We start from the raw sequence: 59243 nt of genomic DNA, 5'->3' as shown, positions 1-59243 counted from the left end.
CTTCGAAGAGAACTGAGGAGGAATAATGTCTCTTATTAGGTGTTAATATTTTGGGAATGATTGTCTTTTGGTTTATTTTCAGTTATTTTGTTTGTTTTTAAATATGTTTGGTATGTGAATTATTCTTGTTGTTTTTTCATATTGTTTGAACAGTTTACTGATAATTTATTTTATTTGATTAAGTTACTTTAATTTTGTTGTAATTTTAGTGTTTTTTAGAATAAGTAACACAATCATATCAACATGATATCAACATGAAGTCAACATTTTGGCAACATGACATCAACGTTAAAGTAAATATTAGTTTATAAAAGTCATATCAACATAATGTCATCAGGCTATCAACACAGCATTTTAACACTAATTTTTTTTCTAAAAAAGCTTCAATATCAACTTTTCATCAACACCATATCAACATGTTGGCAACATGATATCAACAATGAATGCTCACTTATCCATAAAATTCGTAAAATGAAATATTAGTTTATAGAAGTCAAATCAACAGAATGTCATCATGATATCAACACAGCATTTTAACACTAATTTTACGTTTTCTTAAAAAGTTTAAAAATCAATTTTCAATCAACACCATATCAACAATATATCAACATGATATCAACATAAAATTGAAAATTTCAGTCAAACGTAATTAAAAAAATAATATGAAATTCAAACACAACAATTTAATTTGAAAGAAATAAATCTGCCTGTAATTATAGTGATCGTTTGCATGTTTTTTTATTGTGACCCTTTTTCTTGCAAACCGTGCATGTATTCTTTGACCTTTTTTCATGTCCTGCCACTATGCGTTTCTTCTTCGGTCTCCCCGATTTTGTTCTTGATTCTGGAGGCAGCACGATTATATCTTTTACTTCTTGAGGTGTATTCCATGTTGACTTATTCGTCATTGGATACACAGTGTGAATGTACGTGTTGACATATGTCTCCTTCATGTAGTACTTTGAACAATAGAACAAAGGATCTTTGTTGTATTTCCTTATTACAGCAACTGCGTGCGCACATGGTATTTTGTCTGTTTGAAATCTTCGGCAGCAGCATGTCTGTGTGTCCAAATTGACCGAGAAGGGAGTTTTTGTTTTAGTGACAGTATATATATTGTCATTTGCAGGGCTTACCTGAGAAAAAAGAATTGAGTTAGAAAACCAATTTTTGGTCATCCACATCAACAGGAAAGCAACAGGATATCAACAACATGTCAACAACACGAAAAAAGAATTGAATTAGAAAACCAATTTTGGTCATCCACATCAACAGGAAAGCAACACGAAATCAACAACATGTCAACAACACGATAGTTTTGAAAATGGGTTTACCGTCAGATTCAGAGATCGAATATAGCTTTCATTCAATATATCCTCAGCCACTTTTGTCATATCTGTTTTTAATGATCTTGCACAGTTTCTATTTGCATGAGTCCACTTTTGCACAAGCGAACGTAGAAATTCGAGCATCGTCGTTATGGGCAGTTCTCTTGCAGCTATGTTTGTTGCATTTAAAGATTCTGCAATGTTTGAAGTCATTGTTGAATACCTATTGCTGGTGGAATGGACTGTCGTCCATTTTTTAAAACCCACTTCAGTGAGGTACTCCCTTATTTTGGGGTCAAATTTGTCAAGTTCCGCCATGTGTTTTTCAAATTGCTCAATCGTGTAAGCTTTGGCTGCCCCAAAAAATTGTTCTCTGATTTCACCTTTCGCTCTTCTATATCTTGCTTTGACATTGTTGAAAAGATGGTATGTACAAATCCCATGATGTGCTTCCGGGAATACGTTTTCAATTGCTTTTTTAATACTGTCATGTCGATCCGAGATAATGCACATTCCTTCCCTCACGCCGAATGTTTCTCTAAGTTTGTTAAAAAACCACTCCCACGAAGCATCGTTTTCAGAATCTACCACACAAAATGCAAGAGGAAAAATCTTATTTGCTGCATCTTGAGTAGCTGCCGTTAGAAGAGTTCCTCCATAAGCTGCTTTGAGGAACGTACCATCGACTACAATTATCGGCTTGCAAAAACCCCATCCTTTAATTGATGCATTCAAGGATATGAAAACGTAAAGAAATCTGTCTTCTCTTGTTTCCAATTCAGCAACAGTCCCGGGATTTGTTGTTTTCAGCGCGTGTAGATAAGAAGGCAGCAATTTGTATGAATCAGCTGGATGTCCTCTCGTGAGCTCTAATCCCCTCTCTTTTGATCTCCATGCTGTTTGGTAGCTTAGTTCGACTCCATATTCCTTCTTCATATCTCTAATAATATCGGCAGGCGTGTAAACAGTCTTGAAGTTTGAGTACTTATCCTTTATGAAGTTTCCAACCAAATCATATGTTGCCTGCCTTTTATCGGCCATCCTTTCCCCAACTTTGCAAGTGTGTACATTGTTAAATTTTCGCACAATGAATACACTTGATTTTTTATTTCTCGACGCTCTCAATTTCCATTCACAGCCAGGCTCATTGCATATTGCTATGTACTCAATTTTGCACGACTTGTAAGATCTGAACTGAAAATGATTGTTGATCGCGTAAATGCTTAGTATAGTCTTTAGTGTGTTCTTGTCTTTGTATTTTTGACCTTCTTCAATTTCTGTCGCCTTTATTTCATTAATGATCGTACTTTCTATGTAAGGACTCTGCACTTCTTGATCCTCATCTAACAGATTTCCCATGTCCATTGCATACTGAAATATATTTGAAACTGAATTAGAATTATCAACATTTGTTGAATTCTCTTGGAGTTCACAGACTGTTGAATTTCTGTTGACATTCTGGTGTGTTGATCTTGACGATGATACATACAATGATAGATCTCTTATTTTTTGTTCAATTTCAATGCAGAGTGGAAAGTGTGTTGGATCTGTTGATTTTCCTTTCATCTTAAAGTAGAAATTTAAAGCATCATCATCTTGTATTATTATTGGTGGATAGTCTTCTTTGACCTAGATAAGAGTTTAAAAAAAGAACTGTTTATGCAAAAATCAACAACATATCAACATCACATCAACAAGATGTCAACATAAAAAAATTATTATAATCGTTGTACTATTAAAACAACAAGATATCAACAACTTATCAACATAAAGTCAACAACATGTCATCCAAAATATATCAATTTTATACTAATTATATTCTGTCAATATAAATTTTAACAAGTATTTGTAAATTTATAAGTATTAAAATACCTGATACTTGATTTGCATATTTGTGTCTTCTAAATCTATTTGTAGCTGTTTGGCTAGTAATTCTTCAAGATGTTGCATGCTACAATCTGTTGGAATTAGAAGTCCTTTAACAGCAAAATCTGTGTATTTCAGCTTATCATTCCAAAAACCATTGTACTGAACAAAAACTGCAATACTATCCATCCCTGAGACAAAATCAACATGAAAATAAAATCAACATGAAAACAAAATTAACATGAAAACAAAATCAACATGAAAACTGCAATATATTTTATTTTTATATTTAATTCTTTACTTATTAATGATATTCTGTTGATTAATCTAATTAAACTGTAAATTTAAGAAAATTAAAGTCAACAGCAAGAAATTAAATCTGAATTTAAATTATCTTAACTGTTTCGCTTGAAATTAAGATCTAGGTGTTGCTTCTTCGTAATTTGAAGATGAAGATGTCGAATTGATGGAGATAGCTGATGAAGTTTATCAAAATCAGTTCGCGATCAGAAACTGAGGTAGAATAACGATGTATGTTGACAGATTAATTTGTTTAAATCTGAGCTGAGGGGAAACAATGAGCTGAGAGGAAGAGAGAGAAAGATGAGCTGAGAGGAAGAGAGAGAGGATGAGCTGAGAGGAAGAGAGAATTTAATGATGAGGAGAGAGAAAATAAATGAAGTTATGATTTTTATGCTATTAGGGTTTAATATATAGAATCCGTATGAAAGTAATAAAATAAGGCGCACATGGTAGTTTAGAAAAGGCAAACTTGGACCCGTATAAAAGATAAGAAATGGGCAAAGTAGGTTGTTTGTGTAAAAAGCCCGCACTAGTATTGTACTGTTGGGGCTTATAAAAATATGAATATTTGTCAAAAATAGTTTTGTTTGCAAAAAATATTTACAGTTTGAAAATTTAACTTTTTTATTTTGTAAATTTATAAAAAAAATCATGTTTTTTAGAAAATATTTTAAAAACAGTTTAAAATACACATTAGACACCGTTTAAAACCATTTTAATACCTTTTGAAACTATTTGTTATTAAATGGTTGTGGATTGTGTTTTTAAAACCGTATGAAACTGTTCAAAATAAAAAAACAGGTTTAAACTGTATTTTTTTAAAATCGTTTGAAATTATTTAAAAATGTGATGTGCAACTGAATAAAAACTGTCATGATTGAGACACACTAGGGTATTGACTAAAAACTTGTTGTTTTGAGGTTAAATTTTGCTAAAAAAAAAAGGTATTTTTGTAAAAACCCCTAAAAGGATTCAAACAAATCATTATTCAAATAAACCAAACCCGAACTGAATTAAAAATCAAAATGATATTTGGAGAATTATTTTTTTTTTTGATAAAATATTTGGAGAATTATTGGTTTGATATTATTTTGAAAAGTAAAGAATTATTTTAGTTTAGTTAATAATTTTTACTATTATATGAATATAAATCAAATAAAATTAAAGGAGTATATACTATTTTCTTTGAAAATGTGATTGAAAAGATTATCACTTGAAATTTAAACTTCATGGTGCTATTTTTAAAAATTATAGTTTACGAGATAATATTTTTAATATCAATTAACTGATGATATATATCAGCCATGCATATTTAATATTTATCTATTTTATTATAAATATTATTTTCAAGATGAAAAAAATAATATTAAAATGTATATTCTACATAATGAATAAATCAAATTTTATGGTAAAATTTTGATTTGTCATAATCACCTGTATGCTCCCATTTTTTTCGTCAGCAAGGGATATATAAATGTTAGATTAAAAATTCAGAGACCTGATAATATAAAGTTAAGTTGAAGAGCACAGAATCATAATTTATAAATGTTCAGGAACCCAATTAAATAGAGTTTTGCCTTCATTATATTTATTTGACTAGTTTTTTTTTTTCTTTTGATGGTATTTGACTAGTTATTAATCACTTGCGGTCTTGCTATAATAATATTATCATGCCCTATTGCAAGCCAAGTCACTCTATATGTATTCAACATAAATTTGAGAATGTATGAGTTACTCCGAGTTAATGAACCACACAGCTTCGAACTTACGGTTACTCTCAATTCTCAAATTTTGTGACATCTATCTCCAACAAAATAAGCATACTAAGAGCTGAGTATACATATAATAATAACTTATAGTGCAGAATCGACTTAGCATTCCAAATACATTTGAAACACATAGCATAACTCCAGTGATAAGTACATATATAGATATATATTAATTCCCATAATAATCAGTATAATCTTTAGAGAAGCGCTTGGTGAGAGATGTCCATAGGGAAAGGATGAGCAAGAACATTATCCATATAATAATGAGGATGTGCTGCATCCATCACCACAAATTGCATATCCTCCGACGGTTTCCAGTGCCGCTTCCTTTGGTTAATGAACCAGTTGTTTATTTGCTTCTGATCTAGACCCGTTGATTCAGCCAGAGCCAACTTCTGGGACTCCTGTAATTACACAAAGTTCGTATTACCAAACGACATAAATTTGTGATCATATATATATATATGCATTAAAATGAGTTACCGAAGGATAAGGCCATTTGTAATGTCTGCTCCACCAATCCAATAACTGTTGCCTGGCTTCTTTAGGCAACTTTCCCTTCTTCCTTTTCTTCATGAACTCTTGCTTCAAACTTCCTAAATAACCGCTGTATTTTCGCAGTAATTGACCTTTCAGCTCCTGATCTTCTGCCTGCGGATCTATGAAATTGTTGTTCACATCTACTTCTTCCTCCAATGATCCATTCCTATCATTTGCTTCCCCACAAGCTGATGCCAAGACAAACCACATGAGCAAAAGTTTTCTAAAATGGCATCTCTACTTACAAACATTTAGTCTTTTTGTAGTATGCAGTTTGCACAATATAGATAACGAACAAAATCATACAGAGAATCGCTCTTCAAACATTAGATCTTAATTAGATAATGGTAATATACTGATTAAAGCTTCCTCTATCTAGATATTCTTCATTGGTATTGGTCAATTTTCAAAAACCACATCAACCAAAAACAGCAAACACGGATAAATATATGAGATCATCAATGCAAGTTGAGTTGCTGATTTACAACTGTATTCCTTCATAGATTAGAAGTGTTGTTCTCTTGTTCATTATAAAGACAAATCAATGCATAAAGCTACATTACCTAAACCAAATCCAAGCACAATAATAGACACATCTTGAAACATATAAGAACATCATAAGAAAAACCACTATTAGGGTTTATGATTTATAGTTACAATCAAGTTGAAACATATGTAATGAACACACATGTTTTATAAAATTCATAACCAGCATATATGGCATTTAATTTCTGTCGAATAAACAGATTTAAATACTAAGTGATATTCTTTCACAGATAAGCAAATAAAGTCTAGTCATTCCTGAAGTCTGCACCTTATGCTTCTCAGTCTAGATGCCAAGTTTAGACCTACAGGTAAAATTTCTCCAAAACTAATATAGATCAACAAGAGATGCAAATAAGCTTTGTTTTTATTTGAAAAGTATAACTTGTCTAACGCAAATTATGTTTTTAGAGAATCAATTTCCACAACTAGTAGACAAAACAAAAGGAGGTTTAGGCCCAAAAAGATCCACATAAAAATCAGACGTCAAAGAAACAAGAGCTCATCATGCATTTCAAGCACATACTGTCTGTATAATACTGGTTGGGTTTTTGCACACATCTCGCTAACTTTTGGGTTCCAATTATGTTTGACTCATGCATTATGGAACAGCTTCAGTTCTAGAGTGTAATCACCTGAGAAGACCTAGAATACAAAGTTTACATGAGTAAAATTATATAAGCTGCACCTTACAATGCAAGAATTCAAAGAGTATGGGTAATAACATAAATTTTAGAGGTCAGCATTATATTCTATCCATAATTTTCTGTCATTGGTTATCACAAAAATCTGAGCCGGTAAGTCCTGTAACCTTCAGATTACATGGGGAAAAATATATCAGAAGTTACCACCTTTTTTAACCTTTGGCCAGATTCTTTAAAGACCGAACTTGTACGCTCAAGTCCTAAAATTACTCGGGTAAAGGGAGATGTACAATTCTGTATCATTTATGCTCCACGAAACCCTAAATTTTGACAAGCACCCACAAAACACTAACACCTGCTTATGTTTGTTTTATAATTTTTCTAAATTCAAAACCATACCACTACTTCTACCGGGATCTAAAGCCAGTCTATTATCACATTTAAAAAAAAATTGAAGTGGGATAAGGTTAACATCTTCAATCATGGGCGTATACTGTACAAAATTGCTAGGTTAAGTTTCAACAGAGAGAGATCATCTTCCATTCCAGAGCACCTCATGTGAAAGAGAGTGATACAAATTATTAATATAGTATTTGTTAAATAAAAAAAAGTAGCCACTCATGGTGTTGTATATAATTAATTAATGTATCTCCATAGGAAAGAAAGACATGCAAGACAGATTATTATAATAAGAAAACAAATCTCGAGATATTATAATTAACCAAAGGATGTGATGACCCTATATAGCAAAAGAGAGATTATCACCAGAAGTGGGAGAGGAGATGGAGAGTGCTTTGAATTGGCACTCAACTCTCTGTAAGAAAACCATGGCTTCTTTGAAGGGTTTGGAGAGTTCTTGCTCATACTTCGTCAGCATCTCGCAGTAGGCCTCCATGAATTGGTCTAGGGCTGGATCTTCACCTATGCAGCTCGAACCGCTTTGCCCCATTGTTGCTGCGGATGCACATGCTTCTTCTAGTTTACCCACTACTTCAGGCGGAGCTCCAACCTGCAGAATTTTCACATCTTTACGGCCCATCAAGTAAAAATAGCAACTTAATAAACGTCTTTATCGTATTTAATGCTCTCTCAAAACATATTTTGACCTTTCACTTTCTTGGAACAGAAATCTTTGCAATTCCTAAAGTACTTAAAGAGCATAAGATCCATAATTTTCAAAACAACTAAGGCGCTACACAGAGTGAAGAGTAAAAAGTGCCCTCCTTCACCTTTTGGCAGTTGATATAGGAAGCCAAGAGACGGTGGTAGTGAGGATGAGCCATGATCTTAGCCTTCACAGAAGCAGTACTGGGCGTGCCATCGTTGTTCTCCATGAAATAACGGCCGGTGGTGGTGCTGGTGGTGGCGTTGTTGCTGGTGGGAGGCGGTGGGAGAGGAAGAAATAGGGTATTATTGGAAGATGAGTGTGCATTATGAGAAGATAGGAGAGGCATCATCATCATCATAGGACAAAGTCCATTAGTGTTGTTGTCGCCAAAAGGTATCATATTGGAACCTCCCTCCATTAGTGTCTTATCGGTTTGAAGTTATTTTCTCTTTCCTACCCCAAAAGGATGGATGGTTGGTAATGGTATTGTAGCAGCAGTGCCCTCCCGAGATTTAAGCTTCAGTAAACAGCCTTTTTACAGGAACAGTTAGGTTATGGTAAGACTGCTGAGATTTGCTTGGGGAAAGGAAACGAGTGGTTTGCTTTAATTAAAATGAAGTGTGTGGATGATTATGGTAAAGAAAGAGTGTGAAAATGGAGAAGCGCACGCGGTGGTGGTCAAGTAATTAAGCTTTGCCTTCCCGATGACCCTCTCGTTTCTTGCAGTGCCACTGACCCATTTTCCTGCCAGCCCTGAGAGGAGATAATTTAGCGAGAAAGAAATAAGAACGATCAAATCGAGGAGAGAACCCTAAACAAAAAGAAAGAAAAACAAGGAGTTGTAGCAGTACAAGGCTCGCTTTTCTATTCACTCTTCCTGTACTACAACTCACATTTGCTTCAGCTTTCTTTGCAATATATTCCCATTTTCCTTGTCCTCTTCTTCCCCCTTTTTATTTCTTTAAATAATCAGAACATAAATGAGATTAGAATGAATAATTAAGCATCTGACGAAAACCTTTTTCCAAGAATGAATACTTAAGCATCTGATACAATTACAGAGACCATAATTACGTTAGTCTAATCCACGAGTGATTGACAGTTTTAGCTTTGCATTAAATGAAATAAAGTAGGGTTTAGTTTTATCATAAAGCTGATAAAGCTTGTGGGACAGTCCGAATGTCTCTTCTTCTTCTTCTTCTTGCTACTTGTTTCTTTTTCTCTGTCTCACATAATAAAAAAAGTTGAGTAGCTGTGTGTATCAGCTAGCTTTACAATGGGGGAAGAATAATAATAATAATAAAAATACAGCTTCAGACCTCACTAGTCAAGCTCATGCCCAAATTGTCTCTTCTTCATTGTCTCCCTACTAAACCTAATTCTTCATTTTTGTAGGATACGACTATATAATAAGCTTTAAATTTCTTAATTTATTGTACATCTGAAATAAGTTAATTCATTTAGGGTTATTGGACCCACTTGTCTCTTATTAATTACTGAATCAACTTGTTGGCATATATCATTTCAGTTCGTGCAGGAAAGATTATTTCTTATCAAAATAGTAATCACCGGTTAGAGAACTTTCATTTCATCATGTCTCTATGACATTTATGTTTCATGTGTCTCCCAATATGGAATTGGTTTCAAAATCTTTAATATTTGTGTTTCAGAGTATTCGCTTAATTTTATGAAATGGAAGTGAATTTTTATATGGTAAGAATTTTTTAATAATGATTTAAATAGTGAGAATATTCAACAAAATGAGAATTATTTGAAATACAAAATTCATTTTAAAATTAAGAATTAACAAATTACTTTTTAAATCCATAAATATAAACAATCATTATTCGTAAGAAAAATTTAAACAATTTGATTCTCTAAATGTATTCTCAAAATTTATTAAAAAATAAGTAAACTAAAGATATAATATGAAAATAATCAAATCGAACCTAATTGGATGGAATAAAAAATCGATTGTAATTCAATTATTTGATCATCAATGAAATTGTTTGGTTCATTTTTATTGTGAAATTTTAATTTTTTTGGCAAAATTTATCCTAAAATTTATGTCTTCTTTTTTCTTTTATTTCATTCTTAAACCTTTTTGTTTCTTTACTTGTTTTATGTAGTTTTGAAAATAATTTTATAAAATTCTTGTTTTAATAAAAATGCAGAAGTGTGAGAGATATTAAGTAAAATTGTTTTTAAAATTATACATGGATTAAGTAAAAAAATTATAAAATTGTTTTCCTAATTACAAGAACCAAGTAAAATATAAAAATCTCTAAGATGAAGTAAAAAATAAATAAAGATTATAGACAATTTAGGATAGGTTAAGCCTTTTTTTTATCAAAAGAAATTTAAACTTTATTATTTTCAAAATGCAATTGTAAAATATAATTAATATATGAACAAATGATCAATCCACTCCCTCAACTTGGCACGAAATATAAGAAAGTCATTTTCAATGGTTTGGGATCAAGCTAACTTGCAATTTGAGGTTCCATATTAAAAAGGCCCCTCCACCGCCTTGTCCAGTTGCCTTCCTCCGGTGGACTAAAAAATCGATTGTAATTTAATTATTTCATCAATAAAATTCTTCAGTTTTTTTCTATTTTCAATTTTTGTCAAAGAATTTCAAACGTTGTTCAATTCAAAGTGCAATTGTAAAATATAATTAATATGTTATTAATTTATTAATTTATTAATTTATTAATTTATTATTTTATACTTTTAAACATATAAATATAAAAGCTCATTTTAATAAAATAAAATAAATTAATTAAAAGCAATGCATATTTTATTATTATGTCAATTTTTTGTTCGTCATTTCTCTCTTTTGAATATTTGACATTACTAAAAACTGTTTTTTGGACTTCACTTCAAAAATCTCAGTTTTATTATAAATTTAAATTTTGTAAAATATATTTATCTATATACAATTTTAATCATTCTGCCAAATCTACTAGTATATTTTTAAAGTCGTACAACATAGGCTTAACCCCTGAAAAACCCTCCACCTTTCAACCCCCTTCGTTTGCACCCTCACCTTTTAAAATCGTCAAATAGCACCCAAATTACCACCTTTGACTTTTAATTGCACCCTTAAAGTATTAAATTGGCCTTTTTCATTGGAAAAAGTTCAAATCGATACTATTTTAATTTATATTTTAAATAGTGCTTAATGTTTAAATTTTAACAATAAAACCATATTTTCTAGAATTTTAAAAATTATTTTTTTTACGTTAAATATAAATCAATTAAAAATATCATTAAATAATTACACAACCAAAAACCGCTACTCACATTTTTCAGTCACCGCCATTCATCGTCGGAAAATAATTCGTCAAAAATTAAATAAATATTTAATATATCTTTCTTTATATATTACAATTAAATATATTTTTTTAAATAATTTTTTTTTAACCGGAGAAGTCGTCTTCTGCGACGGAACAAACTTGCCGTGGTAGGTCTGTTCAGATCAGAACAGACGGGTCTGTTCCGCTTAATTATTTTAAAAAAATAATTTTATTGTAATTTTTAATTTAGTTTAATTAATTTTGTTGAATATTTTACTAAAAATTGTGAGCGTTGGTGGCCGGAAAAAGATGGTGACGGTTTTCGGTTGTTAAAAATTGTTGAATATTTTATTAAAATTTGTAATTTAGTTTTAATTAATTTTGTTGAATTAAAACGGTAAAATTAAATAAAAGTTGATGTAAAATTGAGTAATTTATGAAATATTTTTTAGAAAATATGGTTTGATTGTTGAAATTTAAACATTGAGGACTATTTAGAATATGAATTGAAATATAAAATATCAATTGGAACTTTTTTCTAGTGAAAAGAGATTAATTTAATACTTAAAGGGTGCAATTAAAAGTCAAAGGTGGTAATTTGAATGCTATTTCGCAATTTTAAAAGATGAGGGTGTAAACGAAAGGAGTTGAAAGGTGGGGTTTTTTCAGGGGTTAAGCCTACAATATATACCATTTTCTTTCGACTTTTATTAAATATAATCATAGTCAACTTAGAACTGAAGTATATAAATCATGTAAGATTATTTTTCTACACAGTGTATGGAATTGCGTCACATAAGAGTCGAAATGTTTGTTAACTGATTGTGGGTAATATTTGATAAGGTTGAATAGGTGGTGGTGAAATATGACACAAGCCAATGTGGGCTAATTATCTGGATAAGGCGTTTTTAAATACATTAAAAGATTATGCGTGTCCCTGTAATTGATAACGAACAATTGAGATTTTAAAAAGTCGATTCACATCTTTAACAAAAAAAATGACAAAATTTTTAAAATATAAAATATTTATTAGATAAGTTAAAATTGTGGATAGAAGATATAACAAATTAACTAGAAGATTCCAATTTCAAATAAATTCAAAAAATTCCAAATTATAAATATTATAAATTTATTTATATACTATGAATTAATATTAATGAGTAGGCTCTTGAAATTCGAGGAAGCTGATCATGTTCAAAAAATCAACTAGTTTGCTTATTGATATTGATAAAAATAGTGGTTGAATTAAAATGCTGCTTCTGCTGTGAAATTTTGCTTTTCTTTGAGAATATTTTGATGTAGAGTTAACATTGTTTTGCCATGTCGTGATGGTGATTAATAGTATTATTGTAGTGAATTGGTGGTTAAGAAAAGTTTATTTCTAAAAAACTACATCATGCTTATGCTTTTGAATGCATGAATGAGATAGCACCATGGTTAGCTAGGTTGAGTGTTGGAGAGTGATTAGTGAGTATTAAAATATTAAAGGTCAGGAACATGTAACATGCTGTTTGTTGAACTTAACAGTTAAAACTCGAAAGCAATGGAAATCGAAGAATAGGAGGATGATAATATGGTTAAGGAGTTGTGAATTAGGGCATATAGATATATCCATGAATTGAAAAGTGAGAGAATAAAAGCAAAGCTGAGAGTCTAAACCTAAACCTAAACCTAAACCTAAACCTAATAATAATAGTAATAGTAATGCTTTATGTCATTTCCTCCTACAGTTTTATGATATAACGTAAAGCCTTGCCCTTTCCTTTTTCTTTATTATTAATCAAATCCCATTTCACACTATTTGTTTACCATTTTTGCTTCTCATCACAATTCGACTCTATTTTACATTATTACTATATTAAAGGAATATAACACCACCTGCTATTGGTATTGCTACTTGTAAGAAACAACAAGAAGATGAAGAGCCCATTCATCTGTTCTCGTTTTACCACTTCTTTTCCGCCCCCTCAACCAATCACCGCCCCTCCCTAGCTACTCCTTTTGTCTCCCACCCACCTACCTATCATTTTTCAGCAAATTACAAATATTAAAATACCAAAAATATATTTGTATATATATTTTTAAAAAAAATAATTGCTCTCAGAACTCTCTTATATGTCAGTATAATTTTTATTATTATTATTTTTATTTGAAAGTTAAATAATATGGTCCTCAACTTTTAGTTTTGTTAATGTTTTGATATTTTCCATTCATTTTTAATGTTAGACTAGTAGGTTCATAATTTAATTTTATTTAAAAAAATCACGTTACTCCTTAAATTTCTATTTTTAATATGTATAAATTAAAATGATTAATTTGGTCAACTCAACTATTTTTTGTTTATATTAGTATAATTTAACTAAATATTTATGTACAAAATTGAATCAAACTTAAACATTAAATTTTGTGTAATCAAAACACTATCTTTTGTATGTATGTTGACCCATTAAAAGTTTTTCTAACTTTTAGTAGTAATATTTAAACTCGTGGTACTTGAAATGTCAATGTTGTTTTATCATTTTGATTCTTCGAAGGTACGAGAATGAATATATAATTCTCAATTCTATAATTGAATATCAAACCTCAAATTTGAAATCCGAAGTAATTTCTAAAACTCAATACTTAATTCCAATTCAATTTTCAACTATTGAATATCATATTTATCATGTATATGTTTATGTAACGATTCAAGACAGTAATGATCTAAAACAATTCACGTTTACATCTTGGGCATATCGTGTAACTTGATTCAAATCCAGCTTAGGACATCTTTAGGATCATCAAATTGATATTTGATGACCTTTGTTCTCCAACAAGGATTATCAAAATTACTTTGATGATCTCATTTTTTTCATTCTCTCTCATCAATTTTGATGAGTTTTTTTTAATCATCTAATTACATAGTAAAAAAATAGAACATCCTTTTTAAATTAATAGTCTGTGGATTGCGATCTGCTAGTATTAGTAAAATAATCATAAATCAGAAGATGATTGAAATTGTTTGTATTCGGAAATTTTAGCTTTTTATTGTTTTAATTTAAATAAATTAATGTAATATTTATTTTTAGTAATTTTAGTATAAATCAAGTTTATATGTTTTTATAATAAATTAATTTTAATAACAATTTCTTTTAAAATATAATTAATATTATATATGTTAATTGGATGAATATGTAATAAAAATAAATTTATGAGGGTAATTGGTAAAAAGTGTGTAAAAAAAATAAAGTTAAAAATGATTAAAATATTAAAAATAAAAAATATACTTTTTGGCTAGGTAGCACGGAAACGGAAACGATACGAAACGGACACGGAGAAACGAATTTTTTTCAAAATGAATGATACGAAACGTGGGGGAAACGTGCAAATAACAAAAATATAGAGATATATTTATAAAAATATTATCTAAATATTTATGATAATTAACAAAATAATTCATTTTAATATACTAAATATTCAAAAATTTATAAATATATAAAAAATATATAATATAATTCAACACAAATAAGTATATTTGATGCATTGTGGGCGCTGTGAATGTAAAGTTTATGGGTAACTAGTTAGATTTTTTTATTTGTGGGTAATAATTTTATTTTTTTTACAAATTTTTAATTTTTATTATTTACAAAAACGGTCTGAAACGTTTCGTACGGGTGTCCAAGAGTTTCCGGTTTCCAAAACGTTGAACGGAAAACGTAACTTTGTCGAAGTTTCCGTGCTTCTTAGCTTTTTGGTGTTGGATTTGATTACTATTGCTGGAGTGAATTTGATGATTTTCATTAAATTTAGATATGGTAATTTTTTTTATTGGATAAATGATAAATATATTAGCTCATCCACAAAACAGTGGAAGAGAAAGACTAAAAAGTCAAAGGCTACAAGAAATTATATAAAAAACTCAAACTTTTAAAGACATCGTTAGCCGAATAATCAAAACCCGCGTTGATATCCTTGTAATAAATAACTGCTTTGCAAATAATAGAATAAACCAGCCCGTTGATATCCACTGTTTTTTGCCGAAAAACTCTCGAATTTCTAGCATTCCATATCTCCCAAATTTCAAAGAACCGTATAGTTTCCCAAAAGTTCTATATCATTTACATGATAAAGAACTCCATAAGTTGAAAAAATGGTGGATATAGAAGTCGGTGTTGCCCAAGAAATATTACAAGAAAATAAAAACCAGTTACAAGTGTTCCATGGAAAAACAGCAGTGCAGGACGATGTGAATACTTGTTTCCTCATCCAAACAAAGAGAGCAAGACGAATTTGCCATGTCAAGAACTCCACGACGAATAGTAAAGCGATCGAGGAGATCCTATCACGAGCTAAAAGACACATAAAAAATTGAACGCGAGGATGCGTTTTAAACTTCCAAAATATGCCCCTGTTAGGATCCAGAACCTGAACTAAAGCCTTCCTAGAATGATAAAAAGTTGTCGAAGAAAACGGCTTCCCTTTCCAATCAAAACAGTCAGCTCTTGAACAGTTAAACCAACCTGAAATCAGACGAATGAGGGATTGCAGCTGCTCCTGTTCACCAAGTCGTAGTCTTCTGCTCCAAGAAAAATTGAACAGTTGTTGAGAGGAGTCCAAATAATCTGCCACAAATGACAGTTTTGACTGGCTAAGATGAAACAAACATGAGAATAAAATAGAAAGGTTACCAGCAGATGCCCATTTATCAAGCCAGAACCGTGTGCAAACCCCCTGATCCAGCGTTGATGTTAAGACCTGTTTTAAACAGCTCCCAAACCGGTTGATCTTTAACACAAATTGACTGGACCTTTTTCCACATATGAGATAAATGTCGCGTATCTATGTTTTCAATATTGAACAAATTAAACAAACCGGAGCTGCAGGAGATGACTCTGAACTAAAAGGAAAGCTTGCCGAAGATAATAAGTTTCCAAATCCATTTCAGAAGCAGGCTTTGGTTTCTAATTTTCAAAGGAACAATACCCAAACCCCCATCGGCGATAGGCAAGCAAACCTCACTCTATGCTACTTTGTTAAAACCGGCATTAGTGACTGAACCCGTCCAAAGAAAGCGACGCATAGATTGATCCAAAGACCAAGCAACTGAGCAAGGAATAGAAAAATAGCAAATGTAGTAGACCGGGAGACTAAAGAGAACGGACTTGATCACGAAAAGTCTACCCGCAGGAGATAGCAATTTTCCTTTCCAACCCGCCAATTGTGATGAAAAATTGCTAATAATCGGATCCCAATGTTTAGCTTTAATCGATTTTAGGGATAAAGGAAACCCAAGGTACGTAATTGGCAGTTTATCAATTTTTACAGCTGCGTGGTGTTAGTCATGCTTGTTTTGTTTAAGATATATATTTTGAATTTTATGTCAGTTTACTTTGTTTCCAATTTGATTGTATTTCCTGATCAGTAGCTGAAAAAACGGTTGTGATAATGCAACATAACATTGCAAATAAAATATATTTTGAGAAATCGATACTTAATAACAGCACATGCATCCATAAGGGCATCTCCAACAATAACCCTCAAAATAGTGTGATTTTTACACTAAAACTACACTGCTGCAGTATTTCATCTCAAACAACTAACTCTATTTTTCACTCTAAAAAATATTCTCAGCATATTCCTGAACAATAAAATTTTAAACATTTTACACTTACACCCATGAACTATTCAACATTTACAAAATACATTCATATATTTATTTATAATAAAATATATTATTAATTTTAATAATATATTTATTAAATATGTTTATATATGTATTTTTAACTATGTTTGCTAATTTAAAAAATATTAATTAAATAATAAAAAACATTACATATATTTTATTTATAAAGAGTTCAATTAATTAATACAAAAAATTACTTAATGTTACATATTTAAATTTCCGATTAAATCGAACATTCTTAATTTGGACTATATTGTAACAAAAACTAACAAATGTTTAATAATGAAATTTATAATAAAATAGAAAATCAAAAATAAAATAGAGTTACTCTATTTTGTTCTTCAACAGTACTCTATTTTAAGGTACACTATAATAGAGTGACTCTATATATAGAGTAAAAAAATAAGGTACACTATAATTGAGTTCGATATAGAGTATTGTTGGAGAGGATTTGCACACCAAATTGGCAATTTGGTGTGCTGTTGGAGATGGCCTAAACTAGTTTTTGGTGATATGCTGCTTAGTCCTTTGTCTGGTGATAAATGGAGCAAGCTGGATCATGGCTTTATTTAAATTAACTGCCATCCTGAAGGACTTTTATCTGCAAAACTTGCTTGGATTGTTAGAGTCCACAATGGTCGTATACTGGGCGCTTGCATTAGAACCTTCATGTGTTAGCTAAATCATCATATCACTTAATCTCTTTTAATCAGATAAGTTTTGAATTGGGTTCTAAATAAAGATTGGCGCTCTAAAATTATCGAATCAGATGCTCTTAATAATATCTGTGACTTGAATTTTGGTTTTCATGATAAATCTTTTGGTGATCTTGTCATAGAAAAAATTTCTTTCTTTTAAGCTGCTGTAGCTTGTCTTCTAATTTTGTTAAGAGTACCGCGAATAATGCGGCTTGTACTTTAACGAAGTCTGCTATTCCTATGCCCGTCAAGTAGGACTGTGAGTGTCACGACCCATTTTCATGAATCGCGACCGGCGCTAGGGTATGGATAATGTAGTACCGAAACCCGTAGCTAGCCTCCCATATAAAGCATAAACACATAAACCTGCAGAAAACCAATGCTCGGGGGCAACCGAGACTTCAGCCTAAACTAGCAGTTATAATAATCAACAATTAATATAACATACATATTCAATTCTAAGTCTAAAATAGATTTATCATAAACCAATATAATAATATAACATGCCCAAGCAATATAACCAGTCGAACCAATCCGACAAAACAACTGTAATAATAGTAAAGACGTCTAGTCAACTACTGCGGTCTAAGAATAAAATAGTTGACAGTTTCTATTAGAATAAAAGGAAACCTCCGAAGAAAAGTAAATGCGGAGATCACCAGACTCTCTCAGATCATAACCCTGGGGAAAATTGGGAAAACAACGGGGTCAGATATACTGAGATGAGTTCATACCACTATCTACATTTATTAAGTGGAAAACCTTTAAAACATTTAAAACATTTAATAACGATATTACGGATAATAGTTGGAACCCTAATCCACAATTCTAAATAATAATCATAATCCAATAGGTCTGGTCCCGAGAGCTGAGCTACACCGAGTTACCACTGACCACACTTATACCAGAGTCCCGAGAGCTGAGCTACACCGAGTTACTCTACCTGGTCCCGAGAGCTATGCTCACACCGAGTTACCACTTTTCCATATATACCTTACCCAGATCAATACCGGTGCGCACGCAGTCCTAATGATGCCCATTAGGTAGCACGTTCCAACTAAGAGCCATAATAATAAAACAGTTCGAAATATACGTACAGTATATATATTTAATATTAAAATACAATTTACTTAATAAAGCGGTAAATAGTAAATATAAACTCACTGCTTGCTAATCCGCGTGAAATACCGGCAAGCAACTAACTCTGGTTCGCCTCTGAAGCACGAACAGTAGACGAGTCTAGACAAATAAAATAATTATTAAAATCAGACCCTAACTCTAGAGAGTACTAGACACCACATAAGACTAGCACAAATAATCACGTAGTAATTAAACAATCCAAAATAACACAAATATATCCAAAAGGTAATAAAGCCCAATTAATATAAGTCTATTGAGTTCCCGCTTAAAATCCAATTTATAAATATTATTTAATAACTTTAAATAATAAATAATTTACAAATAGTGGGTTTGTCGAGTTACCAAATAACTACCAAGCTAACCTCACTTGTCGGATGACCCAAGTCTAATCCGACTCAAAACGTTTATCAAATATAAACCCGAGTTTATCTTTATAAAACAATTTAACAAAATAATAATCCATTTTAAAAACGGAACTCAATAACTTCAATTCTAAGTAACCCAAGTTACAAATCGAAAACTTAATCATTTTAAGTTAATAAAAATCTAGGGACTAAATCGTACTTTTGCCAAATAAGGACTAAATTGAACTTTAGCCAATTTGATATCCAAAATCAATTTAATCGCTTTTTTTATAATTAAAATCAAAATACAAAGTTATTAATCAAAAAATCCACTTAATTAAGTTATAACTAAGTTCAGGGACTAAATTGTAATTTAGCCATTTTAAGTTTTTCGGAAACAACATAATTATAAAACATTTATTGTTTTCACTTTACTAATTAAATCGCTCGAGATTCAAAAATTATAATTAAAACAAAATCTGTTTCCGAAAACATAATTGGTTAAACCAATAAATCACACCCAAACCAAACAACTCGAACCAAGCCACTAATATCGAGATTATTTCAAAACGACCGGGAAAAATGTCGGAATTTAATAGTAAAAAAAATATAAAATATTACGGGATATTACAGTGAGTTTCTTCCTCCTCTTGATATCGGATTGGGATTCTCTCAAGTTCATTTTGAACTTGAGGGGGTCATGTTCACGATCTACACCATTCATTGTAAAATGAACGGTGTAGATCAAAAAAGTAAAATTTTAATCAAATTAATCTACACCGTTCATTGTACAATGAACGGTGTAGATCGTGAACATAACCCCCTCAACTTGAGAGAATCTCAATCCCTTGATATCACATGTTTACTATCATTGGTTTATAATAGACTTTTACCTCTTTAAAAAGACGACCTTTATTAAAAAAACTTAATTTAGTATTCATTTATAAGTCTCATTTCGGCTTTTGATTTTGTGTATCTAATCAAATAAGTAACTTTTAAATTTTTCCAGTCAATTAGATCTACAAATTTATATTTCTAGGTGAATTAGATCATCAAACTTGCGACTCGAGATCAAACAAGTCACGTGTTTAAGATACATATATTAGGGGTTATATGACCTAAATTAAGAGAATTTGGGATCTAATTGAGTAAAAAGAGTAATATTAGATCCAAAAACACTAGTTTGAAGGTCGAATTGACAAAACAAAAATTAAAAATAATTTATTTGATCCCGAGATACAAGTCTAAGGGCCATATAGACCTTCTTCTCATTCATTTATGGTGCTTCCTACGGTTATCTTACAATATTTTTAATACCAGACCAGAGATTGAATCAATTTTATTGAGTGTTCATGATTCGATCATTCTAACCATATTAGCTTGAATTTTTTAATTTTAATAATTTATTTTAATTTTATATAATTATAGTATTAAAATTTTAAAGAATATGAAAGTATATATTAATCTCAATATTTATCTACATACATCAAACACATTACAAGCATGAATACCTTAATCAAAATGCACAATCAAACTTGAATGTAATTAATTATATAATCGTATATAAATTTTCAGCATTGTTTGTGTATGTTTAATTTTTATAATGAAAAAATTATGTAATGATATTTATATATATAAAAAAAGAATTATGTAATGACAAGACACAAAATATTAGAACTTTGAGAAATAGAATACAAGTCATTTTGCTAGAAACTTGCGGCCTCATGCTTACCTACTGATTTATATTTTTCAAACAAGCAAAAAGCAAAATCATTTCTTTTTGAGACACCGTTACATTCGCATCATCTTCCTTGTCAACTAGCAAATAATGTAAAATAAGATTCATTGTCGTGTAATAGTTTGAATAACAAAAACTAAAGTTGTAAATTAAATCAAACAAACCATCAGAAGATTAAAAATTTGACTCTTGATCACTAGTTAGAAACTCTTCTTAAGTGTATTTTCTAATTCATTGTAGTCAAGTTCGTCTTTTTTTTTTCTTTTTCACAATCCAAAATTTCGTTCTATAAATTACTCCCTCCTTCCCGTTTAAGAAGGGACAAATGACTTTTTCACATATATTAAGAAAGCATTGATTATTATAGTGTTTTCTTATTTTACCCCTATTTATGATAGTGTTTTATTTTGGGTATACACTAATAGTCATTAATTATGGAAAGAGAAAAGGGGGTAAAAAAGGAAAATTCATATAAATTGTCACAAAAAACACGATATGGCCTTCTTAAGTGGGACAAATAAAAATGGGATATGTCCCTTCTTAAATGGGACGGAGGGAGTAATTCATAATCAATCTAGTCATAAGATATCTTATGGTTTGCAAACCTATAAACAATTAACGTAAACTATTTGTTCCAATAAGATTCAATTTCATATAAAATTAAATAAATTCATGATAGTGCACCTATAATGCAAATGTAGACTGAAATGAATTTTTTTTGTTGGAGATATAGAAAATACAACAAATATAGAAAGTACAAGAGGAAAAGAAAGATTTACATTCCTAACTGAAGCCCAGATAGGCTTTGTTGCGCTTTACCTCTTGGACCCAATTGTGAGCTTTTTTGTTTTGATTGCGCGAAACATATTGAAATCTTGTGTTGTTGAAGAATTGCTGAAAATGCCATATATTTTGAAAAATACCCTTGATTGCAGCCACCGTACAGCGGTGGCTATTAATGATAGTGGATATTTGAAGGGCAACTTCAAAAACAACATTTTTCCAACTGTTCTGAATTGCCCATTTCATGCTCTCTAGCAATGCCAGACATTCTAATATTCCAGGGTCCCAAATAAGACCATAAAGTCTTTGACGTACTAGTCGATCTCTTAAAATTAAAATCTAATTTGAAATTTGAAATTAAGTTATTCAATATTTTCTTAAAACAAGATTTTTATAACAAATGCATAAGACCATATGGAAGTAACTTGAAGAATCATAGTTAATACTGTCATTTTCGGCTAATAATCACCCATCCCCTCGACCTTTATCCTAAACTTTAGCCCCCCTGATTTTATGTCGGCTCTCATTTACAATACTTATGGACAAAACTACCCCTACAAAAAAATTTGGCGGCAAAAAAAAAATTGACGACGCCACGTCATCATAAATCCAAAATTTTTAAAAACCCCAAAACTCCCTTAGTTTAACCAAATCAAAATTAAACCAAACTTAATCTAACCAAACCCAAATTTAACGACACAAAATTGAATCAAACCATCTGGCCAACAACCATCGTCCGCCGCCTCCGCTGCCGGTCCGGCCTCCACCTCCGGTGTCACGACCCGAAATCTCGAGTCGAGACCGGCGCTAGGGAATGGGAGTGGTTGCTCCGAAACCCGTAGCAAGCCTGAAAAACACTATAAATTTTTCGCTTTTAAAAGAAATGTATGACACATTTATTAAATAACTGATGAGATAAAACATCAGAGTTTTAAATGTGCTTTAAAACATTTAAATACAATAAGACTATACTAGTCTACTGCGGACAACTAGAACTTAAAACCTTCTTTACAGTCTTTTATCAAAGTAGACTTCCGAGAAATAAACGTTCGGAAGCCTTCATCAAAATCGGACCAGCTTTCCTGAAAAATAATTCCACAACGTGGGTCAGATATACTGGTGAGTTCATGCCGTTACAAATGAATATTTCATAAAGTTAAAAACCGTTTTATATTTAAAATAACTTTATGTATTTTCGAAATCCTTTGTAAATATCTTTAAAACAATTGAAGCCTGAGCTCACACATAACATATTTCAATCAAGACTTCAATATCAAAGAATGTCAACCATATACGTTGACCTTTAAATTAAACCACATTTCTTAAATTCGTCCATCTACATTGATGGCGAAACTTATCAACACATCATACATGCATAATCTTATGGGACCGATAGCACAGCCAACCGATCAACCATATCCACAACATACACACAATATTATGGGACCGATAGCACAGCCAACCGATCAACCATATTTATCTGACATCGATAGCGAAGCCAACCGATGTAACACACACACACAACCTGACATCGATAGCGAAGCCAACCGATGTAACACACATACAATCCTGACATCGATAGCGAAGCCAACCGATGTAACACACACACAATCCTGACATCGATAGCGAAGCCAACCGATGTAACACACACACACAACCTGACATCGATAGCGAAGCCAACCGATGTAACACACACACAATCCTGACATCGATAGCGAAGCCAACCGATGTAACACACACACAATCCTGACATCGATAGCGAAGCCAACCGATGTAACACACACACACAACCTGACATCGATAGCGAAGCCAACCGATGTAACACACACACACAATCCTGACATCGATAGCGAAGCCAACCGATGTAACACACACACACACAATCCTGACATCGATAGCGAAGCCAACCGATGTAACACACACACATAACCTGACATCGATAGCGAAGCCAACCGATGTAACACACACACACAATCCTGACATCGATAGCGAAGCCAACCGATGTAACACACACACACAATCCTGACATCGATAGCGAAGCCAACCGATGTAACACACACACATAAACTGACATCGATAGCACAGCCAACCGATGTAACACACATTCAAGCATAAGCAAATGCATAATAATTCTCAAAACTATGTGTGTACCTTTGTATATCAAAATAATATATACATATAGTATATGCATAAAACATACATCCATATAAAGCATGTAAACATATAACACCGCAACACATATATCACATAGTATATTAAAATAGGAGACTTTACGAATACTGAAATGTAAAAACATGTACTCACAGAAACCGTTTAACTACGGTATTACTCCGTCAATGCTCCTTTAAACAACTCCGTTAATTCCCTTGGTCCTCCGACTCGATAGCTCGACAACTTGTCGAATCTAGTTAGGATCAAAATATTAATTCTCTTAATTAATAAAATCCTAACTCTAGAATTAACTCTATACCATCTTAATTAAATTTAATTAATTAATTCTAGTCTTCAAATTATTTCTTATTTAATAAGTCCATATTTTTATTCATTCAAACTTTCTTTATTTATTTCTTTTAACACGCAAAACCATTTTTCATAAATATACTTTAATATATAAAATATATTTCTATATATCAAATAACACTTTTCACTTCAAGGTTATTTATTTAAATTTATTAAAACAGCCCCGTATTATCTTAAATTCCACTTTTGGTTAAAATACCAAAATACCCTCAAACTTTTCAAAATTGACCATTTAGGTCCTTTCGTAAATCGATAAATTTCAAAATCAACAAAATTATTTTATCTCAGATTATTAACTTACACAATCTGGAATCTTTGGCTATCATACCATGTAACCCCTTAATTTTGAAAAAAGTACAATTTAACCCAAAACTCTAGTTTTCAGCAAAAACATCCAAATCTTTCCAAAAATCATCAAGATCATTTAAAATTCTTAAAATCATTCTACATCGGATTATATACATTTATAATCTGGAATTTTGGTTAAAATACTGGTTGGTCCTTCATTTTTACGGAAATTACACTTTAACCCCTAAACTTTAAATTTTGACAATCAAGTCCAAATCTAACCAAATACAATAAACCATCAAATCTCAAACTCAGAATCCCAACTATGGTTTGATCACTCCGGTCACCAAGTTCCGGTCACCGGATTCCGGTCAAACTCCGATGAGCTTTAAAAAACCGTTAAAACGTTCAAAAATTATTTTTACACAATTTTAATCACCCAAAAATCAACCAATACATATTTTAATTTAATATTTTAAAAACAGCAGCCCCTAAATCACAATAAATTATTTTTTCATGGTTTTAATAATTTAAAACCGATTAAACAATTAATAATCAAAACCGATTATTAAACCACCAAAACACTACACAAAAATCATTTAAACTCCACAAATAATTATCAAACATATTTCATAAATTTTTTCATAAATAGTTTCTGCCCAGAATTTAAAATGACAGTTTTACCCTTTTTCCACAAATTTTAGCCGAATAGAGTTATTAAAAATTAAACCCGATTATTAAACCGCTAAAAATTCACCATCAACCATTTAATTAACATCAACCACAAATATAACTCATCCATAAATAAAATTATTTCCAGAAATTAAAAATCCCTTTATTTACCATTTTTAAGCTATTTTTAAGCTTTAAAACAATTAAAAATCGAATTTCAAACCTTTAAATTAACACCCGAATTAATTAACATTTTTAATCCACAAAAATTACACTTTAAAGCATATATAAATCTCAACATATAGATCAGCCCAGAAATTTAAATAAATAATTTAATTTTCACGGAAAAATTATTTAAAAACCGAAACCCATATAAACAATTACTAAAACTAGTTAATCAACCATCAAACATCACATATAAACCATCCTATGCATGTTTCTAACACTTAACCAACATCAGCAACTAAAAGTAAGGTTTTGAGCTTGAAATTATACCTCAAACGAACATGCAAACACACATACACGATCTACGCAATATTCCCGACAATTTTCGTGAAGAAAGTTTTGAGAGAAAATAAAAGTATAAGGTTTTGTGTTGGGAGCTATGGAGTATTCGGCACCCACAAAATGAAGAAGATGATGGATTAACTTGGGCACCAAGTTTAAGTAGAGAAAATATCTAGATATTAAATCATGTTTCAATTATTTACAAGTTTGCCATTGTGGCAATTTCGTAAATAAAAGTAACTTTTGCAATATTCGAAATTAAACTTTCTCATTAATTTCCGAATAGTATTTCATGAATATTAACCTCCAAATTATCATCTCGGGATGTCTATTTTATTTTATAATGAATTTTCTTTATTAATTCTGCAGTCCAATTGCAGTCCGGCTAAAATATACTTTTTCGTCCAAAAATTCTCAAATTTATTCCTTGGACTCCAAATATATTAATAAGCTTCCTCGATTATTTAAATTCTCAATTTGAACTTAAATAATACGTTTCCTTAGTCCTGGTTACCTAAATCCTGACGAACCCAGCGGTTCGATTTGAGCTGGATTGTTCTTTAAATTTCTGCACTGTTTCTCATTCAAATTTTATAAAATAAAATTTATAAAATTGAAGAGGACGTCGATAGCTTCGATTTGACATATAGATCATCGAATTCCGATGTCGGAATAGGAAGATATGAATTTTGGAAGTTCGTCATTCCAAAATTGTCATATTACTATACTTATCCAAAAATTTCCAAAATAATTTCTTATGATTCCAATATTTTTATGGGCTTCTCTAAATATTTAAATTCTCCATTTGAATTTAAATATCACTTCTTATAATCCCGATCGTCCAAATTACGACATATAGCTTAATTTAATAATTCAAAATTCCGGGTTATTACATTCTCCCCTCCTTAAAATAATTCGTCCTCGAATTATAATATCACTTACACTCCAACATTTTCTTTCCTACATCATCAATACTTCTTTGGAGACTTTTCCATTTAAGTCTCAGAATATTTCATACCATATTGTTCATTACTCTATAAATATATCTCCTTATTTAGGCCTTACAAGGTATATTTTCCTTGTCCTATTCCTTTCTTTACATTACAGAGCCAATGTCTCAGCGTACTTACGTTAAAAACTTATCTGTTTAAAATCACTTTATTTTTCCACTTATAAAATCATGCCATAATTGTGCACCGGTGTGATGACTTCTCTCATCACCAAGAGTTGCAATGACATTACTCTTTTTTTTTTTTTCAACATACATAACGTACATGATGCATGTCCTAATAGTGAACATAATATGAATGTAGTGATGCAATTCTATTCGTGCCAATGCAATGCCGGCATAAATCTTCTCCGGGCACAATCATGTGTTCATAAAACATTCCTTTTTCATTAAACACATTTGTTTTTATAAAAATGGCGCCATCGTAAGTTTCTATAGACATAGGGCTCTGCAAAATCACTTATTCCAAAAGATTTTTATCTTCTCTTCTCTTATTTGCCTTGAAGTTTGGTTTCCATAGCCAAAACATTCATCTCTAACTTCGTTCAGTTGTGACGGGTCAGGAATTTTACCAAATTGGATTAATGTGCTTTCCAGTTGTCTTACATCATCGACAACTTGCACAAAACTCCTGTCTCTCTGACTCAACAGTCCTATAAACTGAGGTCATAATCCCTTCACAAACATGGGGTTTACTCCGACTCGATCTGCCATCAAGTCTGGAGCAAATCTGCTCAATCGATTAAACTCGGTAACATATTCCTGAACAGATTTGTTACCTCGAGTTAACGATAACAGTTTGTCTCGATAACCTTCCATTACCGCAAACGGTAAGAAGAAATCCTTATATCTGGTCACAAACTCTGCCCATGTTATATGACCCATTATTGGTCCAATTACTTGTCGAAACCAATCCTTGGCTGGACCTTTCATCGACATCTCCATTAACAACATTGTCTGTCTTTCGTTAGCTTGAAGTCTATGAGCATTTTGCTCGACTTCTTCCAAAAAGTCTAACGCATCACTTGATCCATCAAAATCCTTTGGGTTCAGTTTTACGTATGCTAACACCAGATCTCTATCAAAATTTCTCTCTTCTCATGCTGGTGTTGCATCTACTGTCCTATTATTAACACACAACTCCACCAATCCGTAACTTCTGTTACTAACTGATGTATATCAACATTGGGTTGTTGCGGCATTCCTGGTGCCTGCACATTCCCAGCTTGATATGTTACAGGTCCTTCTCGACCTCTACCTTGTCCACGGCCTCTATCCGCCGGTTGAACTGGTACACGTTCATTATCTAAGGCTTTTCCTAAAGTCTCGTTTAATCGTCGTGCGCTTGCACGCGCTCGCGTATTTCTTTGCTCGGCCATTCTAAAGCACAAAGAAATCTAAACGCGTTCTTAATAACATGATATACGTATCATGTTCGCAAAGTCTTTATCGTATACGTAGTCGCGTCTCATTCTTACTTTACGTATTAGGCTATAATAACAATTTCATTTGTCTATTTCATATATGGCTATAATTCATGTGTCCTATACGTTTCGTATACACTATTCCATTGCATGCACACAACAATCAATCACATTACATGCACATAATCATATCATAGCCATCACCAATACATAAAAATTAGGTTCAAAGAAAACCCAATTCATTTATGATTTACTCCATCATAACACATACCATAAGCCTCGAGAGTGTACCACTCTACGTAGACTAAACAACAATCAAAACATATAATCATTCAATTAAACAATTCACAACGCACATATTACCATATGTCATACATATAAGCCATATCCTAATGATAATCAACTCATTTAGGAATTCTCGGCTAAAGCACATAACGCAAGTCTCGTGAGTATATCTCTCTACGCAGACTTTATCACATTCGAAAGCATATCACTCCTTTCAGTGATTACGCTATAAACATACCACATCAATCAATCAATCATACTCATAATAAACACACATTTCATAGATAATATGAGTCTCGAGAGTATACAACTCTTCGCAGACTATATACTCGAAAGCGTAATGCTTACTCGAGTAACCACAAACATATATTGTGCTAACACACATATCTAACACATATCCTGACACCACACATAGGACAGGACGTTTTGAAAAACATTTGAAAAACCGATGAAAACGTTTAAAAGACATGACTGGAAATCCTATAATCCGCAGTAATTCCTAACTTAACCTAGTGACATTGTATATTGCTCCTAGGTACATACAACATCTACACAACTAGCAGTGGTATCTCTGACCAACTGCACTCAATTCACATATTAGCAGAGGTAACTGGACCAACTGCTCTGATACCACCTTTGTCACGACCCGAAATCTCGAGTCGAGACCGGCGCTAGGGAATGGGAGTGGTTGCTCCGAAACCCGTAGCAAGCCTGAAAAACACTATAAATTTTTCGCTTTTAAAAGAAATGTATGACACATTTATTAAATAACTGATGAGATAAAACATCAGAGTTTTAAATGTGCTTTAAAACATTTAAATACAATAAGACTATACTAGTCTACTGCGGACAACTAGAACTTAAAACCTTCTTTACAGTCTTTTATCAAAGTAGACTTCCGAGAAATAAACGTTCGGAAGCCTTCATCAAAATCGGACCAGCTTTCCTGAAAAATAATTCCACAACGTGGGTCAGATATACTGGTGAGTTCATGCCGTTACAAATGAATATTTCATAAAGTTAAAAACCGTTTTATATTTAAAATAACTTTATGTATTTTCGAAATCCTTTGTAAATATCTTTAAAACAATTGAAGCCTGAGCTCACACATAACATATTTCAATCAAGACTTCAATATCAAAGAATGTCAACCATATACGTTGACCTTTAAATTAAACCACATTTCTTAAATTCGTCCATCTACATTGATGGCGAAACTTATCAACACATCATACATGCATAATCTTATGGGACCGATAGCACAGCCAACCGATCAACCATATCCACAACATACACACAATATTATGGGACCGATAGCACAGCCAACCGATCAACCATATTTATCTGACACCGATAGCGAAGCCAACCGATGTAACACACACACACAACCTGACATCGATAGCGAAGCCAACCGATGTAACACACATACAATCCTGACATCGATAGCGAAGCCAACCGATGTAACACACACACAATCCTGACATCGATAGCGAAGCCAACCGATGTAACACACACACACAACCTGACATCGATAGCGAAGCCAACCGATGTAACACACACACAATCCTGACATCGATAGCGAAGCCAACCGATGTAACACACACACAATCCTGACATCGATAGCGAAGCCAACCGATGTAACACACACACACAACCTGACATCGATAGCGAAGCCAACCGATGTAACACACACACACAATCCTGACATCGATAGCGAAGCCAACCGATGTAACACACACACACACAATCCTGACATCGATAGCGAAGCCAACCGATGTAACACACACACACAACCTGACATCGATAGCGAAGCCAACCGATGTAACACACACACACAATCCTGACATCGATAGCGAAGCCAACCGATGTAACACACACACACAATCCTGACATCGATAGCGAAGCCAACCGATGTAACACACACACATAAACTGACATCGATAGCACAGCCAACCGATGTAACACACATTCAAGCATAAGCAAATGCATAATAATTCTCAAAACTATGTGTGTACCTTTGTATATCAAAATAATATATACATATAGTATATGCATAAAACATACATCCATATAAAGCATGTAAACATATAACACCGCAACACATATATCACATAGTATATTAAAATAGGAGACTTTACGAATACTGAAATGTAAAAACATGTACTCACAGAAACCGTTTAACTACGGTATTACTCCGTCAATGCTCCTTTAAACAACTCCGTTAATTCCCTTGGTCCTCCGACTCGATAGCTCGACAACTTGTCGAATCTAGTTAGGATCAAAATATTAATTCTCTTAATTAATAAAATCCTAACTCTAGAATTAACTCTATACCATCTTAATTAAATTTAATTAATTAATTCTAGTCTTCAAATTATTTCTTATTTAATAAGTCCATATTTTTATTCATTCAAACTTTCTTTATTTATTTCTTTTAACACGCAAAACCATTTTTCATAAATATACTTTAATATATAAAATATATTTCTATATATCAAATAACACTTTTCACTTCAAGGTTATTTATTTAAATTTATTAAAACAGCCCCGTATTATCTTAAATTCCACTTTTGGTTAAAATACCAAAATACCCTCAAACTTTTCAAAATTGACCATTTAGGTCCTTTCGTAAATCGATAAATTTCAAAATCAACAAAATTATTTTATCTCAGATTATTAACTTACACAATCTGGAATCTTTGGCTATCATACCATGTAACCCCTTAATTTTGAAAAAAGTACAATTTAACCCAAAACTCTAGTTTTCAGCAAAAACATCCAAATCTTTCCAAAAATCATCAAGATCATTTAAAATTCTTAAAATCATTCTACATCGGATTATATACATTTATAATCTGGAATTTTGGTTAAAATACTGGTTGGTCCTTCATTTTTACGGAAATTACACTTTAACCCCTAAACTTTAAATTTTGACAATCAAGTCCAAATCTAACCAAATACAATAAACCATCAAATCTCAAACTCAGAATCCCAACTATGGTTTGATCACTCCGGTCACCAAGTTCCGGTCACCGGATTCCGGTCAAACTCCGATGAGCTTTAAAAAACCGTTAAAACGTTCAAAAATTATTTTTACACAATTTTAATCACCCAAAAATCAACCAATACATATTTTAATTTAATATTTTAAAAACAGCAGCCCCTAAATCACAATAAATTATTTTTTCATGGTTTTAATAATTTAAAACCGATTAAACAATTAATAATCAAAACCGATTATTAAACCACCAAAACACTACACAAAAATCATTTAAACTCCACAAATAATTATCAAACATATTTCATAAATTTTTTCATAAATAGTTTCTGCCCAGAATTTAAAATGACAGTTTTACCCTTTTTCCACAAATTTTAGCCGAATAGAGTTATTAAAAATTAAACCCGATTATTAAACCGCTAAAAATTCACCATCAACCATTTAATTAACATCAACCACAAATATAACTCATCCATAAATAAAATTATTTCCAGAAATTAAAAATCCCTTTATTTACCATTTTTAAGCTATTTTTAAGCTTTAAAACAATTAAAAATCGAATTTCAAACCTTTAAATTAACACCCGAATTAATTAACATTTTTAATCCACAAAAATTACACTTTAAAGCATATATAAATCTCAACATATAGATCAGCCCAGAAATTTAAATAAATAATTTAATTTTCACGGAAAAATTATTTAAAAACCGAAACCCATATAAACAATTACTAAAACTAGTTAATCAACCATCAAACATCACATATAAACCATCCTATGCATGTTTCTAACACTTAACCAACATCAGCAACTAAAAGTAAGGTTTTGAGCTTGAAATTATACCTCAAACGAACATGCAAACACACATACACGATCTACGCAATATTCCCGACAATTTTCGTGAAGAAAGTTTTGAGAGAAAATAAAAGTATAAGGTTTTGTGTTGGGAGCTATGGAGTATTCGGCACCCACAAAATGAAGAAGATGATGGATTAACTTGGGCACCAAGTTTAAGTAGAGAAAATATCTAGATATTAAATCATGTTTCAATTATTTACAAGTTTGCCATTGTGGCAATTTCGTAAATAAAAGTAACTTTTGCAATATTCGAAATTAAACTTTCTCATTAATTTCCGAATAGTATTTCATGAATATTAACCTCCAAATTATCATCTCGGGATGTCTATTTTATTTTATAATGAATTTTCTTTATTAATTCTGCAGTCCAATTGCAGTCCGGCTAAAATATACTTTTTCGTCCAAAAATTCTCAAATTTATTCCTTGGACTCCAAATATATTAATAAGCTTCCTCGATTATTTAAATTCTCAATTTGAACTTAAATAATACGTTTCCTTAGTCCTGGTTACCTAAATCCTGACGAACCCAGCGGTTCGATTTGAGCTGGATTGTTCTTTAAATTTCTGCACTGTTTCTCATTCAAATTTTATAAAATAAAATTTATAAAATTGAAGAGGACGTCGATAGCTTCGATTTGACATATAGATCATCGAATTCCGATGTCGGAATAGGAAGATATGAATTTTGGAAGTTCGTCATTCCAAAATTGTCATATTACTATACTTATCCAAAAATTTCCAAAATAATTTCTTATGATTCCAATATTTTTATGGGCTTCTCTAAATATTTAAATTCTCCATTTGAATTTAAATATCACTTCTTATAATCCCGATCGTCCAAATTACGACATATAGCTTAATTTAATAATTCAAAATTCCGGGTTATTACATCCGGTCACCACCATCTGTTCTCAAAACAAATCATCTGTTCTTAGAACAGATCTGATTTCCAGATCTGTTCTAAAAACAAATCATCTGTTTCATCTGTTCTTGAGTACAGATGGTCGCCGGAGATGACAAATGACAGCAGATGAGGAGGTGGTAACTGTACTGGAGGTGGTGGTAACTGTATTGGATGGTGGTTTGATTAGCTTGGTTAGACTTTAGTTTGGTTAGATTGAATGTTGTTGAGTTTTGGTTTGATTGGCTTATTTCAGGGATATTTTGGGTTTTTCAATTTTTAAATTTTTTTTATGACATGTTAGATGACGTGGCGTCACCAGCTTCCAATTTTTTTTGTTAGAATATTTTCGTCAAAAGTACCGTGAATAAGCGCCGCCACAAAATCCAAAGGTTTAGAGAAGCTTTTGAAACTATAGGGATTTAGTGAAGTTTAGGGTAAAAATCAAGAGGGATGAGTGATTATTAGCCGTCATTTTCATTACAAGTTTATCACATAAAATTTATCTAGCCTAAATCTATCGGACAACAATTCAAGTCAATAACTCATCGCTTTGAACTGAATTATACAAGCTACTATCGGTTAAGAAATAATTTTTGAGAAATTGTAATTATTAATAATTTTATGCACTAACAAATTTGTTGTATGTTGTTTACGTCAATCCAGATTATCTCGTTCAGCTGACTCGTGATTAAAAAAAATGTTTCAAAAAATTTATTAAAATTACTAATTTCAGATTTAAAAGTTTTGTTTTTTAAAACTAAAATGTATCTACAAATATAAACTTTTAATATATTGTTTAAAAAACTAAGCCAATTCAAAAATGTTTGCAATTGATTTAAATTTTTAATAAATAAACTTTTGCACATTTACCAATAACTCTGCAGCCTTTATATTATATGAATAGCGTCTTTCCAATGATCCAACCCATAAAGTCAAATTAAAATAAAAAGGGAAGACTTAAAGACATTTTTAACATTAACACTTTCTCTATTCATAAATTTTATTATGATTTGGGGATTTTCTTCTTTTCTTTCGTCCTTCATTAAGTTTCTTCCCCTGTCATAAATTTGTTTCTGGTTTCGTGAGCCTAGTTTCTCCTTTTTATTTTTTTGGTTGCACCAGCCTCTCTTATTCTTTTTTCCGTCAGGTAAGCTCTCTTTCGTATCATAATTTTTGTTCCTGGTTTGGAGAGCCTACTTGTAGCTAACTGTTTTCTTAAGTGTTTTGATTTTAGAAACGTCAATATGAATTCAACAAGGCTGTCTTGGCGATGCCCATTTTGTAATCATCTTGTACGCTGCCCCAACATTCGTTCAGATCAAAATATGGAAAAGGTAAGTAGCTATAGAATTGGATTGACAAAGAGTTTTATTCTAATATTGTGTTGGAATAAATATGCGTGATTTTCCAACTTGGGTTTATTGCTAGGTTGCAATAACCTCAGCTAATGTGTCGTGGAAGATCGAACATCACGAAGCTGCAATTATTGCATAACTTACAGAAAATGATGATTTGATTGATATTGACAGCGTTAGTGCCAGTTGTTTTGTGGAACTTACTGATAATGTTTATTGGATGGATATCGATAGTGTTTACTGATAATGTTTCGGCTTTTCCGACGTGCTTTTGATCCAAAACGCTCCAAACACACGTATAACACGTAATCTAACCTCAAAACACTATAATTCAATTCTAATATCGATTAAAATGATATATTCGTTTCGTGGCCTAAAACTTTGAATCGATATAACTCAAAATATATCCGTTTAAATGAGAAAACGTCAAGCTTACCGTGATACGCCACTGAAATACGATCGTTTTGAGCTATTAAACGTCGAAAACGGACGAGAAACGGAAACCGCGCGACGAACCGTACGAAACGGCGAGAAAGAAGGAAATGAGATGAAGAAGTGAGGCTGGATCCTTCTTCATTTCCTATATAATTATGGCAAAGATACACTTTGGTCCTTGAACTCTTTAACTTAAACCAATTCTCTATTAAACTTTCTATTTTAACTTAATGATTACTTTAACTCAATTACGTAAGTATTATTTATATCCAAATAAATAATACGATTCTAAAATTATTATTTCTCGTCAATAATCCTCTAATTTCTATTCTTGAGGCTCAATTGGCTAATTTACATTTTAGCCCTTAAACTTTTTCAAAAGTTGCAAATTAACCCAAAACGCATCCGCGTCCAAATTTTAAAAGGTCTCCGATTGACCCGAAACTTTTACCACTAATACTATAAATTATTTCGCGGACTTTGGCGAAATAATTTCCATTACGGGATTTATAAATTATTTAATATTAATTTCTGAAGTTATTTTCTTAATTCCCGCTAATCCTCTTAATAAGTATTATTCTTTACTCCCGATATAATTAAATTAAATCCTTCTTAATTTAATCTATCGAAATTCACGACACGTGGCACGACTTAATTATTCTAAAATATTTGGGGTATTACAAAACTGGTTGAAACCATTGTAAACTGTTTGAAACTTTTATAACCATTTTTGAAATTTTTGTAAGCTGATTGAAAATATATTTTTTTAACTATTTGAAACATTTGTAAACTGTTTGAAATATTTTTAAACTCTTTGAAACTGTATTTAGATAAAGGTTGCAAATTGTATTTTATGAAACTGTTTGAAACTTTTGTAAACTTTTTGAAGCTTTTTTTAAAAAATTGTTTGAAACGCTTCTAAACTGTTTGAAACGCTTATGAAATGTTTGAAATGCTTGTAAACTGTTTGAAACCTTTGTAAACTGTTTGAAGCTGTTTTTTTTTGAATCTGTTTGCAACGCTTGTAAACTGTTTGAAACCATTCTATAAACTTTTTTTAAATGATAATAAAACGGTGTTTTAGAAACTTTTTGAAACCGTTTGAAACTGCATTTGGAACTGCAATGGAAGCTGTATTTGAAACTGTTTGAAACCGTTTTTAATAAATTTTTAATGAGAACAAATAAATTAATAATCTACAGTTTTCTTTGTTTTTGGAGAAAGTTATGATCGTTGGATTAGAATTCGAAATGAAGTTTGAAGCGATTTGATTACGAATTAAAAATTCGAGCGGATCGGAAACTAAATTTGAAACTTACAATAACTTTTTAAAAAATAATATTAAAATTAGAGAAATCAGTTTGTTTAATTGCTATGAGCTGAAGATTTTGAATTGAATTGCTGAATTGTTAGTTATTTTTCTTTAAATGAGTTGAAGAAGACGAAGAAAAAGAAAAAGAAGAAAAAGAAAAAGCTGTAAAATACAAATGGAGTATAAAAATAAATCGGAGAATAAAAAAGTAAATACCTGACACGATTGGATAGAGAAATAAAATTAAGATTTTTTAGTTAATAAATACAAATATTTTCACTATTTAGGTATTCTTCTAATTATCCCAATAAATTTAACAGCATGGTGCAAACGCTCTAAAGACAAGAGACATCTGGACTAGAAAAACCAGAGCTTAAAAATAAAGATAAATCAGTAAAAGCCCATGGATAGAGGTATCCAATGTCAGTCTCATCTGCATAAATATTTTTATGTACAGAAATCGAATTAAATGGTGATCCCTGCCACTGATAAAGAGGAGAAAAAAGTAAAGATAAGTTTCAACTTATACTTTTTGCAGATGAAGTTAAAAGAGATTTTGCAGCCAAGTTATTAGTTATGAGGAAAGAACAAACATCATCGGTATCATGGCAAAAATAAGACAAGTGCATAAAGCAACATAATTACAAACTAACACAATGTACAGAAGCAATTTAGACCTTAAAATCGAATTCCAATAATCATATAACCACCCATCAAAGTCATCTCAATCTTATAGGAAATGGAGATGGAGGTCCAATATGTTCTTAGAATTGCTTGACCACATACGATAAGCAGCATATTAATGACTGACAAAACAAGTTCACAATCATAATCCGGCTTAGCTAGAATTTCTGAATAACAACTGAATTGGCCAGCCCAGCTTGCTCTACTGTTTGAGTTGGGTCATTTAGAACCTTTGGCGGAAATCCCATCAGCTGCAGCTGATAATTCTGAGCACCACCAGCTCTTGATACATTTATGAAAGTTCGAATGTCGTTTACTGTATGGTGGTAGTTAAAATGGCCAATCAGGCGGCTTCCATCTGCCAACCTTAGCTGGATCGAAGTCGAAGGCAATGTATCATCCACAACTAGGCCAGCGGAAGGAGTTGGAGCGGTGCTAAGAGGAGTTGAATCGACTAAGCCTTCAGTTTCTGCAGGAGTACTACTGCTACCTAGTGTTCTCCCCACACCTTGAAATGCAACATGTTTCTGCTTCTCCGGTTCCTGCCACCATATATAGAAAGAGTTCCAGTAAAGCTCATGACAATCTTTTTCAAACATGTATCATAACTGTACAACATTAAAAGTCCAATATGTTCCAGACAAATTGATTTGATGCTGTCCACAAATACAATTTCCACAAGTCTTCAAGAAATAAGTAACTTACAGGACACTTTTCATCCCTTCTTATTAAATTGACATGAATTGAGGACCTTCTATCTGCAGGCTCAAGCTCCTTTGGGCATTCAGACTTTCTGATGCTCTACATTAAAAATGTAAGAAAATAATATCACCATTAAGACATGCTTAAAAAATAAAGGGGAAAAGACTGATTGAGTGGAAAGCAGCAGCATACCCATCACAAAATAAAGCAATTGCAGATGGCAAAACCATATACAAAAAGTCATCAACAAATAGCCATCGTCTCCATTCCTAACTTAAGGCTTACTTAATTTCAAAAAAAAAAAGTGTTTGGTTGCCATTTTTCTCACATATATAACAAACTATATAGAAACTACAGTATCAGAAGTCAGCTACCTCCAACACCAAAGTCCAATTTCTTATTTCAATATGTTTTTATTTTCGACAGATACTTTAGCAATCTCACTGAATTTGAAACACATGCATGCTATTACCTCTAAGAAAGGTGCATTTTCAGGATCATCTAATCTCCTCAAAGGCCCATCATTCACAGTGAAACCATTAGCCCAGAAAACAATATTGTGAACAACAGACTCCGGTTGCTGAGGAGCAGATGGTAAAGTTTCTCCTGAGAGTAATCTACCAGTTCCACTAAAGCTTCTTGAGCTTGAAGATGGACCCAACTGATCAAGGGGACCTTCAACAGCTCCCAGTTGCCTGGCTTGATTAAAGATGGCATCTACATCATTTCCATTACCTTTTTGAGGATCTTGAACAAGCATACCACTGCAGTTACAGGTATAAGCCACAAGGCCATCAAAACGAATAAATAAACAGGATAATATGTATATACATATATATATAAGGACAAGATAATTGTATTCAATCATGTATACTAAACAAAGAACGGGAAATATATATATGGTGCTGCAATCCCACTCCAACAATTCACATTTGAGGATAAAATGAAATCAATGTCCCTTAACAATCTAGACAAATATGTTTGCTCACGTAATATATTTCCAATTGGATAGATCAAACTTCTGAAATTCATGAGCTATCTGGAGTTCAATTTATAATAATCATCTTATTTTAGCAGGCAGACAATACAACTTTTAGTCTGATAAACTGATCTAACACCTAAATCAAAACTAAGGGACCAATAAAAATATACCAGTATTCATTGTCTTAATATTAAGAGAGACAAAAATTTCCGGAACTGCAAATATCCATCGCATGCAAAGACAAAATAAATTTCTAACAAAAAGATATATCAAGCCAAATAACACATAAGCAGGTTCGTCAAATTCATATAAAGCTTAAAAACAAGATGACAATAGCAACTTGCTGAAAATAAAAAAGCTTTACATTCAGTTTACACTTTACAACCAAAAAATGCTTCCTGCCCGGGATTTAACAATGGAGATACTCGTCTTGCCCGCATAGAGGATGCAGCACATCTTTCAACAAAATAAGGTATCACAAGATTATTCTAGTACCATCCTATCTCTATGGAGTTATCATCCAGGTCCCCTTTCAGAAAGATAGCTACCAAAAAAGTGAATGAGAATTGAAGAATCCAAAATAAATAGATTTTCAATCTCAATGATAATCCTAGAGAATTATAGCAATTACATGAAGAGCAAATCATAGCCGCATGGTCACAGCAGTCGCGTATATAGTATTGTAGGCCCCTCATCTCTAGGTCTAGAGAAAACTCATAAGATGCTACCCCAATTCACCTAATCCACTTGTTCTAAAGAAGCTAGCTACAAAAAGAAGAGAGAATATGCAATCCAAACCAGTAGCATAAAACACAAATATACAGCACCACAATTTACTTCAAAATAATAATAAAAAAAAGCTCTACTTAAAGTACACCCCTACCTCTATATATATAGCTTTGAACAAAAAAAAAGCCCCTTTTAAAGAATTGAAATCAAATCAAGACAATTTTTCATAATAGAAACATAAGATAATCGAATGAAATAGATCACATCACATCATCAACTCATAAGACACTCCAAAAACAATTTGAATTTTCAATTACACATATTTTGTAGTCAGTTGAGCAAATTGAGTGTATGTAGAGAGAGATTAAAAAAAGAAGAAGTAAAATTGACCTTTTCTCGCCGCCAGTGTAGTACTCTTGAGGAGCATCATCGTCGCTGTCGGAATCGGGACCGGTGCGTCGGTTGAGATCGGAGAGAGTGCGGATACCTCGAGTGTTGGATGATTTAGCTGGTTTCTTGTCTCTGGATGCCATTCTTGATGCGCTCTTTCGTTTGCCTTCTATTTTGTACCCATGTCTCCTTATAGACGCTCTCTTCAAAGCGCGTCACACCAAACAACATTATTCTTTTGCTTTTTATGCCTCTTATCAAATTGTGATGATAACTTTATTTTTTATTTGATTTGGATTATTTTAATTTTTTTTAAGTAATTTTAAAATATAATTGGGAGATAATCCCATAATTTAGTAGGATTTTATTTTGTTTTGGACATTCAATATCAAGATGCTTTTATGGTTAATGCACTAGTTATATTTTTAAAATATGGTTATATTTTTAGACGAAGATTCATTTTGAACTTAATATAAAATAATCAATGAAGATAAAATTTATAATTTTGAGAAGAAAACAATTGGCTTGTTTTCTCATTTTATCACGCCGTTTAAAAATCCGGTGAAAATTAATGAGTTGGAAACCGAATAGTGGCATTGCCATAATGAACCGGATGGTGACACGTCAATAATTTTTGACGGTGTTTGGATTTAAGAAAAATTGATGGTTTGGTGTATGAAAATGACGATTTTTTAAACGGCGTGATTTGGCAGTTCTTCAAACATTGAGCTTATAGCAAACAAGTGTAAGATTAGATTAAGTCCCAGTAAAATGCAAGAATACAGGATGTAAGAAACTGGCATCATATTACATACCGTTTTTGGTGATCATACTCGGCAATGTTCTTCCATGATATATCAGTGTTAGGAGAATTTATATGTGGTTCATTAAGTCCGTATATTTGTACTCCCGTAGACTCCAGAGAAGCAACTGTTTTGTCTCTAGAGGGCACCCGTGCAGTATTTTTGTTAACTTTCCATTCACTTGATTCAAAGTTACAGCGAAATCAAAATATAGACTTTTACATCCAGTAGACTACCAACTTCAACTGTACTCCTAGCTTAACTAAAGTTACAGCCCTTGATTTTAGTTCCACTTTGACTACTTACTCCCTAAAATCTGAAACTGATATAACTTTAAAAAAAAGATCTTTCTTATCGTTCTATTACATTGCATTGTAGAATCATCAAGGAAAAGTGTTGTTCTTTAACAATTTTCACCCGGATTTCTTCCGGGGGCTCTCAATTGTCGACCAGCCAATTTTAAAACAGACACCAGAGCATTAAGTTCTGTGGCGCTCAAGCTCCCACCCTTCATAAATCTAATTTCCTGAAACAAGTTGAATGTGCTTAGGAGAAACTTATTTATTTATTCAAGTATCACAGAGTAACTGACGAATTGATTTCAAAAAAATGTACTAACTGCTTTATCTGTGGCAAAGCGTGAATAGAACAAGAGAATTTGAATGCATAAATCTCCTTCAGCTGACTCCACTTCATCCAGATCGGTTTCTTCAAGCTTTTCTGGATAACCAAGTGTTAGTTGCCAGGCAAGTACTCTGAAAACGCACGACAAAACTCCATTATTAGCTGAGAACTAAGAAATACTAAACTTTTTTTTTAAAAAAAGATAATAAGTGACAAGTTGGTATGAGTAGACCTGCCACAAGCACGTAACAGCATACCAGAACCACCAGAACCATGATACACTTGCGATCCAAGATTTACAACCAGGTCGGCAATCAAATGAGAAACATCACATGCAGGAGGAATTTGAATTTTGATAATGACCTATTACATAACACAACCCTATTCTGTTAGAAAATTATTGAGCAAACATAATACATTATTTATAAGGAAAAAGGAGAACCTTTTGGTCTTTGACAGCAACAATGAACTCAGGGTAAGCACCACTTTTCAGTCCTTCGAGTTTGAAGGAGTCTTCAATTCGATTTCTTTCTTGCTTAGCAATATCCAGTAGGTGTTTGTAAAGCGTAGGAGAATGAGAATCAGCCTCCTGCAGAAAGGCTCTGAGCTTTTAACACTATGTGTAACTATATGTAATGAGGAACTATGAAATTGAAAGCAAAAAAAGAAAAACCTCAGCATAAGCAACTTGAAGCATGCCGAACAAACCAGCAACAGCTGCTGGAAATATTGTGGAGGAGAAGCGGTAAGGCCCATGATCACTACCAGCAATAGCAGTAGTAGCGGGCAGTCCCTCAGTTTCTGCATTGCGATCATATAATTAATTAATCCACAAATTAAGGGGCGGGGGAGAAAACATAAAAAGAGGGAGAGAAGCATACGGTGAGGAAGATGGCGAAGGAGGAGCAGAGAGCGGTCGTGGGAGAAGCTGAGGTTTTTGGAAACTCTGGCACTTGGTCGTGCTGTTCGCAGTACTCGCCCCAAACATGTCATTTTTTCTATTCTTTGATTTTTAACTGGCAGTGTCCGTCCTGCGTCTTCTACTTTAGTGGAATTTGCTGGGTTGGTCTCTTCTTCTTTGTATTTATAGAAAAACAACCACTAAACTTGTAGAGGAAGTACAGAATCTTACTTATCACTTAAACTTGGAGAGCAGGATCTGTACTTGTTGTACAAGTTTTATAATTTATAATTTATAATAATTATATATTTAAAGTATAAGAGAAATACATAATCTTCAATAAAATAATTTAAAAAGCATATTAATAAATTTTTGTTACAAAATAATAATTAATACCTAAAGATTTAATTTGTACTTTTATAGAATTTTATAATACTTAATAATTATAATTCGTTACAATATTTTTTATAATGAAATAATATAATTAATTATCTAGGATGAAAATAAATTTATTAATTAAAAACCATTAACTTTTTAATAATTTTTTTTAACTTACACTCCATACTATAAATATACCATAAAGCCCTAAACCCTTAAGCCTAAACACTGAATTTTAAACCCTAAACTCTACATTCTAAATCCTAAACTCCAAACTCTAAACTTTAAATCCTAAATTATAAACCATAAACCCTAAGTAATAATTAATAAAAAAATAAATCAGAATGCATATTAGAATGCAATATATAAATTAATATTATATTATATAAATTTTGATCAACAAATTTATAATCTAATTACATGATTACATCGAAGAAATTATATTCTACTTTTAAAATAAAACAAAACTACAATTCTAAGCTATTCGAGCATTTTTAATTGATCTTTGATGATATATTTATATTACGGAATGTATGTTTAAAATAAAAAAATTACAAATATTAAAAAATAATACTAAAATAAATGTTTAAAAGAATAAGAATTTACATTGTTTTTTTTCAAAGTAAAAATAAACTGTGAATAATTTCATTACTTTTTTATAAAACAAAATGAACTAAAGGCATATAACCTATGTTTACAGCAGCTGAAAGGTTAGATGATATGTTTACAGAAACTCCACAGCAGCGGAGGCTGAGTGTAAAGACTAAGAACATCAAAGGAGTTAGAAAAAAGTAAACTAATGAACAAACTCCAACACCAAACCACAAGATGATCTGGTTCAGTAAAAGAAACCAACATATACTTATCCTTTCATTTTTTTGTTACCTAATCTTAACATAAATCTAGCTGACCTCTATCAGTGCGTTGATTAAAACTTTGTCTTCTTTGGTCTGCAATGCTAACCAGAGCCTTTCTCCGATTCATACCACTCTCAATATATTCCGATAGTGGTGGAAGACTCCCTCCTTCTCCATCTTTTTCTGTTTGTCCTCGAATTATCTGTCACACCCATCAACAATGCTTTGTAAACAAAACAGCTTTTGCAAATCTATAAAAAATTCAAGAGACTATTATTACCTTTGATGCCCATGACCGTTCAGCTTGTTGACACACGTCCCTGATATCCCTTCCTGACATTCTGAGGCAACAAAAACAAACATCTAACTGCATCACATTAAAAGGAAAATACACATACTAAATATGAAAAAATATCAACATGAACAGATTATTCTTCACATTAATTAAGCTACAATCATTCAGTTTGAAATCTGAGAAAGAAACAGTAAATTAGTGAAATTGTATTCCATCTCCACTTTCAAAACCATGTTCATAGTATTTTAGCAATATTAGTAACTCCAATACCCGGAGAGTAATTGATTACACAGAGCAGAAATTGATTTGTCAAACTTACTCGTCTGTGATTTTGGCAAATTCCTCCATGTCAGATTTCTTTAGATGCTTTGCATACTGTGCAATTATTTCTTGGCGGGTCTGTTCGTCTGGTAGACCAAAGGTAATCATGGAATCAAACCGGCTAGTGACACAGATTAGACACGAGTTAAAAAAATGATAAGCAGCTCAGGGTATTATGATCATCATAGAAAAGAATTTGCCCCAATTTACCTGATCAAGGCAGGATCGAGATCCTGTTTTCTATTAGTTGCAGCAATCACAACCACTTTTTTGTCTTGTTCAAAACCATCAATCTGTATACGTCATCAAACACACCATACAAAAATTTTATCCCCTGCTATTTTATAATACATGAAAAACAAGCTAGCAAATAATATCTGAATGCTACTCAAACAAAATATAATGTGTAAAAAAGTGAAGTTTTCAATGTTGTGTAAAAGAAAAGTTCCAAGAGCTCCATGGAACCAATATTGGAAGGGGAACTCAGTGGATAGTTGAATAACTAACTAGTAGCTACCAAGGCTTGTCGCAGAGGCTTCCAAATGCTTACAACCAGAAAAACATATAGATAGTTGTTCTAATTATAGGACAGAAAGTCTTTCCCCCAAGTTTGACAGACTAGCATTGCAAACTTACAGAAAAATGGTCAAATAAAGCTTGTAGCCTGTGGGAGTAGACATTCATCTTTACCTGTCGCAGTAAAACTGACAAAATTCTACGACTAGCCTCGTGAATATCAGTATCACGAGCAACAGCGAAAGAATCAACCTGTTATAACACAAAAATAAGAATGGGGTGAAGAGAAAATTGTTGAATTAGTTGTCTCACTTGTACAGCAACAGAGGCCATAAACATGAGATAAAAAAACTAAGGCAGAAACTATTGAGTGAGCATTACGGGTTCCTGTTACCTCGTCTAGAAAGATGATAGCACCATCAGGGATCTCATTAGCAAGAGAAAAAACTTTTCCTAACAATTTTTCACTTTCCCCATAGTATTTAGACATGACCACCTCCAATGGCACATGTAGCAATGGTACACCCTGCAAAGGAACAAGTTGCATACCCTATTTATTTGGTATTGACTTGTGCAAAAACTAATTAAGAGTTGAACTTCTACGAGTACGAAGCAAATTAAAGTGCTATTCTATATCTCAATCCTCAAGCTGCATCAGAAAAAGACATGTTTCCTCAAGCATTCAACAGCATAAACGCCTAAATGAGGAAGTTTTTACAGAAATACAATAATCCTTGTTTTATCAAATTTAAAGAGCGACAAAGAGGCATACCGATCCAAGGGAAACACTTCACATAGTAAATGATTTACAGTGACAAACCTCAAAAGAAGGTGATGATACTTGAAATTTTACTATGACGATATCTTAACAAAAATAATTTCTTAAGAAATTGGACAAAACAATGCAAGTGGAGGATTACCGCTTGAGTAGCAATAACACGAGCGCAAGATGTTTTCCCCGTGCCTGAAATTTGATCACAATTAGTAGGTAAGTTAACACCAACTGAGCACAATTCTAAGTATACTATTGAATAATAAATAGACAATATTTAGATTTGAGGAACTTTAGAGCATAAGATCATTATTTCCATCATTTCCTTTCTCAATCTCATTAAATTCTCACGGTCTACCGAAATTGATTTGGCAGGCCAGAATATGTTGATTTTACAGACAAATAATCGCATAAAAATGCAGTTTCAGCAATATTGTTTCTTAAGATCTAGGGTTAGAAGACAAACCTGGTGGACCTTCAAAAAGCACAGCTCGAGGTCTATTCGACTCAAACTTTCGCCTAGTTCCACGAGCAATATCGTCATATACTTCAGGACTATGAAGTGCCAACAAGATTGTATCTTCTATTTCTCTAGAAAACAGCCCATTAAGAAGAAGAATCAATAAGCACTTTCATGCATGTGAATAAATGAAAGATACTTAACCCCTTAGAAAGAAAAATACAGCACACGCTTGTTAGTTCGTCGTTATACTAGCTACTAGTGTGAATCTTCTACAGACGTCACACAAATAGATGATCAAAATTATGCATGAGAGTTCTATCTCAATGAAAAAATCAACCAACTACAAGGGCCGAACACAGTAATGAGACACACAGAAATAATTAAATGAAGAAACATTATACAACTGAAATAAAATATTTCCACAAATTTACATAATTCCAATGCCATTTTAAGGGTTTTCTTTGTAAAAGCAAAGTGAATTGACTAGAATATACAGTAAGAGGTATAAAAGCTTGACACTTTTGAACATGACATAGAATAATGCTATTCATACAAGTACATTGATGTTCACTTGTTTGAGTTTAAAATGTTGACCTATAATATTTAAAGGTTTATTTTGGCAGCTCTTTAGACATTGAGCTTAAACCAAACAAGTGTAAGATTAGATTAAATCTGAGTAAAATGCAAGAATAAAGGATGTAAGAAACTAGAATCATATTCCATACCGTTTTTGGTGATCATATCCAGCAATGTTCTCCCACGATATATCAGTGTTGGGAGAATTTATGCGTGGTTCATTAAGTCCATATATTTGTACTCCCATAGACTCCAGAGAAGCAACTGTTTTGTCTCTAGAGGGCATCCGTGCAGCATTTTCACCCGGATTTCTTCCAGGTGTTTTCAATTTCCCACCAGCTAATTGTAAAACAGATACCAGAGCATCACGTTCTGTGGTGCTCAAGCTCCCACCCTTTATAAATTCAATTTCCTGAAATAAGTTGAATGAAGCTTAGGACTTGGGAGAAGCTTGTTTATTCTAGTATAACACACAAACTGATTTCAAGAAATGTACTAACTGCTTTATCTGTGGTAATGAGTGAACGGAAGAAGAGAATGCATAAATCTGCTTCAGCTGTTTTCGTATCTGCGGACTGCACTTCATCCAGATTGGTTTCATTAAGCTTTTCTGGAGAACCAAGTGTTAGTTGCCAGGCAACTGCACTGAAAATGCATGATAAAACTCCATTATTAGCCGAGGACTAAATACTAAAGAAGTTGAAATGAGATAGTAAGTGAGAGGTTGGCATGAGTAAACCTGTCCCAAGCACGTAGCAGCATATGAGAACCACCGGAACGATCATCCACTTTCAATCCAAGATTTGAAACCAGGTTGGCAATCAACTGAGGAACGTCACATGCGGGAGGAATTTGAAATTTGATAGTGACCTATGGCATAACACAATCCTATTCTATTAGAAAATGATGGAGCAACATAAGATTATAGAATAGTGTAGTTAAAAGGAGAGGAAAAGAGAGAACCTTTTGGCCTTTGACAGCAACAATAAACTTGGGGTAAGCACCAGTTTTGAGTCCTTTGAGTTTGAGGGAGTCTTCAATCCGATGCCTTTCTTGCTTAGCAATATCCTCTAGGTGTTTGTAAAGTGAAGCAGAATGAGAATCAGCCTCCTGCAGAAAGGCTCTGAGCTTTTAACACTATGTGTAAACTATATGTAGTGAGGAAGTATGAAATTGAAAGCAAAAAAAAAGAAAAACCTCAGCATAAGCAACTTGAAGCATGCCGAATCCAAACAGACCAGCAAGAGCAGCTGGAAATATTGCGGAGGAGGAGCGGTAGGGCCCATGATCAGTACCGGCAGTAGCAGTGGTAGCCGGCAGTCCCTCAGTGCCTGCATTGCGATCACATAATTAATTAGCTGAATTAAATTTAGAAAACATAAAAGAGGGAGAGAAGCATACGGTGAGGAAGACGGCGAAGAGAGCGGTGATGGTGGGAATTGAGTGTTTTGGCAACTCCGGCACTTGGCCGTACGGTTCGCAATACTCGCCCCAGAGTCGCCATAGCCTTCCTTTTTCTTTTCTTTGACTTGCACACAGAGTTGATTTTTGGCGTCGGCTCTTGACCGCTGTTGTTAGGTACGCGCTTCAATTTTTGCGTGAGTAAACTGATATACGTCTTCTACTTTTCTGGAATTTGCTGGATAGTTTACTTCTGAATTCTCATTAATCATCGTATGAGAAAATATTTATTTTGCTACGCGTATGGGTAAAAATATTACTAATTTTCTTTATTTCAGTCACAACATGTTTTGGGTCAAATTACAACTTTACATTTGAAAACAAAAACTAAAACAGAAATATCTGACTGCATACATTGTGCAATTTCCTTCTACTTTCAGGTTTCAATATTGAATATTTGATTCAATTCTACCATACTTTATACATTTAAAAAAACAAATTTATTTCATAATTCATCAACAATAATTCTAACAAAATCTTAAAAAATAGGTAGCAAATAAATTTCTAAATAATTAAATCTTTTACTATGATTTAACACATCGAGAACTAAATCTCTCTTCTGTCAATTACAAATGAAGTGATCCTATTACTACTGCTGGCTGCTGCTGTTTACAAACATGAAAATGCATAACTAAATACATAAATATGTAAGTAGAGAGTTTAATTTTTTTAGTAGACCTTTTTAGTAAAGAGGTTGCGTAAATTGAAAAGAGTACCACCACCACCACCACCAGTAGAGGTGGTGGTTCTAGCTTCGCCTGAACTACTACTAATATTTCTACAGCTCAAATTCTGCCTGTATCCCATACACATGGGAGCATTCAAGTTCACTACTTTGGCTTTTCTACTACTCTCGCTGCTCATTGTTGTTTTACTGCTCCCACCGCGATCTTTGTTACCCGTCATCTTTTCACCACGCCTCACCTGCCAGACGGGACTGCTCCGGCCCAAATGAACGCCAGCCCGACCCGGACTGCCGGGCCACTTTCTGGACTTGGATTCTCCGGCTGAATTACTCCGTGAGCAAGGAGCGCTGCTCACCTTACGGGTGGTTCCGGGGGGAATCATTCTGGGTCGGCTTCCACTGTTACCTGCGGATCTACTGCGTGAAAAAGGCCATAGATTGATGTTCAATTCAGCAGAAGATGAGCTCTTTTTCTCTCTCCTCTTTTCTTTTTGCGGGATACTAATACTATGTTGTTGTGGGATGTCTGGTGTTGCAACAGAAGTAGGTTTCTTGTCGGCTTTTCTGAACAAATCTAATTTCCATCTTTTGGAAGAGGTTAAAGAGGTGGTGGCAGTCGAGTCTGATGGTATGGAGTTGCTTATTTGGGGTTGAGTGTGCCGATTTTGGAGGAGGTGGAGAGGGAGAAGTACGCCGTCAAGAAAGAGTTGGTCGGCGGGGAGGAGATTGGGGTCCGGGGAAGAGGGTTTACGGTCGAGCATCCAGAATTGGAACTCAGGGGAGTTGGAAGCAGCGCTGCCGCTGGGTGGAGGAGATGTTGGGGTAGCCATCAATTTTTGAATGTTTGGAATGAACAGAAATGAAGCTGTGGACTATTATAATTGTTTTATGTGGACTGTACACTAATAAGAGAGGAAATGAAAAGAAAAAAAGATTAGAATAAAAGTAAGTTGATTATGCATGCAAAGCGCCAAACAAACATGTATTGTGTAAACATGAAATAATGGTAAATTAGGGAAGTGATGTTCAATTATTACCAAACTCTCATGTTCAAGTAAGTGTACATTTCAACTAAACTACATATGCCAACTCCATACTCGAATGTGAAGGGAACATGAGAATGTGTTGAAGCTTTTGGAGCTATTTTGATGTCATTTAGGCCTAATACTTTCAAAGTGGGGTTGACTCAAACTCAACAAAGTGATGTCAAGTCATGGAAGGCAGGTGGATGTGAGGGATAACTACCAAGCAAATGCCTTTTATATTATTAAGTCGCATGGATGGAATTAAAATATTAAACAAATAGTAGTAAGTTTTATGATTACAGATGTGCTAAATGTCAAAGGGTGCTGATATTTTAAGCTTTTGGAAAGAAACAACAAACAAGAATGAATAGTTGTTGATTTTTGTCAACATTGTAGATGCATCAGCAAGTGAAAGGGGTAAATACATACTCAACTCAACAGACAGATATATTGATGGCTAAGTGGTTGGCCATGAATAATTCAAGATAACAAATGGTCCACCCAACCAAAATCATCAACTGTGCACGCCTAAAATAATTTCTTTTTTGCTTTCTCAATATGATAAATATGGTTGATTAACAGTAGTTTACTCATACTGTAGTCTTAAATGGCACGCTGACATCAGAGATTCAACAGAGTTCCTTTTGCCCAGCAGACTGTCAAGCACCATCATATATCTATCATTATAATCACATACTACAGATATGCATAACACATGGAACATCATAAGCACAGCAGCAACTCAACTTTAAACTAAAATTGGGATTCTTTTTCATATTCATAGAGCAGCACAGCATCAAAAAACAATATTCTCTCCCTAAAGCATGCCATTTATGACCAACACTCTGCATAATTTCCCAGAAATTGCACTCCCTTAATTATGATGGAGTGCCATTCTTGTCTGTCCATAGTCAACAGTAAATAAGCATGGTAACTTTGATTACATAAAAAGTTCGCATCGAAACTACAATTTTGCATCTATCACAGCATTTTCATCATTCACTCTAAGCACCAACTCCCAATTCCAACAGTAAGGTGTGACTAACAGCATCAGATCCTGGCCCTTTAAATTGGATGGGACCTGCCATTCAATCAATATATCAATGTTGTCAACTTCCAAACTCATTCATCTATCTTTACAATCTTAAACTCCATATACAACTACGAGATCAATTTTATCTTACCAGGACTAACGTATCGATTCTTCACTGCCCACTCATCTCGCAACGATGCAAACTTTTTGAATGGTGCACCTGATTTCACATTTTTGGCACGTTATTATTACATGGAACAGAAAATATAGAAATGCAGCAAAACAAACTCCGTTGCAGAAATTTCAACCACAACAAATTCTTACCATCAAGCTCCACCATTGCCTTCTTGATCACAGGCTTTGATTTGCCTGCAAAATTAAACAATATATATAAATTTGCCTCAGATAGTCAAATGAATTGGAAAATCAACACCTCCAAAATATAATAACAAATTGAAGCAGCTTAAATAAATAGATTTTTGGGGACCTTCTTTGAGTCTCAGATTCTAACTTGTAAATATTTAACCCCCAATGCTACTTGCAAATGAAACAACAGTTTACTAATACAAGTTAGACTTCAATAGGTATTGATAACTTGTAAATATTTAACCCCTAACAGACGTTATCACTACGTTATGAGGTATTATCAACAAGACTATCTACAAAAGACTGCCTAGCATAGATTATATGTTCCAAACATGGGCATAAACAAATTCTTCAATTCAGAAGAGGGGCAGTTTATCCTTCTACAAGTAAGCTAAAACAGAAAGGATAGACTGGCAATAAAGAAAAAGCATACCGTGCCTCCTCTCCACGTCCATTAGAGAAGTCAACGCAGTGCCACCAACTGTCCACTCTGCCACGGGAGCACACAAATTGCCAACCTGAATATGCAAAGATGTCAGATTTAAACATTATTTCAGCGCTTAAACAATCAAAGTTGGAGCTTGATGACCTATATTAAGTTAGATAAAAGACAGACAACAAAGATGTAAGCAACCCATGTATGAAATGCGATAGCCAAAAGTTGCTCACAGATGATATAAGCCCGGTTTTCCCACTCTGAAGGAGAACTCCAGCTGCGTAACCCAAAGCATAGCAGTATGTAGAATCAAAGTTTGTTGGCAAACCACATCTTCCTTCATAACTGAGAAATGGAAATAAAATATCAGGTAACCCCCTTGTAGCAAATCATGCATTAATTTACCAAATATAATGCAAAGAAACGTGTAGACAAATGAAAATATGAAGGTGTTCTTCCTAATGCACGTATCACCATACACTAAAAAATTCTTACACCCATGATATCTGAACATGAATAAAAAATTATGTATTATACTTATTTGAAGGTGATAATTACCCGAAGAAGTGGGACTGTCCTTTAAATTGACCCTTATATGTGCCTTGCTGCTTTCTTTTCTCCAATTCAGTTTCCACCATTTGAATTAGCATTTTCTCCGTCTCTATTTTGGCAACCTAAATGTAAAGCAAAGATATAATAAACAAAAGGCACACAAAAAATCCAGTAGTGGAAACAACAGCAGCAAAATTAAATCATAGGTACCTGGACATTTCCATGTGGATCTCTTTCCAACATCAACTGTTCCTGAATCACTTGCGGTAAAAATTCAAAAAGCTGCAGGGACTGGCTTGTCAATTTCTTTTTCCATATCCCACCTTCGTCTACAGCCTCGTGGGCCAAAATATCATTCAATTCTGCAATAAGATTCTGCACCTGCATGGTATAACAAAAAGAATTGTCTCATTATATAAAGAGTATAACCAAATGATCCAAAAATATATTACATGAACATGACCATTATACATGAATGATATAAATATGTGTCTGACATGCCTAGCTAATGGATATGCTTATTAAAAATAGATACCTCTGGAATGAAATCAATTAAACCTTCGGGAATAAGAATAACACCATAGTTATAACCCAGATCATCACGTTTACAGATTACATCAACAATGTAGTCAGTAACATTTTTCAGTTCCAGCTTCTTAGCAGCAACCTACAAAGAGATAAGAGTTATAACAGCAGCGGAAATGAAACAGAACTTTTATTTTTTTTATGATAAGCAACGGAAAGATTCCCCACAAAATAATGTAATAGATGAATATCCTCTAAAACAAACTCAATGCTGGGTGTTAGAGCACCCAAATAAGTTTCCTAACTCGTAAGCAATAAACTGAGCAGAAGAAAATCAATGCCAATCTCAACAGTCAACTACAAAGATAGCAAGTTTAATGAAAGAAACTGGACTAGTAAACTAAGAAATCAAAATCCACAATCACATAACAAAGACAAAGAATGATCACATAGTCAGTGGTGCATATCCCTAATCTTAATTGTTGGCTGACATGGCATATAATTCCCAAAAGGACACATAAATGTTGATAACAGTTAAATAAACAGAACCAACCAATAACTTGAAATTCATGGAAGTAAGGAAGTACCTCTTCTCCAATAATTGTAATGTTTGGATGAGTTTGCAAAGCACATTCTAAGGTAATATGTGAAGCTGCACGCCCCATAAGCCGTACAACTGCAATCACATACGTTTAAGCAAATGTTCATTACATGCATATATTTAACTGTGTATGTGTTAAAAATGATGAGTGTCGGAGAGAAACTTGATAACAAAATTTCAAACATAAAACGGCTACATTTCTTTACAGAACTGTGATGTACAAAAATTATTACAATATTAAAGAAGCTAATTAACATTAGCTTGTTTCAAATTCATCTAATATCTCATTCAACATATGCAAGGTAAAGAGGGAGCTTTGCGCCATCAGTAAGTCCCTTTCCTCCCAAAAAAGATTCAATATGATTACTGCAAATTACTTTCAGTGTGCCAACTCTGCAGGAGCATCAAGCCACAGTCTTTGTTGACCAGTGATTTGTTAGCGACTTTTGGAAGACTAGTTAGCTAAAAAAAACTTACAGTGATAATATTTTCCAGTTGATCGAGCATCAATCATGACATTTCCAATCATTTCTGAATAAATCTGCGCATGCACCAAACATATCAACTATTATAGTTATTTTCACCACCTAGATGTAGTAAATTAAAATAAAAGTGATGACTATCTTTGTATTGGGAAGTTGCTATAACCTAATCATAGATATACAAATCACAATGTAGTTAAAGATCAAAAACACAGACAATATACTATAAATGCAAATGGTATCACTTATCAGATTAGATTCACAAGGATTCGCAACAGAATGACACGAGGATTAAAAGTTAAACACTCAATACAAGGATTGGTAAAAGGTAGAATTTCAATAATCATAGGATAATTATAATATCGAATAAGACAAGAAGTGTTAGTATAAGTGGTAAAGTTGGGGATTCTGAGTGTAGTTCAAGAAAACATGCAAAATAATGCCCAAATTGATCCAAGGAAATCAATTAAAGACGGCACATTTTCTGGCACGGGAGAGAAGAAAATCTATTCCCGTACCAAAATAGAGTAAAAGTCGTATTTAAATAGATAAACTTGACGAATAATCATAGGATAATTATTGATTTGAAATTCAAAAGAGAAAAGCATAGTTACATTCACCTTGCATGCGGTATCAAATCCAAAACTGGTTGGAACCTCTTTGCATTTCAGATCGCCATCAATCGTTTTTGGGCAGCCAATGACTCGGGTTTTCAAATTTTTACTCCTGATTGAACAATTTAATAAAATGGAAGTTGCATGTTAGGATCTTCATTTCAAGTGGACCAAGAAAAAACTTGTCCTATCAATAACACAAACAACGGTAACAATTTTTTGTTCTAATATCTAAAGATTATGACATGCCTGAAATTTTCAGCAAGAAGGCAAGCATTGGTGTTGGAGTCGTCCCCACCAATTACAATGAGGCCATCCAAATCAAGCTTAATTGCTGTCTCTTCAGCTTGTTTAAACTGCAATGTAATAAAGCTGTTAAATCTCAACAGGACTTATTTACTAGTAAAGAAAGATGTATGATGAGGGGAGTAAAGAAAGAGTCCCTCCCACCTGCTCGGGTGTTTCAATTTTGTCCCTCCCACTGCAGATCATATCAAAACCACCCTGAAAAGAAGAATAAATATTTAAAATGGACGGTAACTCAAGAAGTAGATAATAGAATTGAATGACCGTCGCCTAGTAGTTAAAGATTCAAAATTAATTCAGTACAAAGCTCAATGGCATGCATAGATCGAGAGAAAAGTGGAGAAGTAGGGGGAAATGTACCTGATTCCTATAGGGAAGAATGTAATCAGCAGTTAATTCAACGTATTTGCACTTCATGATCCCGGCAGGACCGCCTCTAAAGCCATACAAAATGCTTCCCTTTGCGTGATCCTGCAAGTAATCTATCACCAGCAGCAATAACAAGAATCAAGATTAAATATTTACTGTATTGGAATACTACTTAAAGCAAAAAAGAGAATGAGATCCAGATAGTACCGAAGATTCCAGAGATAACATTGTGACCGCCGGGAGCTTGACCACCAGACAAAACCACACCAATCTTAAGCTTGGGAGTTGAATCGGCTGAATCTGCTGAATCAGGGACCAACATTGCCGATGGCTGTCCAAACAAATTGGGAAATAGTTTTGCGATCTCATCTGCACGCACCCACCATTCCATTACATAAAAATCAAATCTATCATTGTTATACAAACAAAATCTCAAAATCTACCACTAACAGTTTGAAAAAAGGAAAGACCTGGATTGCCGGCGGCAGAACTAGGAGGGCCTTGGACAATTTTGAAAGGGTGTTTGAGGACAGAGGGAAGAGGAAGCGCATGCTCAATACGGCTGGCCTGGACTTCACTGTAGACTGATGCTGCGCGTCCGCTAGCCGGAGATGCCATTGAGGTGGTTGAGATGCTACCTAACACTCTCACTTTACTACTGCTTTGTTTTTTAGGTTGTCTTTGCACGTTTTGGTTTGAGTAACTCTAATATATAATTGCCGTCGAAAATAAAAATAAATAGATAATTGTTGTAGGAAATAATATATCGTTGAGAGGGGTAAAATAGTCTTTTAAAAAGAAGAGGCTCCCCGGCGGTGAACTGGAAGGTGGGGTTAGCATCTGGAGTGGTATATTCCGATTACAAATATATATATTCAAATGCCCCAATTCAGATGAATCTTTTGCTACACCCAAAAATGTAAATCAAATAGTATTATGTAGCTACCATTGTACAAAGAGAAAATTCAAGTTTGTACATCCCATGGTTATCGTTTACCTCCGATTGAACAATATGTTCATGTCTTAATAAAGCTTTGCACCCAGAAGATTGTTATCGTGTTTAAGCAGAAATTACCATTTTCAACTGGAGAAACATCAAAGTATCAAATTCTATTAAACCAAGTTACACTAATACATCTGATAAGTCTCTTATTTCTGTGAGAGGGCAGATCATGCCTCTATCTAAGAGGCCTCCCCCATTCAAGTATTATTGTTTCATTCTATAATCCAATACTTATACAACACAGGGCAACTTCTTTACAATGAAGAAAGGAAAAGATGAGAAGCCTTCTAGCTTGTTAAGTTGGTCAACAGTGGGCTGCCTTCCTTGAGGAGAACAAATATGCTGCCTGCGTCGCCCCTTGAGATTCTCAGATCGTCATCCAGATATGTAGTCAGCAACCATGACTGAGCCTTGCTGTTTGTGATTGGAAATTTTATTGGTGGCTGGCTGGAAATGGTCCTCGCCACCGAAGATGCGGTGTCCTGAACAGAGCTCATTATGCCTTTAAAAGGCGTGAGGTCAATCTTTTGTCCCAGGAATTCCACATTTTCCGGTAATACAACGGAATCTGTCAGCTGAGGGGTTCCAATGATGCCTTCTTCGAACTTGATCTAAACAAATAACAAACACAAGTCCATTTAAAAATCATCCATCTATCAACAAACTTGATTTAAATAAAAGATTTAGACAACAGCTAATTACCTGGACTCTCTTGGGGCTTCGAACATCAAATTTAGCATTGGTGCTGATAGAAGTAGTAGCTAATGGCCCTGCGAACTGAACAGAGTTTTGGACAGTGAAATTCTCTGAATCAATCGTCTGTGATATTTCCTCTACTTTTACCAGTGGCAGTGTCCCCCTTGACAGCAATGGGAATAAACCAGAAAAGGAAGTGTACCTGCAGTACCATACCATCTTTAGACTCATAACCCCAATTCCTTTGGCTCAAAAACTTGAGAAATGCTTATGTATGTATTTGTATGCATGTGACTATGTATTAACAAATGTTTATTTAGGACAAAGAGCTGCTCAACTCGTTTATACTCATGAATTAAAGACTGGTTGCTAGCACATGTAATTTACATATCATGGTTAAGAGAAACATAGTGAATTTTATCATTAATCATCTGCATCATAATCTATTGAGTATCATACATTTTTGGAGTAATTTATATATACATATGGACTTGTTAACATCAAAAAGTTATCCAATTTGAAATCAAACAGTAAATCCCTAGCTAATGAGAGTTAATTCGTAATTAAAAGAAGAAGAAAACTTACGCGAGAATCCACTTGCCGTTGAGGAGAGGCAGGGCTTCAGTAGGGGCAGAGGTGGGGTTCTTGGCTTCGAGCTGAGTGATAAGCTCCACAATCTCAGCTCGAGTCTCACTGCTGGCCTTCAATCCCCGATCCGTGCCATAAAAGGAATCCATCAGCTGTTTTTTGAGATCATATATTTCCCCTTTTGGTTCCTCCTCGGCCGCAGCTAAGGCCACTGCTGGACCGCCGCCACCTTCATAATCTTGGCCCCATTCGTCATCGGCGTCCACAGCACGAAGAGAGAAGACAGGTCTGAGGCTGATGGTCCGGAGATTGATGGAAGTAGGGGTTTTGATGGAGAAAGGAGGGAGGGAGCAGGGTCTTGATCTTGAAGGAGGGAATTGTTGGGGAGGAGGTGTTGACAGAGTCTTGCATGGAAGTTGAGAGAGGCTCTCCATCTTCTTCTTCTTCAACAGATAATTTGGAATGGAAAAGAATCACAAGCTGTACTATATATACAGACAAACTCCGATGCAAAGACATAATAAATCGTAATCAGTGTAGAAAATTTGGTAAGGAAGAAGACTGTTTTATCCTCTTCCCTCAACAGGAAACCGGCAGTCTACGAAGGGTAGTATGGGGATTCGGCGGGCAAAGCAGGGTCTAGAAGCGCGACGCGTGGAGTAGCGAGAGAAGAAATGAAATGAAAGGTAGGAAATATTTGGGTGAATTATTGGAGATGGAGAGCATGGTATTTGTATGATTTATTTACAACTAAAAACTCCAATCACACAACTAAACGTCAAAGTCATGAGGTTTGAGCTTACTAGTTACTACCAACAACAGGCAACAGCTAGTAATAAACAATGCAAAATATGCCCCATGCTGGGCTGTGTATTATAAGAAATTTTTGTTTGAGCTTAAATTTAGATGTTTCACTTAGCTTACAAAACGTAGTTACAGGAATGTCAACATTTTGGGATGAGTATTGCTTCATCTGTTGTACTAGGAGAAATTAGATTTAGGTGTGTTGGAATCAATTGGAAGACATGAGTGGAAGTTTGGCCAGATTTCAACAAGATAACCTCATCATCAGTGTTTATTTCATTTATTGTCAAAGGAGAAGTTGCTAAGCCTAAGAGAGGGATGAATTAGTATCATATGACATTCTGTAATTGAATTGATCCTCTTCCTTAGGATTGGAACTGATTCTGTTACTAGCTCTGCTCCTGTTTCCCTTTGTGCTTGGCCCTCCATCTCCTCTGCTTGTATGACTTTCTTATGTTGTTTTCAGTGCCAACTCCTTTTTATCTTTTCAAACACCAGAAATGAGCCTTCAAGTTCATCAATCATAGATGACCAACCTATTTTACATCAGCTTAACCCTCTTTTAAACAGAGCTTCTAGTAACGGTACCAAACAATAAAGGCTTTCTTTCACAAATTCCCCAAAAAGAGTCCTTAGGGCATCTTCAACCACAAACCATCACCTAATATTAATTAGGTGATTTATCTGCAATCACTTTTTTCCTATATTAAAATGAATATTCCTTTTCATTTTTAATATTTTAATCATTTTTACTTTAACATCTATACACTTTTATCAATAACACCCACAAACTTATTTTTATTACATATTACTTCAAATAATATATATAATAATTATTATGTTCTATACCGACCTACCAGATTATTGATGTAAAATGTGTTTTATTTCGTTATCATGTAATGTCGTAGTATGTCTCGTTACTAGATTATTGTCTAATTTATGTAATATTTTTATATTACAGTATCGTAGAATTATTTATGTCATGTTTTTGTGTTCTCGTCTCGTTAAATTATCAATAATTTTTTTAGATTATTGTCTCGTAAGATTATTTATATAACATTTTTATGTTAATTTTAATAATTTAAAAAAAGTAAATAATATTTGAATATTTGTATGTGTAAAATTATTCTATAATACAATTATTTATATATATTCATATATATTTAAGTTTTTAATTATAAATGTGTTGAATTAAATAAAAAAAACAAATTAAAGGTACTAAATCGTACTTTTTTTGAATAATAAAATAATGAATAGTAAATAGGTGACTCCAAATAGTAAATCATCTAATTTGATGAGAGAGTGGATTTTAGTGTCAATTGTTTTAAAACAAATGACATATTGGAGATAAAATGTCACTTGTTTTAAAATAA

At 33.1% G+C, this 59243-nt stretch overlaps 8 protein-coding genes and 2 long non-coding RNA genes across 13 annotated transcripts; all 10 read right to left on the bottom strand.

The window, feature by feature from the left end:
• Positions 1 to 314: 314 nt before the first annotated feature.
• On the bottom strand, positions 315 to 2693 carry LOC126664327 (protein FAR1-RELATED SEQUENCE 5-like). Its single transcript, XM_050356676.1, has 3 exons — positions 1335 to 2693; positions 765 to 1136; positions 315 to 338 (listed from the first exon to the last, which is right to left on the bottom strand). Exons 1-3 carry the CDS (start codon positions 2691 to 2693, stop codon positions 315 to 317), a joined length of 1755 nt encoding a protein of 584 aa, XP_050212633.1.
• A 2609-nt stretch (positions 2694 to 5302) lies between these two features.
• LOC126666354 (homeobox protein SBH1) lies at positions 5303 to 9384 on the bottom strand. 3 transcript variants are annotated; one of them, XM_050359388.2, is made up of 5 exons: positions 8995 to 9384; positions 8223 to 8854; positions 7759 to 8002; positions 5750 to 5994; positions 5303 to 5670 (listed from the first exon to the last, which is right to left on the bottom strand). In XM_050359388.2, the coding sequence occupies exons 2-5, from the start codon at positions 8517 to 8519 to the stop codon at positions 5464 to 5466; spliced, it is 993 nt and encodes a 330-aa protein (XP_050215345.1). In that variant the 5' UTR covers positions 8520 to 8854; positions 8995 to 9384; the 3' UTR covers positions 5303 to 5463. The 3 variants fall into 3 exon arrangements, with proteins under 3 accessions (XP_050215345.1, XP_050215344.1, XP_050215343.1); XM_050359387.2 differs by lacking the exon at positions 8995 to 9384 and adding an exon at positions 8953 to 8969; XM_050359386.2 differs by lacking the exon at positions 8995 to 9384 and having other exon boundaries at positions 8223 to 8988.
• A 13274-nt stretch (positions 9385 to 22658) lies between these two features.
• On the bottom strand, positions 22659 to 26354 carry LOC130015327 (uncharacterized). Its single transcript, XR_008790364.1, has 3 exons — positions 25741 to 26354; positions 24070 to 24169; positions 22659 to 22847 (listed from the first exon to the last, which is right to left on the bottom strand). It is a non-coding gene; the product is annotated as an uncharacterized LOC130015327 (long non-coding RNA).
• A 2873-nt stretch (positions 26355 to 29227) lies between these two features.
• On the bottom strand, positions 29228 to 32923 carry LOC130015326 (uncharacterized). Its single transcript, XR_008790363.1, has 3 exons — positions 32310 to 32923; positions 30639 to 30738; positions 29228 to 29416 (listed from the first exon to the last, which is right to left on the bottom strand). It is a non-coding gene; the product is annotated as an uncharacterized LOC130015326 (long non-coding RNA).
• Positions 32924 to 36934: 4011 nt separating this feature from the next.
• LOC126655963 (plant UBX domain-containing protein 4-like) lies at positions 36935 to 40027 on the bottom strand. Its single transcript, XM_050350385.2, has 4 exons — positions 39819 to 40027; positions 38190 to 38481; positions 37721 to 37816; positions 36935 to 37557 (listed from the first exon to the last, which is right to left on the bottom strand). Exons 1-4 carry the CDS (start codon positions 39959 to 39961, stop codon positions 37174 to 37176), a joined length of 915 nt encoding a protein of 304 aa, XP_050206342.1. The 5' UTR covers positions 39962 to 40027; the 3' UTR covers positions 36935 to 37173.
• Positions 40028 to 40773: 746 nt separating this feature from the next.
• On the bottom strand, positions 40774 to 43021 carry LOC126655979 (uncharacterized). The gene is made up of 6 exons (XM_050350408.2): positions 42127 to 43021; positions 41919 to 42046; positions 41688 to 41834; positions 41478 to 41608; positions 41241 to 41376; positions 40774 to 41147 (listed from the first exon to the last, which is right to left on the bottom strand). The coding sequence occupies exons 1-6, from the start codon at positions 42236 to 42238 to the stop codon at positions 41025 to 41027; spliced, it is 777 nt and encodes a 258-aa protein (XP_050206365.1). The 5' UTR covers positions 42239 to 43021; the 3' UTR covers positions 40774 to 41024.
• A 126-nt stretch (positions 43022 to 43147) lies between these two features.
• On the bottom strand, positions 43148 to 48064 carry LOC126655933 (uncharacterized). Of its 2 annotated transcripts, none has more exons than XM_050350340.2 (14): positions 47726 to 48044; positions 47522 to 47655; positions 47288 to 47434; positions 47064 to 47194; positions 46825 to 46969; positions 46474 to 46736; positions 45752 to 45876; positions 45434 to 45477; positions 44908 to 45039; positions 44688 to 44765; positions 44208 to 44290; positions 43996 to 44118; positions 43662 to 43722; positions 43148 to 43583 (listed from the first exon to the last, which is right to left on the bottom strand). In XM_050350340.2, exons 1-14 carry the CDS (start codon positions 47826 to 47828, stop codon positions 43416 to 43418), a joined length of 1737 nt encoding a protein of 578 aa, XP_050206297.1. In that variant the 5' UTR covers positions 47829 to 48044; the 3' UTR covers positions 43148 to 43415. The 2 variants fall into 2 exon arrangements, 1 of the variants encoding a protein (XP_050206297.1); XR_008790362.1 differs by having other exon boundaries at positions 43505 to 43583; positions 43996 to 44083; positions 47726 to 48064.
• A 211-nt stretch (positions 48065 to 48275) lies between these two features.
• Positions 48276 to 49784, bottom strand: LOC126655972 (uncharacterized). The gene is made up of 2 exons (XM_050350398.2): positions 49508 to 49784; positions 48276 to 49372 (listed from the first exon to the last, which is right to left on the bottom strand). Exon 2 carries the CDS (start codon positions 49298 to 49300, stop codon positions 48455 to 48457), a length of 846 nt encoding a protein of 281 aa, XP_050206355.1. The 5' UTR covers positions 49301 to 49372; positions 49508 to 49784; the 3' UTR covers positions 48276 to 48454.
• A 458-nt stretch (positions 49785 to 50242) lies between these two features.
• On the bottom strand, positions 50243 to 55493 carry LOC126655944 (pyrophosphate--fructose 6-phosphate 1-phosphotransferase subunit beta). Its single transcript, XM_050350360.2, has 16 exons — positions 55250 to 55493; positions 54987 to 55148; positions 54771 to 54892; positions 54555 to 54608; positions 54354 to 54460; positions 54111 to 54216; positions 53486 to 53549; positions 52995 to 53083; positions 52418 to 52549; positions 52093 to 52263; positions 51889 to 52004; positions 51564 to 51675; positions 51328 to 51412; positions 50853 to 50897; positions 50680 to 50748; positions 50243 to 50576 (listed from the first exon to the last, which is right to left on the bottom strand). Exons 1-16 carry the CDS (start codon positions 55395 to 55397, stop codon positions 50500 to 50502), a joined length of 1659 nt encoding a protein of 552 aa, XP_050206317.1. The 5' UTR covers positions 55398 to 55493; the 3' UTR covers positions 50243 to 50499.
• Positions 55494 to 55870: 377 nt separating this feature from the next.
• Positions 55871 to 57538, bottom strand: LOC126655954 (plastid-lipid-associated protein, chloroplastic). The gene is made up of 3 exons (XM_050350372.2): positions 57064 to 57538; positions 56485 to 56680; positions 55871 to 56393 (listed from the first exon to the last, which is right to left on the bottom strand). The coding sequence occupies exons 1-3, from the start codon at positions 57498 to 57500 to the stop codon at positions 56070 to 56072; spliced, it is 957 nt and encodes a 318-aa protein (XP_050206329.1). The 5' UTR covers positions 57501 to 57538; the 3' UTR covers positions 55871 to 56069.
• Between the last annotated feature and the right edge of the window lie 1705 nt (positions 57539 to 59243).

The sequence above is a fragment of the Mercurialis annua genome, linkage group LG1-X, assembly GCF_937616625.2.
Source record: "Mercurialis annua linkage group LG1-X, ddMerAnnu1.2, whole genome shotgun sequence".
In the NCBI taxonomy this organism is placed as follows: domain Eukaryota; kingdom Viridiplantae; phylum Streptophyta; class Magnoliopsida; order Malpighiales; family Euphorbiaceae; genus Mercurialis; species Mercurialis annua.
Note: the sequence above shows the minus strand (reverse complement) of the source record. Positions and strands in the feature narration are given on the sequence as shown.

Bases quoted from the DNA above. Each gene is read 5' to 3' on its own strand.
- LOC126655979 (XM_050350408.2), bottom strand. From the start codon at position 42,238: ATGACATGTTTGGGGCGAGTACTGCGAACAGCACGACCAAGTGCCAGA. The intron at 42,047-42,126 runs GTATGCTTCTCT...ATCGCAATGCAG, and splicing joins CCTTCGCCATCTTCCTCACC to AAACTGAGGGACTGCCCGCT. The intron at 41,148-41,240 runs GTTAGTACATTT...AACTTGTTTCAG, and splicing joins GCTTTGCCACAGATAAAGCA to GAAATTAGATTTATGAAGGG.
- LOC126655972 (XM_050350398.2), bottom strand. From the start codon at position 49,300: ATGGCTACCCCAACATCTCCTCCACCCAGCGGCAGCGCTGCTTCCAAC.
- LOC126666354 (XM_050359388.2), bottom strand. From the start codon at position 8,519: ATGGAGGGAGGTTCCAATATGATACCTTTTGGCGACAACAACACTAAT. The intron at 5,995-7,758 runs GTGATAATCTCT...TCTTGGCATCAG, and splicing joins CATCTCCTCTCCCACTTCTG to CTTGTGGGGAAGCAAATGAT. The intron at 5,671-5,749 runs GTAACTCATTTT...GTGTAATTACAG, and splicing joins ACAAATGGCCTTATCCTTCG to GAGTCCCAGAAGTTGGCTCT.
- LOC126655963 (XM_050350385.2), bottom strand. From the start codon at position 39,961: ATGGCATCCAGAGACAAGAAACCAGCTAAATCATCCAACACTCGAGGT. The intron at 38,482-39,818 runs GTCAATTTTACT...CTGTAACTGCAG, and splicing joins TACACTGGCGGCGAGAAAAG to TGGTATGCTTGTTCAAGATC. The intron at 37,817-38,189 runs GTAATAGCATGC...TTTTTAATGTAG, and splicing joins AAAATGCACCTTTCTTAGAG to AGCATCAGAAAGTCTGAATG.
- LOC126655944 (XM_050350360.2), bottom strand. From the start codon at position 55,397: ATGGCATCTCCGGCTAGCGGACGCGCAGCATCAGTCTACAGTGAAGTC. The intron at 55,149-55,249 runs GTCTTTCCTTTT...GGGTGCGTGCAG, and splicing joins TTCTGCCGCCGGCAATCCAG to ATGAGATCGCAAAACTATTT. The intron at 53,550-54,110 runs GTGAATGTAACT...GTGCATGCGCAG, and splicing joins GATTTGATACCGCATGCAAG to ATTTATTCAGAAATGATTGG.
- LOC126655954 (XM_050350372.2), bottom strand. From the start codon at position 57,500: ATGGAGAGCCTCTCTCAACTTCCATGCAAGACTCTGTCAACACCTCCT. The intron at 56,681-57,063 runs GTAAGTTTTCTT...ATGGTACTGCAG, and splicing joins AACGGCAAGTGGATTCTCGC to GTACACTTCCTTTTCTGGTT. The intron at 56,394-56,484 runs GTAATTAGCTGT...TTATTTGTTTAG, and splicing joins GAAGCCCCAAGAGAGTCCAG to ATCAAGTTCGAAGAAGGCAT.
- LOC126664327 (XM_050356676.1), bottom strand. From the start codon at position 2,693: ATGGACATGGGAAATCTGTTAGATGAGGATCAAGAAGTGCAGAGTCCT. The intron at 1,137-1,334 runs GTAAACCCATTT...CTTTTTTCTCAG, and splicing joins TTCGATCTCTGAATCTGACG to GTAAGCCCTGCAAATGACAA. The intron at 339-764 runs GTTTGCAAGAAA...CTGTGTTGATAG, and splicing joins GGTCAAAGAATACATGCACG to CCTGATGACATTATGTTGAT.
- LOC126655933 (XM_050350340.2), bottom strand. From the start codon at position 47,828: ATGGCGACTCTGGGGCGAGTATTGCGAACCGTACGGCCAAGTGCCGGA. The intron at 45,478-45,751 runs GTTTGTCTTCTA...ATCAAATTTCAG, and splicing joins GCTTTTTGAAGGTCCACCAG to GCACGGGGAAAACATCTTGC. The intron at 45,040-45,433 runs GTAATCCTCCAC...GTTCCTTTGCAG, and splicing joins GTGTTATTGCTACTCAAGCG to GGTGTACCATTGCTACATGT.